Below are 72,089 nucleotides of genomic sequence, written 5' to 3' on the forward strand. Positions count from 1 at the left end.
TGTCAAGTGCTTGGAGGCTGCAATAGAACGCAGGGCATCTGAGGTCAGTGGATTTTGCCTTCCATATTTTAAATCTTTCAAGCTTTATCCAACTAATTGCTCACTGAGATGTTGATCTGAAGATCTGAATCTCTACTTCTGTTGCTGAATCTAATAACCTCTAGCTCCTGCTGAACAGGGCCTGAGTCTTGAGCTGTGTGCAAGCGATAGAGTAGGCCTTCTTTCGGATGTCACTCGCATGTTCCGTGAAAATGGTCTCTTAGTGACAAGAGCAGATGTGACAACCGGAGGGGATAAAGCGATCAATGTATTCTATGTCAGGGATGCTTATTCAGGAAATCTTGCCATGAATATCGATATGAAGGTAGTCGAAGCTATGAGGAGAGAAATTGGCCATACCGTGTTTCTGCAGGTTAAGAATATGCCAAGTGACATTGCTAACTCTCTCCCAGTCGATTCCGGATTGAAATTCAGATTTTCTTTTGTTAGTTTATTCAAGGCCCAGCTTGACCGTCTCTCATACAATTTTCGTATGATCAAGTTCTGAATCTCAATGGCAGAATGCTTACTACCACTAATGCTTCTACTCCTTGTGCGCTGAACTTGATCCCATGGCCACTTTCAAACCCAGTGTTGCTTCATTCGCTTTGTATCTTATAGTGGCAGGCAAGATTATCAGACGAACTTATGTTTGGAGTTATTTAACCTGTATGTATGAATGACTGACTTGGGATAGAAGGGTGTTTCAGACAAGCTCGCTTGTAATGATATCTTACTGGTTATTATCATGCCATGCCTTGTCTGTTTATTTCTTTAATGGAATGGAAAGCTAAATTCCTCCCTCTTCTGCTCCCTCCACGAAGAACGTTAGTAAAGTTTTTTTTTTGGTATTAGATTAGAAAACCAATTACGGTCTCTTTTGAATTAAGATAATCTACCAGACAAGCTCAATCAAGAATTTTGAATAATAAGTCAGTGGGTTTCTTAGAAAAAGTCAAGGATAGATTTCTGTTTACAAATGGCTTAATTAAAGCGTTGATAAATTATTTTTAACCTTTAAAAGGACACTGTAAGGAGTCTTAACATAGATATGTAAATCACACATATACGTCTTTCACTTTATTATTGACTGCTGTAATTGTTTCGAGACTCTGTTTATCCTTACACGTGAGTAACTGTCTTGGAATTGATGTCTTACTGGCTTTCTAATTGTACAATTCAGTGTTCAACCAGAAGTCCCTATATAATGCCTACAAGAAGCACACCAAAAACATCCCTTTGAATGCGGATGAATATACAAAGATGAAAGAAACTGATCCAGAATTTTATCGCGATTGTTCAAATCTGCAATATGGAAAGGTAAGGTTATACATGTTTTATTTGGATTTTAAGATGAGGAAATTATTTTTGCATGTATAAAATTTAAACTCTTTGGATAGAAGGTCACATCATATGGAAAGTGAGTTTAAGCTAGTAAAGAATATCAGCATGAAGTTAGCACTTGCAATCTATCACTTAGAAGGCAGACTACCTACCATTGTAGTATCTCCATTGTAGTTACCAGTGCCCACTAAAAACGGGAGTTGGAATTCTACTGACCTCTTAGACGATTATAGTTTTATTTTGATACTGGTTTTATAATATTGTTTATATAAGTTGTACTTGACTCTAGCTTTACCTTTTTTGAAACATATTTGAAGATATATTTCCTCCAAAAACATGTAGGTACTCATTTTAGCATCTCAGTTTGTATTCTAAATAAATTTTTAACATTTGATTTTCATCACGATGTGTCATGTAGGTGTGATAGTATACTTGGTATGGTAAAGGATTAAAGCAGATTTCTTATGGTTGAGGAGAATCAAAACACTCTAATCATCGACTTGTTTATTCTGCTTTCATGGCCGAGGTGGACATGCTCAACATAAGCAACTTAAAGAAAGACTTCACCAGTTGAGGTGAAAATTTCCATGTAGAAGTGCTTCTGCCAGGAACCCAAAATTCTCTTCAAACTCCCAAAATTTATGTAAGAATTTTATCCACTATGTCTTACTCTACCATTATGATTGCAAAAAATTAAGCTAAAACCAATGTCTGCTTCCTTTCAAAGGATCAATTAGCCATTAGAGCATGGTGAATGAAAAATTTTAAGCTAATTATATTAATCATCTATCCTCCATGACTCCATATTGATGCATTTGGTTCCATTTCTTATTAAACAGACATCATATGCTAGAAAAATTTCCTGAACAAATAAGAAGAATAATGAATGCACATGGTTCTAAACGTGTACCTTTTCAACACCTAGCACATTAAATATGAATTCCGTAAAGAAAATCAGGATAAATTGTGAACTCGAATTCCATAAAGAAAATCAGGATAAATTGTGAACTTGAATACATTTGTTCAAAACAAATCTAATGCCTACCATGGTAAACATTTTCATTATATGATTTCTAATAAACCTCCCCTTCATTTTAAGTTACCGGAAGTAAGTGGTAGGTGAAATATAAGGGGTAATTTGAATATTTTGCAATATAGAAATTTTATATTAGACATTACTAAGATTTATTAAATTTTTAAGTATTGGTTACCTTAGTTTTATTAAATTTTTAAGTAGTGGTTACCCTCTGTTTTCATTGGAAGCAGGGGAAATATAAATCTAAGGGGATATAATTTTGAGAAGTAATTTGAATATTTTGCAATATATAGTTATTATATTAGACATTAATAAGATTTATTAAATTTTCTAAAATTTTAAGAAATATTTCTCTTTTTTAAAAAAATTTGAATTTTTTATTAAATTAATATTAAATTAGTATAATTACATTTTTCAATATATAATATATATAAAATATTTAACGTAAAAATAAAACATTACAAACAATACTATTTTTTCATGTTCTATAAAGCATTAAAAATATATAATCTTTCATGCCCACTAGAGAATTACTATTATCACAGGGGATATATAAATCTTAAAGATAATTTGAATATTTTCCAACATCATATTTTAGATTTTTTATAACAATACCATCTTTTCATGTTCTATAAAACATTAAAAAAATATCAAATATAAATCTTAAAGATAATTGGAATATTTTCCAATATCATATTTTAGATTTTTTATAACAATACCATTTTTTCATGTTCTATAAAGCATTAAAAAAATATCATCTTTTCACGTAAAATGTAATATAAATCTCAAAGATAATTTGAATATTTTACAATATCATATTTTAGATTTTTTATATTAAACATTAGTTAAAATTATTAAAATTTCTAAAATATTTTTGTTTTTTAAATTTTCTTGAAAAATTTATTAAATTAATATAATTATACTTTTTAATATATAATATATGTTAAATAATTAACATAAAAATAAAACATTACAAATAATACCATCTTTTCATGTTCTATAAATCATTACAAAAATACCCCCCTTTCACAGTATAGTGATTGGAGTTTGAGGTCAATTTTTTTTTTTGCTCAAGCAAGAGTTGTACCTTCTATTTCATTAATAACGAAAATAAATTACATAAAATACAAGAGCCCACAAGGAAGAAAATTTGCCAATTTATTGGCAGTTCTTCACACATAATTAAAACTAATTGTGTGAAGGCACTGATTAGCCTCCAGTGTTTAGAGACTATTTCCGACGCCTACTAAAAATTAATCCTTTTAGCCTACTAAAAATTAGTCAACTACTCAACTAATAAGTTTGCAGTGGATTGTTTGTGTATGGGTTATACAATAATATGTCATTTTGAATATTCAAATATCTCTTCAAAACTAAGAAAAGAGATTAGAAGTTATATCTACATATTATTTGTGTTTGTAAAGAAAGTAGGCAATACCTTTTTTTTTTATAAATTAGTAATCTAAATTTCCAAATTTTATTAGTATAATGTTAATTTTTATCATTCCATTATTGTTATTTATATTTACATTGTGTTTTAATAGAACAAATATAAGGCAAGGTTAGACTTTTTCAACAATTTATTTTCATATTTTGTAATGCTTACCTCTTTGGTGTTATTGTCATGCGGAAGATAGTTGTATGCACAAAGAAATTTAGTTATGCACAAAAGAAATTTAGTTATGAGGAAGGTTTTAGATACACAAATATTCTCTTCCCAAAAAAAAGCCTTATGTTACCCCAACCAATCAAATGTAAATGTGAAGCAAAAACTCCAATCTATTTTCGATCTAACAAAAAAAATACCAAAAACTCCAATCTATTTATGATCTAACTAAAAAATATACCTTAGTTGAGGTTGAGTATCGACATTGATTGTTGGAAATCACAAATGGACCCAACCATTTAAAATATATTCATCATTTACAAATTAAAAGAACAACATATAACTCAAGATAAACAAAATAAGTTACTTTAAAAACATATTACTACATAGTTCAATATAAAAAAATATTAAGAACATTTCACTACATATAAAGTCATAAGATACCAAGTTGAATAATTACATGAATTCTAAGTGACAAATGGAGGAGGTTGTTTAAAGATTCATTGAAAGCACATATTTTGGGTTACTCCCATATAACTGAGTGTTTATGGACAATGTTATGAATATGATCAATGATATACATATAACAATAACATGAAGTTGAAAATGGTTCAATTAACACTAACATGAAGTTAAAAATGGTATGGATTCAGTTTCTACAAAAGCCTCTTTTTCTAAGATATCATCAGTTTGGACATATTAGAGACTTCACAAGATGATAACCTCTTTGGTGTGGTTCTCATGGTAAAGATAGTTGCATGCACAAAATAATTTATTTTTTGAGTAGGTTTCACATACTTAACCATCCTCTTACTAGAAACAGGCCTTAATTTTTGAAACACCTAACTAACTTCTTACTAGAAATAACTTCAATTACATTATGAATTACAATGATTGGAATATTGTTGCTCAACATCCAAAATTTTCAGCTTCAATTACAAGCCATTTGATCCATATGCATCTATGAGTAAGTAACTCAATCCTTTTCCCCTATTTTTTCACACTTCACTGTTTCGAACAACACCTTATCAAATTTTCATTTAAATGCTAATAAGTTGAGATATCCGTAGTCATGTTTATGTCTTTGATGGTGCTTTTACAGATGACAATGCATTGTTTTGGGGAATCAAATACTACAATGATATGATTTTGGAAGACTAATGGGGAATGACAATGCATTGTTTTGGGGAATCAAATACTACAATGATATGATTTTGGAAGACCAATGGGGAATGTCTAGTCTGATTTGTTTCTTCGGAAGGATACACAAACATTCACTCTAAAACAAAAGTGGGTGGTCCCTCCAAGAATCCACTTCTATGTTGACAAATCACTCTTCATTTATGTTTTTTTCCCATATGTAGCCTTACGGCGTTTCCATTGCAACATTTGATGCAATTGCTAGTTTATATTACTCTGAAAAACTCTCAAATTTGTGATTCCAACACATCTTTACCAAACTTGTAATTACATGGCCCAATAAAACCAAAAATAAATAAGAAAACTGTCCAAAAGAATCTAACAGATAGACTGCAGCCAATATATATGCTATGTTTTGTAACAAAAGTCACATCCAAATCATAAACCAATAACCAGCTACAGAAATTTTCCCATTCACAAATCCTTGTTGGTGACAGTCACACTGCACGGCCTAAGAATGTAGGGTTGTTCTGTGCATTGGTGGATTAAAATTTGGGGTCTAATAGACCCAGATATGGCTGTAGCATATATTTTGCACATACCAGTGATTGTCAAACACTGGAAAACAATTCAAGTTGTGTTGTGTACCAAGAGATACCTGTAGCATGGTTTGCACAGAGGTACAATTATGTTACCAGTGACTGTCAAACAGTGGAAAACAATTCGAGTTCTGTTGTGTAAAAAAATCAATAAGCAATGCGCTCTGTGGTTTTGAATGTACAACCATGCCAATTAAAGATTCATACATTTGTTTATTTCATCAGCTGACAAGATGCATGTTGTTTTGTTCTGCCCATGTTTTCCCGCCCATGGAATATTAAACAAATGCGCGTTCCGAATTTCAGTTGAACAAGCATTCTAATGCTCGAGAAGGAATTTCAGTTAACATGTATGTTTAATAAATAGCTGTCTAATTAATTGACATTCTGAAAATTCTAGAAAAGCAAAAACATATATTAGTTTGACTGCACCTCATCCAACCCCGTGCTGAATTCACATAAACTAAACAGAGGAGAGGGGAAGATGTGTGAACAAACCACACTTTTCGTCGGATTTTTGTCGAAAAATCCAGTGTGTAATATTTAGATAAGGCGTTGTTTAATTATGAGATTTTTGTTTTTTCTTGGAATTCAGCCATATTTTTTGGGCCAGAATTTTGTCAAAAATTCTAAAGTTTAGTATTTAGATAAGGTATTATTTAATTATTAAGTTTATGTAGTTTTTAGTTCGAATTGGGTGATTTTTTTCAGATAATTTTTATTTTTTATTGTTTAAAATAGATTTTTGATTGTATATATGAATTCATTTAGCACTCTAAAAGCTTTTGGGCACTTGAAAAATTTTTGGGATAATTTTTCATTTTCATTGTTTAAAATAGGTTTTTGACTAACCCCTTAGGGCATTAGAAAAATTCTGGATTTACAGCTCAAAACTTGAAATTTCAAAGTATATCACTATATCACTATATTACTATAGGATTCTGGACAATTTTGACCAAAAGTGCACATAAAATTCATAATAAACTTCATGAACTTTGAAGTGAATTTGGGCATTGGTCCATACCCGAAACACATTGAGAAGAATTAATTTGTCACTTTTGCGATATAAAAAGCACTTTCTCTTAGACTGTCCGATTCTCACTCAACTCCATTCTAATTTCCAAAACATTTGTCACACTACCAACCTTCTTGACTTATTAAGTTAGCAAAATTATAGTGATTTAGGAACGCTTCTTTCCCTTCTTTTTGTTCATAGACAAAAATATTAAAGAGTCTCAATTAATCTCTTACTCTCCTAAGGTCCAATAAACCACATTGGTCTTAGTGGACATTAATCATCATTATCATTATCTTAATATATGTAGAAATTAATTAAACTGACCTAGATCTATTTTAACCCGTATCTATCAAGTGCCGAGAGGGATCCAATCTCTCGAGGTGCAAACCTCTTTATTGAGTGAGATATTTGATCTCTCTCGGCACTTGATAGATCCAGGTCAAGATGGATTTAGGTTGGTTATCTAATATTATATAATATCTATGTATTTGTGTCTCTTTCTTATTTCCTTTGTCTATCTATGATCCGAATTGAATCATTATATTGTTTTTCATCCATCTTGATGCATTTAGAGTGGAAAAAGTGGAAGAATCAGCTCATGGGACCGTTTTTACCGGGCGGACCCAATTTGGCGAAACGGGGCTTGAAACTTTTCAAGAATGTTTTGAGGCATCAAACGATATTTTTTGGGGTAAAACTTTTTTGATTTAGCGCAACACCTTTTCATGCTATTCTACACACAGAGACTTTTCCAACGGCACAAGAAACACGTCAATGAGAGTCTGTATGCAAAATTCATGCCACCTAAAAGTTGACCTTCCTGTTTTCACACCTATAGTTTGGGAGGATGTCACGTCAGCCCCCATTATTCATAGAAAAAGGGCTAGTCATGTGTTTGTGATCTAAAAGACTCTATAATAGTCTATTTGGTAACTCTAGTTAAGAGTTGATGTAGTCAAAATTAACCACTAGCAAGCTATCGAGTTGTGTTATAACCGGGCCATTAGCAGGAAGAGACATTCCATTCTTTCGAGAGCATTTTGTTCAATACTTGAACACAGATAATCAGGAGAGATAGGAGGTAGAGCACATAGAGAGAATCTGTGCACTATAGCAGCCCATGGGCCACAGGCATTACTTCTTTGTACTTGCATCCATTTTTCCAGAAAGAGAAAGAGAGCGAAGCAACCTCATCTTTCAGTTGGGTTTACTCTTGAAAGGGTTACCTAGAGAGCATATCTTGTGTCTTGTGTGCATGTGTGTGCTTAAATTTTCGTTCTCTACTTTTTTTCATAATTTCTATTTGCATGCATGCACTAATTATAGTGAAATATAAAGATCTAGAAATTGAATAAAACTGTAGTAGTGTATAATCTCATGTTTTTAATATAATATTATCACATCTGTTGTGGTGAATTGTCCAGTGGAATATCCACGACAATTTACGGATCAATCTTGCCCCACAAACATACACACTCTCTCTCCCTCCCTCTTCCTCTGCATCTCTTTCTCTTCCCTCCCACTCTCCTCTCTCCCTCACTTGCTCTCCATCGCTCCCTTGTCACTCCCGCTCTCTCTCTACCTTTTGTTCATCTATGTATTTCTTCTTCCTTCCCTCTCTCTCCCCCTCCAACTCCATCTCTCTCTCCTTTTCTCCCTTTAGTCCTCTATCTCCCTTTCTATCCCACCTCCCTTTGTCTCTTGCCTCCCCATCGCACACACTCTCTCTCTCTCCCCTCCATCTTTTTGCCTCCCCCTCTCTCTTTCCATTCTGTCCCTATCTCTCTCCCCATCTCTTATCTCTCTTCCCTCCTCTCCTCTCTCCCTCTCTCTATCTCTATCTATCCCTTTTCACTCCCTCTCTCTCTCCACCTCTATCTCTCTATGTCTTTGTGCTTTCCTCCCTCTCTCCCCCCCTCCAACTCCATCTCTCTCTCCCCCCTCTCTCCCTTCCTCTCTCTTCATATCCCCCCCTCACTCTCTCTCACTCTCTCTCTCTCTACCCTCCAACTTTGTCACCATCTCTCTCCCCCCATCTTCCCTTCACTTTGCTTGTAGACACGGATTGGATCCTTAGTTAAGATGGATCTATGTTGGTTCTTACTAATAATATTTATATTATATAAATTTCACATCTTTAAATATAAAACTCATTTTTAATTTTATAAAACCTTAATTTAATTTCTATGGGAATATTTTTAGTAGTCGTGAAGATAGAGGGTTTAGATATATCTCAAAATTAATTATAACCCTTTTCCTATTAGCTTCAATTAAAAAAATTCTATAAAATTAAATTAAAATAAAATATTTTTATTGTGAAATAAGTTATGGTTTTTGGGGGTGTGGTATTGATAAACCATAGTATTGGCCCCTGGTATTGTAACAAAGTCTATTTACAAGTTAATAATATCGATGGTAAAGTGGAGGGAGGTGAATATCAATGGTTAAGAATCTTGTCATATTGTTACAAAATGTTTTGATTGTGAAATAGGTTATGAAATTTTAGCATGTAGTATTGTTAAGCCATGTTATTTTTTTTACATAATTGGTTGTTGTTTGTATTCAAAAAAGATTGGCGAGACTAAGCTCCATTGTTACAAGGCGATATGCATGAGAAGCAGAGTAGGGAAATATAACAGGAGGAACAAAATCCTTTTGCTTCTATAATTCTTGATGTTTTGAAATACTGAACTAGTGTAGATTCTAACAAACTGAGACAGTAGAAGGCAGAATTTTCAAGTCATGTTTAATCAATGTTTATATGACTAATTTTTCGAGTGGTGGATTCTTCAGAATTGCCTTCAACACCTGCATTCCTTAAATTTGTTGGGCTAGTGCTAGGAGCGTTATTTTTTTCCAGGATGTACTTCAGGATGTCAATGGAATCTTGGACATGATTGCATCTATTTGAGAGGTCATTGAACTGCTCCTGAAGGGATGAAACTCTGTGAGGAAAGAGATTGAGGTCGGCCTCATGTTTCTCCTTGGTGATCTAAGCATGGGTATCAATTTTGGTGTGCAAGATCTTCTGGTGTGCTCGGATTTGCTCCAGTTCTGCCTGGAGATCAACACAATGCAAGCAATCTTTGCTTCTCGCCATTGAGTATAACCAGACTGATTTACCAGTGTGCAGCAAAAACAAAGGGCTGCTAATGTGTTGTTCCAAAGAGTAGGGGTCTAGACTAAAAGGGGAAAGGGGAGCTTGGTGAAGATTAACAGAAGTTAAGCTGAAGAATGATGGCTGAGAGCACAATGCAGCATGGGATCGATCAGGAAAACAAGGGATAGATCAAGATAGAGGTGAGATTCAGGATGTAGGAAAACGCAAATAAGTAAGGAGGCTCAGGCAGGGGGGTAAGGTGGAGCGAAGAGGGAGTCACGGGGAATTTGAGGGATAAATCACGGGTAAGATATGAAAGAGTCAGAATTTCTTGGGGGAAGGGACCAAAGTAAGATTTTCAGATTGGATTCAGAGATATTGTGACAGTGTTATCATCATCATAAGATTCAAAGGATATTTCTGCTTAAACAAGGACCAAATTTAGCATAAAGACATTGCGAATGACAGTGAGGAGGTACCTGATGTTGTTAGATTCCTCTACGGGCGATTTGAAGATTGATTCACTTCTGTTCATGGCAGGTAACATTGAGATTCGATGGCATTACATCGGAGATTGCCTATGGATTTGGAGCAGGCTCTGCTTGCACGAGAATCGGTCTCCTTGTTGAGGGAGCGAAGTACATGGAAAAAATGGACTTCTTTCATTTGCTGGGTAAGTGTTGGACATCAACTTATTGTTTGTTGCAGGATCACATTGGAGGTGTTCCAATTATATACCATCAGACTAATGATAATGGTCGAGTCTCCAAGGATTGTTGCAATGCTTATGCCGAGCTTTTGAAGCTAAATGAGCCCTTGGTATAGTGCAAGAGCTTCAGCCCTGTTATTTGAGAGGGGGCCTAATCCCCATTCATAAGCAAATTTAATATCTCCATTGGCATTGCAAATGATTCCACCAGCCTTGGCCATTCCTAGGTTGAATTTCGAGGCCCCATCAAAGAAAAGATAATGTGTGTTACACTTTCTGAGCCAGGTAGAAAACTCCTTATCTTTCATTCTTATTTTCAAACTGTAATTAGAGTTGTTGCGTTAATTGCTAATGTCACTCCTGCTTTGGCCACTGTTATTTTTATCCAACAAATACCCTATGAAATTCCTTTTTTCGACACAGAGATCGGCAATGTCAATTTTCCCTTGACTTTTGATAGATATTGCTTCCAATGTAAGGCTCCGTGCCTTGCTGCATAATTTCATGATGTTGGTTTCTTTGTCTTTGAAGACCATACGGTTTCGTGCCAGCCATATGTTCCACAGAAGAGAGCAGGGGAGAGCATTCCAAACTCTTCTAGCAATATTGTTCTTCTTTCGTTGCCAAGGATAGTTCCTCTTCCAAAGATGCAAAACTTCAACAATGGAGTTGTGGGAACCCCAGGGGAGATGGATGTTTAGAAAAAATTCTTTCCAACAGGCAATAGCAAAGGGGAAAGCAATGAATAAGTGTTGGATGGTTTCTTTAGTTGCTTGGCAGTTTGGGCAGCGGGATGGGCCAATTATACCACATTTTTGCAGATTGTTTGAGGTGAGGACTTTCCCTTTTAGGAGGACCCAAATGAAGAATTTTATTTTTGGAAGGGTCTCTGATTTCCAAGCAATTTTCCAATGTGCCCAAATGGGCATGGGATATTCATTGCTATAGATATGTTGGTAAGCAGCTTTGACTGTGTAATTGGAGCCTGAAGGGTCCCAACAGAAGCCATCATCACTGTTTTTTTTGGTAGGGGCAATGCCATGGAGATGGGTTTGGAGATTAGCAAGACTTGCTTCAAGATCAGTGGGTATTTCTAGGAAGATCCATCCTATCTAAAGATATGAGTGAATGTCCCACTGAGATATGTGGTCCACATAATGGAGCCCCATGTTGTTGAGAAAGGATAGAATCTGATGAGTTCCAGGTCTGCTGCTAATGGGCTGTTGGCCCATTATTCTATCTGCCCCAATTCTGATATTGTTGCCACCCTTGGGAACCTTGGAAATGTTTTGAGTAAGAAAGGGAATTGCTTTCTTACACAACCCCCAGATTTTAGAGCAAGCTCTGATAGGGATATCATGATCCAAAGGGTGTTGCCTTGGAGAATTAAGGTATTTGGCTTCCAACATAATTTTCCACCAAGCGGATTGGCCACTAATGAGTCTCCACACAATCTTGCCACCAAAAGCCAGATTTAAGAGCTTTGGTGATCTGATTCCTAAACCTCCATGCTCCTGGGGTTGAATAACCTGTTTCCAATTTATAAGGTTGTATTTCTTTCTTTCATTTTTCCCCCCTTGCCAAAGAAAGTGACGGAGGATGGCTTCCACTTTGTGATGAAAACTGGCAGGATCTTGCAGAAGCGTAAATTGATATAAGGGCAAAGAAGAAAGACCTGATTTAAGAAGAATTAGGTGTCCTGCTAGATTAAGCCAAGAGGAGCCTCATTGCTGCACTTTCCTTTTCATTTTATCTATGATAGTGTCCCATACTTCATCTTTCAGAGGACCAGCACTCACTAGCATGCCTAGTTAACAAAAATGCCCCCAATCTAACTTGTAAGGGACCCCAAATGTGTTGGCAATGTTATGAAGAGTTTGAGCATATATGTTCCAGCCATAGATGCAGCTCTTGAGATAGTTGACCATACCTCCGAAGTAGCTTATTTATTTTTCTAAGAGGGTTTTGAATCGAGGAGCTATGATATTGGAGGCTCCTCCCATTAACAGTGTGTCGTCAGCAAATTGAGAATGATTTATGTTTTTGACTCCATTCCCAAATTTAATACCAATGATAAGACTGATGTGCCGATTATAGTCCAAAGCCTTACTGAAAGACTCAGCCATCAAGATGAACAGGTAAGGAGAAAGGGGACAGCCTTGTCTTAATCCTCGAGAAGATTAAAAGGAAGGCCTTGGTCTACCATTGATGAGAGGAGAGATCCAAGGCCCTGAAATGCATGCTTTGACAAGGTCGAGGAAGGGTGCAACAAATCCCATTTTCTTTAGAACAACAAAGAGGAATGAGTGCCTAACTCGGTCGAAGGCATTGGCTAAGTCCAGTTTTAAAATGAAATCTTTTTCTTTCCTAGTTTGGCTGGAGTGTATAGCCTCTTGGACAAGAAGAATGGAGTCAGAAATTTGTCTATTGTCCAAGAAGCCTCCTTGATTCTCAAAGATGAGTGAGGGTAGAAGAGGTTTAAGACGAGAAGCGAGGATTTTGGTTAGAATTTTATATGAGGAATTGCAAAGTGAAATGGGCCGAAATTGGGAGAAAGATGAAGGTCGATTCTCTTTAGGGAGGAGGGCAAGATGGGTGGCGTTGGTGAAACCTCTGATTTTGCACTTGCGTGAGGCCCATTTTATCATCTTAATAAGATATTTTTTGATTATTCCCCAGTAATTTCTGTAGAAGCAGATGGGAAAACCATCTGGGCTAGGAGCTTTGTCTGGTTGAAGCGTCTAGATAGCTCTTTGTATTTCTTCTTCTTCAATTTACTTGGTTAGATTTTCATTGATTTCCTCACTGATCTCCGTGGGAAGGTGTTGTAGAAAATCTGAGTAATCTTCAGCTTCTTTTGTTTCAATTAAGAGGACGTTGTAATGTTCTGAGGCAACCTTTTTGATAGCATCTTGTGTGGTTTGGAGATTGCCTTCAACATCGGTGATGGAGGTAACATTGTTTCTGATTTTCCTGACAGTGGCCTGCTTATGGAAGAAGGCAGAGTTTTTGTCACCTCCTTGCAGCCATAGTTGTCTTGATTTTATTCTCCATTTTTGCTCATCCGCTCTATTGGCACAATATAGCTGGAAGTAGAGATCGTCTTCGAGTGCTTTGTATTCCTGGGAGAGCCCTCGTTCCTCTATCGTGCTGTGAACTTTCTCCAATTTGCTTTTTATTTCAGTTTTAACCTTCTCAAGTTCCTTGTAATAATTTTTTGCCCATTCCTTCAAGGAACTTTTGGTCCTTTTCAGCTTGTTTTCCCATATGTATCCTGGCTACCCTTCTATGTGCTGACTCCATATGAATTTGACAATCTGATTGACAATAGGAATTTTTCTCCATAGTGGACTATATTTAAATGGAATGGGCCCTACGGGATAGTGGGCTTCGAGAACAAGAGTTGTGGGATAATGATCATAGGCTAAATAGGGGAGTACAATAGTGTATGCGGTGGAGTAAGATGAGAGGAGCGAAACATTCACCAAAATCCTGTCTAGGCACTCCATGATATTGTCTTTTCCCAATCTGCGATTATTCCAAGTAAATCTGCGATTTTTTGGTGCAACATCAACTAGATCGTGGTCCTGCATGATGGTTTCCAACCGTATTATGCAAGGGACATGTGAAAAACAACCTCCTCTTTTCTTGTTGGAGTGGAGTATGAGATTGAGATCTCCACCAAGGATAATATTGTTGTTTTCTTCTTCATCTATGTTTGCTTTGAGGGAAGTCCAACATTGTTCTTTGTCTCTATAGTGACTTGGTGCATAGATATTGTAGATAACAATTCTTTTGCTATTTGTTAGGTTCTCCAGAGCGACTTTAATGCAATACTGGCTGATTGTATCTGTTGTGTGTTTCTAAACGCTGTGGTTCCGAAGGGTTGCAATTCCCCCGGAGGCGCCCCTTGACTCGCATATGCAACCTTCATACTGCTTGAGCTGATCAATGATTCTTTTCATTTCTTGGTGCCCTTGTTTTGTTTCTTGTAGCGTTAGGATTTCTGGTTTCTCGTGAATTATTAGATCATTTAGAGAAAATTTTTTGGAGGGATGCCCTAGTCCCCTGTTATTTCAGGATAGGGCTTTCATCATTGAATGTGAAGGATACAAAAAGTTGCTCGCCCTCCTTGTTCCTTATGTGCTGCCTCTTTTCTATTTTGCCCCAAAATGTAAGTTTCTATGGGGTTCTGCATACCCATGGCAATGTCTTTTTGAGCATTTTCATCTCTCTGTTGCTTTGTAGACTTCCTTCCTGGTCCTTGTTTTTTTTGTGTGTCTAGATTTACATCGTGCTCTTTAGAAGAATTCCTAGTTGATCTAGTGGAGGGAGGATCTTGGGAAAAAGAAGAATAATTTAGCAGAGGGGGGATGGGAGCATTAGTATCAGCTTGGAATACATGCATGGAGAGAGGGGGTTATCTTCGGGGGGGAAATGATGGAAAATTATTACGCCATGTTATTAGCCCATACTATTGTAACAAAATATATTCACAAATTCATAATATCAATGACATCTAAAATTGTTTATATACTTACATTACATTTACACATCTACTCTACACTAGATTGTAGAGTGCCTTTAGCCCAAAATACTTATCAGATAGCAAAAAAACAAATAATCAAAATCTTCCTAAAAACATACCCATCATATATATATGATTTTATTATTCTCATTGAATCTTTAAAAATAAAATAAACACAAAAAAAAAAATATATATTTATTTATTTAGTATAACAAAAACAAAAGCGAAAATAAAATAAACAGTAAAAAGTATATTTTTTTATTTATTTAAAAAAAAAACAAAAGCGAAAGCGAAAAACCCTTTCAATTATACTTGGACAACCAACCGTTTCAAACGTAAATACCACTCCGCCTCTACCTCTCTTAATTCCCGTACATTCATTCTCCATCCGACATTTTTATGAAAACAACTCTGAAGCTGCATTCCAAGTCCCAGGAAGCTGGAAGGAGTCTTCTTTGTACAAAACAATTCCAAGCCAAGTCAGAGTGGCGCATAACCCGCCAGAGCACCTTCCAAGACCCTTCTTACATCCCAACTACTTTTCAAAACGCTATATGCGCATACCAAACGACTTTTCTCTGAACCTATCCACACATTCATTGGTCGTTTCTGCTGAGTTTCATTGTAGCTAACCGCAGGCTTCTCAATAGGAATTGCAGTCGTTGTTTCTTCTCACTTTCATAGCAACCCTGCACTCAATCAAACGCCTTCTAAATACGAATCGCAGGCCTTCATTGCTACCATTCTGTAACGCCCAAGATTCACCGACCCTTTTTTCTTCTCTGCTCTTTCCATTGCTGAAATTATTGAATTCAGCCATCTTATTCATATATCAAAGATGGTGTCTGATCTTATCATCAGAAGCCCTGCAGTTTCAAATGTTTCTGCCATGCCTATGTATTGGAGCATTATTGTATCCATGGCCCTGGGTTGGGTTCAGAAGTTTTATAGCTTCTACAAGTTTTATGTTTATGTTTGGGTTTTTGAGATGATGAAAACTAAGTTTCCTGAACTCTGCAATCCAAAAGACCCACATATTACAACGACTCTTGGAAAATACCAGCGGCCCGGAGGTATGATTGATGAAGCGCCCAGTGATTTTGTAAATAAAAGATACACGGCCTTCGTTCAAACATGGGATCTCTCTCGAATTTTTAATGTCTTGGACAGCGATGGTGATGGCAGGGTTACTGCAGAGAACGTACAAAGGTTACTGGAAAAGCTTGGAATTCAAAATATATGTGATGATAGTATGAAAATAATGATGGGTTCTCTGGAGCATATGAACTTTGATGATTTCTGCGGATTTCTTCTCAATATGTGTGGGGAAGCTCATGAGCATGCAGAGACAGAGGAGAAAGTGTTGTCAGAGGATTTGGAGAAAGCGTTCAGCATTTTTGATAAGAATGGGGATGGGTTCATCAGCCCAATTGAACTTCGACAGGTCCTTCTCAGCTTAGGACTAAAAGAAGGAAAAGATTTGGAGAGTTGTGAAATGATGATCACAAGATTTGACAGAAATTTAGATGGTAGAATTGATTTTGAGGAATTTGAGAACATGATGAGTCGATGAAGGACAAATCTTTGTAAATGTGTTAATAAAAATTATGCCTCTTCGATTTCTTTTAGTAAAATTTTATTCCCAAAATTTCTTGATCATATGAGAATAATGGACAGTTGCAATGGCATATTGCCATCTAATTCTCCCTGGTTTGTATTCGCTTTTAATGCATTAAACCCAAGATTGAATTCTGGAACAGGCCAAATGTGGTATATACGTACTTCCTGTTTATATAACACGAGAGCGGTTTAGCCCTCTTACAGACCAGAGCAACAGAGTGCTTCCCACATTGGCTAAAACGAACCATTTAAGAACGATAATGATTAATTTCTATAACAGTACCAAGACTTGCAAACTAAATCAAATTTCTATGGCTAAGTTGGGAGTTAAGCATCAACTCACTGTAAAATTTCCTCAACATATTAGACATATGGCTAGATTTAACTTTTTGCTTGTGAATGAAATATGACTTGCTTCCAAGTTTTTTTTGTTTTTGCAGATTATACTCCATATGCGCAAAGGGCAGAATTCTGTATACGGTTCAACTGTTTAGGGCAAATCGTTTGCATCTCTATAAAAAAAATCTGGCAGAATTTTCCATGCTTTTGGGAAATTGGTTTCTATAATTATAAATTCCCTTACCTTTTACATTGGTTATCTTCTTATGCTAACAGGGACATGGACAGAATGAGTGACCTTGGTTAACATAATGGTTGATTTGATAAACAGTACGTTTATGGCTTCTTCATCAACATGGATTTTCTGCAGATTTAAAATTAAAAATACAAATATCATTACAACTTTGTCAATACTAATTTAATGCGTATTCACTGTTAATCACCAACAGACATGAATAGATATTTCTGTTTTCAGATGTGTCTCACTGCTTGTTTGCTTGTGATGGCCAGATCATTGCCCATCAATAGGAAGGAAGTCCAACTCTGTTATCTCCAGCTTTATTATGGTAAACTTATGCACTTTTGCTGTTTGATATTCAAATCAGTACACTGTCTAACTATTAGACTTTTTTTAATTCTTATTATTTAAATCTTTATATTCTCTCTTTTAACTATTAAATAAAAAGAAAATTCTTATTTCAAATAATTTTAAATCCTTAATTTAGTTGAAATTTGGTCAAAGTTGGCTAATTCTTATTGTTAATTTAAATTATTTAATTATTAATTTTAATTTTTAACTAACTTTTTTCATTTATTCTTATGATTAATTTAAATGATTTAATTGTTAATTTTTATTTTCAACTAACTCTTTCTTAATTCATTCTTATTTGAAATATGATGTTTATTTCTTCTTAATTTTTATTTTAATTCCTATTTCTCTTTTATTCTTATTTTCAATTAATAAATATTATTAATATTTTAAATTTAAATTTGCTAATTATTAATCATTAATTTCTAACTAATTCCAAACATGATTTTTAATTATTATGTCTAATTTATATTATTTTTTACCATTAACCCAACGGTTATCTAATTATTTTTCTCCTATAAAGAGGCTTTTAAGCACTAGTTTACTCACTAAGCTCTTTGGTCCCTTATGATGGATGGAGTTTTCATCCGAAAAGTTAGAGAGCTCACAAATTCTGCACAATTTTATTCTAGAAACTCCAACCACAATATGAATAAAAATATTTTAAAATACAATTAAAAAAAATCCTAATACATAATTATCCGTGCACTTTTTCCTCCTTCCTCCTCCAGTTTATTCTCCATAGAACTGCATCCTTACAATCTCAACACAAAATTCTTCACCATGTATTTCCTTGCTCTCTTGATACAACTTTCCACACCTTGCCATATTATCACTTGTTACAACTGATTGGACATGTTGTTCTAATGATATTACAACTTCACACAAACATCCTGATCAAAAGAAATCTCTTTTCATATACAAATTGAATTGATTCTAAAGATGTTGTCGACTACTTCCTTATAATCGAAGCGATGATGGTGCACATAACCAGTCTAGAAGGTGGATTGCACTGCATAAGCGTTGCGGCCTTCTCGGAAAATACATGAAAAAACATCTTTATGCATTCCTTACAAATATGGGCTTCAACCAAACTGCCCACAAATCTTAGATTGGATTTCATACACCCAAACATCTTTGGGTCCTTAATATATTCTTCAAAATCTTCCTCACCCATGTTCGACACCCTCTCACAGACTTGCAAGCTCTCAATCTCAAAAGCTCCATGCTTCTCAATTGCCTTTCTAAGCTCATCTACATTCAGAAAATACCATGGAAGATTGAAAAAGTCTCTCAAATCTGTCATTAATCACCTACACTCGATATCACAACACCAACATATTCATACATTAATATTTGGATTCTTAGATCTAAACTGTTAACTATAAATGATATGATCAGAATTTAAGACTTATTGTCTGTCATCTTGCATGTGTCACCAATTCATCTCATGCATCTTTAAAGTCCTGGGCACAAAATTCTCCTCCCATTGAAACTTGTGCCTTGTGATATATCTACCATCCTCTAAATCCAGGTAGAGGACAACCCTAGTTATGACTTTATCCTCGCATTGAACCCTTGTCTTTTTCTTGCTCAACTCTTACATTTGAAATCCTGGGGGCAGAGAGAGAATTTGAATTTTTGGGCATGGAGGAAGAATTGATTGCAACTACTTGAAAATGGCATTGTCAGTTAATAGAGGTTGCTGAAATATCCATCTCAAGTCAAATCCAAACAGTCTAACAAGTAGATTGCCCCTGACAACATCTCCCCCATACTGGGTTAGAGAGCACCTCTCAACGCAATAAAAAAATCACAATCACACAATAATGAACAACAACAACAAGATCAAAACTAGGAAACTGGCAAAGAATAAGTTCTATTTATGTTTAGAAATTTTTATAAGGGTGTCTTATACGTTTTTGTATAGGTTTTTTGTATTTATATTGATAAGTGTGTTTATTTTGAAATTGGATTTTCATAATTTTAATTCAATTATCAATAATTATTAGGTGGATGATAAGGTTTTCACTTTCATGGAATATTTTAGAATATTTTTTTGTGGTGTTCACAAATAAAAATTGAGATTTATCTACAAAGTAGTTGTCATTTTTATGATTTTTAATTAAATTGATTAAATAAAAAATGGCATATGAGTCAATGTCATATGAAATGAGTTATGGTTTTTTTTGGACGTGATATTGATAAATTATGAAATTGAGATATGGTATTATAATAAAGTTTACAAATTAAAAAATTTCATAATAAAATGGGGATGGATCTCCACGGTTAAGAATTATGCTACATGTATTTTTTAATGTATATATGTTTAATTTATTTATTAATTGCTTTTATAACAAAGTTTATTATGGCCGTTAGCACTATACCTTTGGGGCCTACAACCTATTCTCCTCTCCATAGATCGGGTCACAACTAAAGGAGGGATTGAACCTTGGATCTAAGGGATTGAACCCTTGATCTCATAGTTTTCACACTCTGCGTCACTTTGATCATCACTATACCTTTGGGGCCTACTACCTATTCTCCTCTCCATAGATCAGGTCACAACCAAGGGAATGAACCCTGGATCTCTTAGTTTGCACACTCAGCGTCACTTTGATCACCAGTTGATCTGGCACCGTGGGACATTAATTCTTTTTATAGTTCATAATAATAATATTTTAAAATAAAGTTACAATTTAGTTAATTTTTATGTTTGTTTTTATTTATTTATTTTAATTTTAGCAATGTGAGATTTGTGCTAAAGTAAGTGTTTTGATGCTTATCTTATGTCTATCAACATTTACTACCATACTTTGATCACCAATTGAGTTGGCACCATGGGAAATTAATTCTTTTTATAATTCATAATAACAATATTTAAAATAAAGCTACAATTTAGTTCATTTTTATGTTTGTTTTTATTTATCTATTTTAATTTTAGCAATGTAAGATGTGTGCTAAAGTAAGTGTTTTGATGTTTATCTTATGTCTATCAACATTTACTACCATCTAATTTATATCACTAAACACTTTTGGAAACATGTTCTATATTCGTATTTTCATTGGCAATATCTTGTGTTTGTGTACTTTTATTGAAAACATCTTGTAAATAGCTTTAATTTGAAGATAGAGTTTGTTTACAAGGATGGGCAAGTTCTTTTATCTTATCTTCCTAGAACAAACTTTATTTTCTTAATAATTCTTTTTTTGTTAGTATTGTTTATTATGTTGATGGTTGTCTATTTTAGTCTAACTATCAATACCTACTAATTGGATGGTAGATATTTAATTTCAACATAATTCTTAGTAGTAATTTCAAATCAAAGGTTGAGATTTATCTCCAAATTAGTTATGCTCTTTTTTTTCCTTTAAAAAAAATTGATTAACTAAAAAAATACCATATGAACAAGTGTCATATGAAATGAGTTAAGGTTTTTGGGGCATGTGGTATTGCTAAGCCATGGTATTGTAACAAAGTCTATCTACAAGTTAAGAATCTCTATGGCAAACTCATATTAAGAATCTCTATGATAAACTCAGAGCGAATCTCTAGGAATCTTGTTAGAGATTTATATTATAATAATAATAATAATAATAATAATAATAATAATAATAATAAAAGTTATAATTTAGTTAATTTGTATGATTTTATTTTAATTTTAGTAATGTGAGTTGTATCATTAAGGTATTTTGATGCTTATCAAATCTCTCTCTCTCCCCCACACCCACCCCCACGTGTCGTGAATCCAGCTATGTCAGACATGATTCTCTATTGACACATGTCTGATTCGTTGTTGGTGAGTGTTTAAAGTTTGGAATTTGTGTCAAGAAGGTGTTTTATTCATACCTAGAGAGAATCACAATTTTTGGACACTTGTCCACCAAAATTGGGTTGTATTTATCCATTTTCATTTGTTTTTTGGGTGTTGTGGTACTATGGGAGTGACCGCCAAAGGAGATAGGGGTGTTTTGGATGATGGTGATACTCTTAAGGGACCATCCTCCACACCAATAGATGCATATATCACATTGGATAAAGATGAGGAGGATACAAAAGAGCGCAATTGTGGTATTGATCCTAAGTTCGATGTTGATGAGCTATACGCATAGCCTATAGCCTATTGGCAACAACCTATGAGATTATTCCTTCCTATTCTACTGTTTTGGGTTCTAATGTCTACCTTGTGTTTGGCCAATGTCAATTTATCGCATTCGTCATTGATGTAGTAGTAAGTGCTAGTTGTAAACATGTATCATTGATGAAACATGATTGAATCCATAGTGTTACAATGTACATGTATAATTGAATTTGTATCATCATAAGAATTTGTGTACTATCTATTATTTTTTAATATATATATATATATATATATATATATATATATATAGAGAGAGAGAGAGAGAGAGAGAGAGAGAGTATATAATTCGATTTATGTGTGATATATATATATATATATATATATATATATGTATGTATATAGATAACACATAAATCACATTATATACTCTCTCTCTCTCTCTCTCTCTCTCTAGATATATATATATATATATATATATATATATATATATATATATATATATTGCTAAGAAAAAGTTAATTGAGAAAATTTGTGTGAAAAATGTTATTCAAATCTAAGACAAGGGAAAAGAGTGAAAGTGTTGAGGAATACAGTGTAAAGTGTTGGAAATACAGAGAGGGGGTTGAATTAGTATGTTACTTCAATTAGATAATTTTAGCTTCACAAAGCATTAAGCATTAGATCAAAACATAAATTAGCAACACATTCAACAATACACAACATCCAAGACAATACATAAGATATTTTTAGGTGGAAACCCTTTTAGGATAAAATCCACTGAACACTTTTAATATAGGTCTTTAAGGTTACATCATCTGGAAGCTCCAACTTCCAATGTTATCCAATAGAAACTAGAAGGAGGCTCTAACCCTCTGATTTATCATCTCCAATTGAAAGGATTCTTTGACACCCTGATTTACCAACTCCAACTGAAAGGATGATCCAACACCCTGGTTTTATCGGATCCAACTGAAAGGATTCTCCAACACCCTACACAAGATCCAACCTACCCTAGCACCACCTTGTCACCTTGAAGTGTTCTCAGGCTACAACTTGAAGGAAATTCCACTCTTTGCCTTGCACCACCCTGCCACCCTACTCAGCAAGCCACCACTTTCCTAGAAGGCTCTGACCTTCAATTCACCACAGTGGACCACATTTCACAATTTTCATACTAGATCCACCTATGCCTAATATTGACATAAAAATATCAACCTTCCCTCTTTGCTTACCAGAAAGATCAAACCCTAGCAGCAAATCCCACTCTAACTAATAACAACAAGAGCAATATTGTTGAATATATTTCTTTATTCATCACACACATTCAACAACAATTCTGCTCAACTCTAATATCAAACCCCAGGTAAAAACTTTCCTCAAAAATATCTCATTAGCAATGGTCAATGCAACATATGAATAAAACCCAAGTAGCTTATTAGCTGCAGCCTGACCAATCAATGATGCAAAAATACACCAATTGCTCAATACTTCATCAAATCCTAACAATGGCATATGATAATGGCAGTATTATAATTACACTAAATATCCAACACAATCTCTAATTAGTCACATGTCAATAAGACAACTTCACTAAACATGTGTTCAATTTGTCATCATGTAAATGCAAGGCAATCTTACAAAGTAAATATTCTAGAATGTTGATTTAAGCTTCAAATAACAAATGCTGATAGGCCAAAGTATGTCAATTGTCATGCTACACATTTGCCTCCTTTAATACTATCAACATTCACTTCTCTGATTGCAATGCTTAGAAATTCCTTCAGTTAAAACACACAAGAAGTTTCATACCTCTATTCTGCTAATGCAAAGGGTGTCACCGGTGTATTTGAAGATGCCCTCAATTCTGTTGGCACAATGTTCCATTGATATACTTCAAGATACCCTATCCGTCCCATGTCCAAAACTTTGTCAATGCTTGTGGTATTGACCCTTCAATAGTTTCTTTCAATTAGATCTTCTCAACCAATTTGTTCCAACAGAACTTTTAACTAGACAAACCCCAAGTTGTGTTTGACAAAGGGCTGAAGATGCATCAAGGAGAGGTCATCTACAATACTAATATCTAGCATACATTCTTCAACGGCAGAGCCTTAGGTGATGTATTTAAATAAGGAATGAAAATATTCTAGAAGGTGACATATGATCACAGAAAGATCTCTTTAAAATAGTTCAGAGAGTAAGCCAATCATTCTGTCACAAAGAGATATTTTAACCAGACTTCAGATCTACAAATTCAAATCATAGAAATTTTTTTAGGAATAGCCAAAAGGAGGCTTCACTTTAATACATATATTCCTTCAAAATAATGAAGAATATCAATCAAAATCAATGATGCCCTGGAATAAGCCACATAACTAATGTTCTATACCACTGTCGTATATTTCTTAATTTTATCCAAACTTTAGTAGAAAATCCTAAAGGTTTCATTTTAATCATGAGTCAAACAACTCTTCTAAAAGGTTAAGATCGTCTTTATGATGGCTCAAAAATGAAGTTGATCTTTGCCTTAGAATTCGCTATAAGGTCTACCCAAAAAGACTTCCAGATTCATTAGGAATTGACACATATATTTTAGTGAAAATATATTTCAGGTAGCAATAAAGATGGGGCTTAGACTCACCTTATTATACTTCAATAACCAGTCCCCAATGGGAGGGAAGTTATGCCTCAAATTTTCTATTTTAATATAGGTCTTTATTATTACATCAACAAGTTGGTCCAACTTCCAAGGTTCTCTAGAAACAACTAGAGGAGGCTTCAACCCCCTGATTTATCATCTCCATATGAAAGGATGCTTCGACACCCTGATTTACCAACTCCAAGTGAAATGCTCCAATGACATCGTTTTATCAACTATGACTGAAGGATGCTCCAACACCCTGCACAAGCTCCAACCTACCTTAGCATAACCATGTCACTTTGAAGTGTTCTTAGGCTACAACCTGAAGGAGAGTCCACTCTCCAACTTGCACCACCCTTCCACCCTACTCAATAAGCCACTACTTTCCCTAAATGCTATGACTTTCGATTCACCGTGATGGACCATGTTTAGAATTTTTAGACTAGATCCACTTATGCTTAATATCAACATAAAAATATCAACCAACCCTCTCTGGTTACCAAAAATATCAAACCCTAGTAGTGAATCCCACTCTAACCAACAACAAGATCAATCTAACTCAATAGATTTATTTGTTCATCATACACATTAGATAGAAATTCTACTAAACTCTAGTATCAAACCCTAGGAAACAACCTTGCTCAACAATGTTCTCATTAGAAATGTGTTAGAAAATTATATATTACAGAGAAATGGAACACATAAAATATATTGTTGAAATATAAACACAAAAAACACATAAAACAAGAGAGACACAGATATACGTGATTCACCCAATTTGGGCTACGTACATGGAGAAATAGCCAGTCCTTCCTTTTATATTATCCAACAAATTGAAGAGATACAACCTACAGCAGATCCGTTGTAATTCCCTTTTTGCTCTCACACAATCTCCTCTCTCTTTCTCACTCAGAATACCAATCTACATAGACGCAATACAATTTTGTCATATATAGTGAGGGGTTGCCTTCTAGGGCAAAAAACCTTAAATTAAACATAGCTTCTACTGTCAGATATCTGCCTAATGAATGGCACAAATTGACTACCAAATTACAACATTTTACAAGTCAATTTTACATCTATTTTTAGCTTCGGGGGTGCTGCCCTCGATCCCTTGCCATGGGAGGCTCCCAAAGATCACAACCACCCCCCTAGACCCCCCTTGTAATGCAAATATTATGAGCGGCTTTGCTGCTACATTACGAACTGGGGTCCAATGCAATAATACCTCTGAATAAAGAAGATAATCAAGCTCCACACCCAACAATCTCCCACTTGGATACTGATTATAGGAACTCCACCGCTGCTTCATTTGCTGGACAATGACTCCACTTTCGACCTAGTTGTTTCTCATCTTCATCATCATACTTGAAGACCAATTGAAACTGAGAAATATCTCAGTTTCTCCCTAGTTCAACTTTTGTTAACATATCTGCAGGATTATGGCTAGTGTGTATCTTTTGCAGCTTCAGTTATCCATCTTCCAAGACTGACCGTATGAAATGATACTTGAGTTGTATATGTTTTGCCTTGGAATGAAATGCATAGTTCTTTGCAAGATGTATGGCACTCTGGATGTCACTGTATAACCTTCCCAACTCCTGCTTCTTACCCAATTCATCCAGAAACCTTTGTAACCAAATCATTTATTTACTAGCCTCTGTAGCAGCAACATACTCTGCTTCCATTATTGAGAGTGCAACAACACTTTGCAGTTTTGAAACCTAACTGGTAGTTTTTCCACCTACAGTAAACACATACCCTGTGGTGCTTCTCTTGTTATCTCTATCACCTACCATATCTGCATCAACATATCCCTATAGAGCAATGTTTGAACCACCAAAGCATAATGCTTGATTTTTGGTACCTCTCAAATACCTGAGAATCCACTTCACTGCCATCCAATGTTCTTTTCTTGGATTTTTCATGTACCTGCTTACAACTCACACTGCATGTGCAATATCAAGCCTTTTGCAGACCATTGCATACATTAAGCTTCCAACTACTGATGCATATGGAACTTTAGACATATAAGCCATTTCTTCCTAAGTCTTGGGACACATCTCCTTACTTAGTTTGAAATGGCTTGCCAAAGGTATACTAACTGGTTTTGCATTCTGCATATTAAATATTTTCAACACCTTTTCTATGTACTCACTCCGAGACAATGTTAATTTATGATTCTTCCTATCTCTAGTTATTCTCATACCAAGGATTTGTTTTGCAGCACCCAAATCCTTCATAGCAAATGAGTTTGCTAATTTTATTTTGAGCACATTTATTTCCTGCATGTTAGAACCTGCAATAGGCATGTCATCTACATACAATAACAATATAATATAGCTTCCAACATTTTTCCTTTTGAGATAAACACAATGATCAGAGTGACATCTAGTATAACCTTGTTCAGACATAAACCTGTCAAATTTTAGATACCACTGCCTTGGAGCCTGTTTTAAGCCATACAAGCTCTTCTTCAACCTGCACACTAGTTTCTCCTTCCCTTGGCCTCATATCCTTGTGGCTGCTACATATATATCTCTTCCTCCAAATCCCCATGGAGAAAGGTTGTCTTTACATCTAACTGCTCAAGATGAAAATCTTCAGCTACTATTAGACTTAAAATAGTTCTAATTGAAGTCATTTTAACAATAGGAGAAAATATCTCATCAAAATTTATACCCTTTTTCTGTGCAAATCCCTTTACCACAAGTATAACTTTATACCTTTTTCTACCTCCATCTTCTTCCTTCAACCTATAAACCCATTTATTCTGCAATGCTATTTTACCTACAGGCAACCTGACTAAGTCCCAAGTCTGGTTATGTGCTAGGAGTCCATCTCTTCTTTCATGGCTTGCTCCCACTTCTTCTTGTTTTCTACCTGCACTGCTTCTTCATAACATTCTAGTTCACCATAATCAGTCAACAATACATAATATAATGAAGGAGAGTATTGTTTAGGGGGTCTACTTATCCTAGTAGATCTTCTAACACCACTTTCAAGTGTTTGAGGTGCTTGTTGTTGTTGTGGTTGTTGTTGTTGTGGTCGTTGTTGTGGTTGTTGTTGTTGTTGTGGTTGTTGATCATTATGATTTTCAGGCACCATCACTTTTTCTGTGATCTCATCAAGCATTGTGTATTCTTTGTTTTCTTTTTCTTGTTTCTTTTCCTATAGCTAATCCTTATACAAAATTTTTTCATTGAATATGACATCTTTGCTTCTAATGATTTTGTGTTTTTCATAATCATAAAATAAATAACCAAAATCATTAATAACATATCCAATAAAGGTACATTTATTTGATTTTGCCTCAAGCTTTGTTCTATTTTGTTTATTAATGTGGACAAAGGCTTCACAACCAAAAGTCTTTAAAAATGAGTAGTTTACCTTTTTACTTGTCCATGCCTCCTCTAAAATACCACCATCCAAGGAACTTGAAGGCCCTCCGTTTATTAGATAAACAATAGTATCTACAACATCTGCCCAAAATTGTAAAGGCAATCCTGCATGCAATCTCATGTATCTTGCATGCTCCATCATTGTCCTGTTCATCCTTTCTGACACACCATTTTCTTATGGTGTTCCAGGAATTGGATTCTCTCTGCGAATTCCATTCTCTGAACATAACCTATCAAACTCTTTACTGCAATATTCATCTCCATTGTCTGATCTGAGACACTTCAACCTTTTTCCTGTCTCATTTTCAACCAAAGCTTTCCATTTCTTGAAAGTATCAAATACATCAGATTTATTTCGAATACAATAAATCCAGGTTTTTCTGGTTGCATCATCAATAAAAGTAACAAAATAATGAGAGCCACTAAGAGATGATACCTGAGCAAGTCCCCATACATCTGTATGCACAAGCTCTAATTTTTCGCTCTTCTTTTCTTTCCAAACTTTGAGGAATCTGACTCTCTTATGTTTTCCATAAACACAATTCTCACAGAATTTTAAATCAACATGCTTAAAACCTGGCAAAAAAATTCTTGAGTGAAGAATCTGCATCCCCTTCTCACTCATGTGCCCAAGCCTATGATGCCACAATGCCGTATCTTCTCCTGTAGAGGTTAAAGCATTAACAAAATTAGAAATACCATTGCATAAATACAATGTAAAAACCTTCTCTCCTTTTGCTATTACCAGGGATCCTTTAGTGACCTTCTAGGTTTTATCTGTAAAAGTAGTCATACAACCTTCACCTCCCAACTACCCTGTTGAAATTAGATTTTTCTTCAGATCTGGAACATGCCTTACCTCCTTTAATAGCCATTGATTTGAATTCCACTGTTTTATGAAAATTGTACCCATTCCAAAGATTTTACAGGGTTTATCATCACTCAATCGAACTTGTCCAAAATTTCCTTGAACATAATCATGAAAATGTTTCCTATCATGTGTGGCATGGAATGAGGCCCCTGAATCTACCACCCAGGCATCAATAATATTTTCTAATGAAAGAATCAAAGCATCTTGAAACACATCACCTACCACATTTGCTTCATGATTGTTTTCTTGGTGCACGTCTCCTTATTTTCTCAGAGACTTGAAGTCTTTCTTTAGGTGTCCTTTCTTCCCACATTTCCAGCACACTATCCCCGATCTGGACTTGGATCTGCCTTTCCTTGACTTACTACGATATACTGGGCTCTTTCCTCTTTCCATTTTTCTTCCCCTAGTCTCTACAGTCAAAGCATTACCTGATGTCTCACTGGAGATTTTCCGTCGCATTTCCTCGCTAAGGATTTCACCGACAACATCATCAAACTTTAAAGTACTAGATCCAAATATAGAGCTACTAATGGTTATAACTAAACTATTCCAACTTTATGGCAATGAGCACAAAAATAACAAAGCCTTAACTTCATCATAAAAAGTTACCCCTACAAAACTTAACTGACTAGTAATTGTATTAAATTCATTTAAATGATCAGCAACAGATCCACCTTCTGACATCTTCATATTAAATAAAGGATTAATAAGAAATACCTTATTTGAGGCCTAGGGTTTTTCCTATAGTTTGGCCAATGATGACATTAAACCCTCTGTTGTCGTTTCCTTTGAAATATTAAAGGCTACCGACGCTGCTAGGCACAACCATATTGTTTCAAGTTCCTTTCTGTCGAGAATATCCCATTCTGTGTCTGTCATACTCGTCGGCTTCTTTGTATTTCTGCTCAATGGTTGGTACAAATATTTCTAGTACAAATAATCTTCCATTTGCATCTTCCATAGCTGGTAGTTTTGGCTGTTAAATTTTTTGACCCTAAACCTACCATCGTTCGCCATTGCTCCCACTCTAACCAAGAACCCTTCTCTCCTACAAGTTTACCAGCCAAATAGACCTTCAGCTCTGATACCAGTTGTTATAAAATTATATATTACAGAGTAATGGAACACATAAAATATATTGCAAAAATATAAGCACAGAAAACACACAAAACAAGAGAGACACAGATATACATGGTTCACCCAATTTGGAAATTTTTACTGAGTTCCTTCCTGTGCTTTTTTTTCTTACCTTCCATTTTCTTTCTAGTGAATTTTAGTTCAAATCTTGTTGACCAACTGTTCTAATTCACAATCTCTATTATTTGTTCTAGGTCAGCTCTCTTACTTAGGCAGTGAATTTTAGTTATATTAGCGACAAAAACCTAACCTAATAGTTTGTTGTTTCTTTGGGTTTGTTTTTGTCTCCAGAATAAAATGGCTCTGCAGCCTAGCGATCCCAAACCCTTAGGGTTTCTCCATTTTTTGCATACTTTGTGGTATGACAACGCTTGGTCCTAAGATTTGAAACGTGATCTCTTGGAATTCATTGATTGCTGGGTATACCCAGAATGGACAACCCAATGAGGCCTTGAAACTATTTTATCGAATGAAACAAGCAGATGTGACAGGGTAATATCCAATGGTGCCGAAGAATTTATTTGTTGGCTCATATTGGTGGATGATTGCCTCATCTGTGTTTTCGCTTCGATGGTGGGTGTTGTTTTTCTTCATACTCCCATTCCTCCATAATTCCAGATGTGTAGATGCCTACTTCTAAGCATTTACTATCTATTGGTTTTGTTGATAATGGTCATGTTGTTTGTGTTTTTTCCCTATTCTCTATTTAGATGAATGGTATTCATATGTGGACCTATTCATTCATTGGCTTTGTGTGGTAGATATTTTATCTCTAATGATGGTATCATTGAGATATATTTTTTTCTAAATATGTAAACATGTTTCCTCTTTGAATACGTCATTGAATTTTTATTTTCCTAAAAAAAAGGTGTGACTTCGGACTATTGCGCTATGGTAACTGTTCTTCCTGCATGTGCCCGTTTAGGGGTTATGGAACCAGGCAAGTGGATCCATGATTGCATAATTAGAAGATACTTTGAGTCAGATGTTTGTGTGTTGAATGCTCTCATAGTATGCTAAATGTGGGATTATAGAGATCACATGACAATTGTTCCATTAAATGTCTAACAGAAATATAATTTCTTGGGGTACAATGATTGGTGGGTATACCCAAAATGGGTTTGCTAGTGACGCCTTAACCCTATTTCATCAGATGCAAATGGAAGACATGAAACCTAACTCAATAACTTTGGTAAGTGTGCTCCTAGCATGTGCTCATTTATCATCTCAGAAACAATGTAATTTGATTCACGGTTCTACAATTAAAAGTGGATATCTTGTTACAATATGTAATAATCCTAGTGAAAAGTTCATGTAATAAAATTTAATAAAGGAAAATAATACCATGGTTAAGAGACACTTATTCCAAGCTAAATTTTGGGCAAAGATATCCTAGTGGGCATCACTGGATGTGTGTTTTGGCTAAAGAAAATTGGAAAAGGCTAAGGAAAAGGAATTAAAAGGAAAAAATTATCTTTCGGCACATTTATTTATGAAAATAAAGGAAATTAGGAGAAAATTAAGGTGAAAGGTGACATGTTGCATGTGAGGAGGACATTGAAGGAAAATAATGGAAAATGAAGAAAATACAGGCCTCATTAATAAAAAGGCTTCTGAGGATCAGTTGGTAACATTTTCTCAATTCAAGTTTGGAGCTCTCTCATTATTCTCTCTCTCTCACACACACTCTTGTTCACTTAGAGTTTTCTTGAAGCACTCTAGCTTTGGAGCAAGAAAGGAAAAGAAATCAAAGGGAAAGGAAGGAAATCAAGGATCAAGGAAGGAAAAGCAGGATCAAGCAACTTCAACAGGAATATTTGCAGGTAACATTTTACATGTGTTATTTCCTAGCTGGTTTGGACATGCATGGCTTTCCATGTTAGTGTATGGTTCTCTTGTTGTCATTGGCATGGTTTTGTCGGGTTATGATAGTGGTTTTCAGCCTGGCCTTGCCTTTTTTTGGATGCCATGGTATGTTGGGATGTTTATCTCAGTTTTGAGGTTTGGTTTGCAGATGGATTTCAGAATCTGGGGTGGAGGTGATCTCAAGATTCATTCCCAAAGGCCTAGGAATCCCTCGACTAGTTTTGGCAGGATACACAGTAAATCCTGAGCGAGAAGTCTCAGTTTAGGGCCTAGTGATATGGGTTTAGATTGTGGTAAAGCTTGAGAGATTAGTCTCGGTTTAGGGCCTAGTGATCCGAGATTGGATTGCGGTAAAGCCTGAGAGACAAGGAGACGAACAATTCCTCAAGGATAATGATGGATTCCAGATGACATTGCAAGTTTAGCTCGGTTGTGATTGGAGCACTGGTTTTTCTGTGATCATGTTTGATGAGGGTGGACGTGGTTTAACCTTTGGATTCCCTTGATTGTTCTTGGATTGGTTTTTTATTAGATCCCACATTCATGTTTGGAATGTGGCACGGGGGTGACTGGATGAAAGAGAGATTTGGTTTAGCCATGTCTATGGTCGGGTGGTACTTTGAAGTCCTGAACTTGGTCGGATGTTCCTATGATTAATAAAATCTAATTTCTATTACTTTTGCACTTGTTTATATGTGGATTTAATGGTTGTCATATCTCTAATATTTATATCATTTTATGATGGTTATAAGCATGGTTATATGACATAATTGATGTTATAATAGTTCAATGGAGAAGTTGGTGATCCTTCTGGTTATGTTTCATTGTTAAGTTCTTTCAGTGATTTATGTTCTATTTTGTATCCTAGACCTGTAGGTTTCATTTATGCCAAGTGTTTGAAAGAATGTTAGTCCCGGTTGGGGATGCTCAGGCCTAGTCTTGAGGTTGATTTTTGATTTATTAGTATTTTAATCATGTCTTTGATGGATTCTGGAGGTTGTAACAAGTTCTAGGTAGATGTTGGGATTATGGGCTAGAAAAGTGGCTCAAATCTCGGGGACGCTGACAGAGGTCTGTTGAAAAACACTAGCACATAGGCATGTGATATCAACTTTGGCTTTTGGATGCCATCATGCCTATAGCATGAGAGCAACTAGGGGTTAAAATGCTTAAAACATCAATGGGAATCAAGGATGAGATGTCTAAGTGGCTGACATGTCTCCTAACGGTGTTGTTGTTGATATGGATGGGTGTTTTTAAGGTGTTCTGTCGATTCCATTTCCTTAAGGTCACCAAGGAGGTTGAATCCCTTATAGTAGCCTCTCTCATCGCATGTTTACCCGGGCTAGTCGGTTTCTTGGGTAGGCCTGGGAGGGGGAATGTTACAAAATAAAATCCCTAATTGAAAGATATGCCAACTGTGGAAGTTTAGTAGTTGCACGCCAGTTGTTTGGTAAACTGTCTAGAGAAAAATGTGGTTTCATGAAGTGAAATAATTGCTGCCTATGGAATCCATGGTCTTAGTTGGGAGGAAATTTCTCTTTTTCACCAAATGAAAATGACGGACATACTTCCAAACCACATCACCTTTGTTTCTCTTTCATTTGCATGTATCTCGCAGGCTTGGTGCTTGAGGGCAGGAAATATTTCAATTCTATGGTTCAATATTCTTGCATTTCTCCCAGGGTAGTGCATTATGCATGCATGGTTGATCTCCTTGGCTAAGTTGAGAATTTGCATGAGGCATGGGACTTGATTAAAACCATGCCTTTAGAACCAGGTGCAACTCTCTCCCCTCTGCATACCTCAGGATTTTTCATCAGATATATACTACACAATTTGTAATTTATTTCATGTGAGAGTAGCCATCATGAAGAGCCAAATGATAATGATTGTACAGTAGTCAAGTCCAGATTCATAAAGATGTTGAGGAGACTCTCTAGGTTTCATAAATCATAGAAGTTCCTCCGGAGATGTAAAACAAATTTCATTGCATGGTTCTGTTCAGGATTGGATTGTAATTTGTAAAGGTTGGGTTCACAAAGATCCTGAGAATTCTTTCTTTGTAAATCATACAGATTTCATATATAATACAAGGTCTTCCAACGATGTAAAACAAATTCTATTGCATGGTTCTCATGTGCAATATTGGAAAGTAATTTGTAAACGTTTTTGGATCGATTTGATGAAACAATTCAAGACAACATTTTAAAAACAGATGCTAACTATTGTATTTTTCCATTGTCATAATATAAACTATGTGATCGTGATTATGCTCATAAACAACGAAATGCTTTAAATTTTTCATCTTCAATATCTTCCTGGCTAAATCTAGACACCACACCAAAAACTCATGTAGTAGGAACTTTTCTGTTAGAAATTATTCTCACTAATATCATATATGAAATTTTTCTATCTTCTACTCCTTTATACTCCATTATAGTACATGTCAAGAAAAATATTGCTTGGAAAGTAACAGTTTTACTGGTGCTGCAAAACATGGATCAAACATCAATGGAAAGCTGAAGTTGTTCTAGAAAAACATTGCATCCATTTAAAGAAAAATACAATGATTTTGAGCATTCAATGCCCTTAGGGTTTCCATGCATTCTTGCTCCAAAATAAGCATATGATCACATTATCTTGTTGGTATTCACGTAGAGTCTATACAAAAATGTTTGAGAACACCACTGGAACTAATTGTGGTAAACTTGTATTCTAATCTATTGTAGAAAACAATTGCAACTATTTAAAGAAGAATACAAAGGTTTTGAGCATTCAATTCCCTTAGGATTACCATTTGTTCCTGCTCCAAAATAAGCATATGATAACATTGTCTTGTTGGTATTCACGTAGAGTCTGTACAAGAATATTTGAGAACGCAAATGGAACTAAGTATGGTAAACTTCCAGTCTAAACGACTGTTCAATAGACAATGTGTCACTTATACATTTGGTCCATTTCAGTGATCCACCTTGATGATAGTAACTTATTTACTAGATTAGATTCATTTTCACTACAAATTTATCACACTTTGAAAGGGAATATCACATCTGTGAATCTCTTTGAAACTGGAATATATATATATATATATATATATATATATATATATATATATATATATATATATATATATATATATATATATATATCCTGAGTGCAGGCATAGACATTATAGATAGAGGGACATTCCAGTTTCTCCATATTGGACTGTATAATGATCCCTTGATTCTCTTGTTTTTTCTGCAACCTCCACCAACAGGAACATTCCTTAAAGTGCCTCCTTTGGTCCAGTAGCATCTGCATGTCTTGCAGAAATAACGAGGTTGTGATAAACTGTAATTGTTGTAGTAACAAAACTTGGTATTTGTAGATTCACATCTTGGGCATTTCAATGCCTTCTCTGGCTGAGGTTTCAATCCTCCTCTCTCCAAACAAAATGGACATCCCATCATGTCCTTATGATCCATTGCCACTTTCTCCTGCATCAAGAAAAAAACAAAACAACACCAGATCACAATACAAATCACTCATTTTCTTGGAACACTGACACTTATAATCTAATCTATATGTAGCACCACCAAAATAATCATAAACTTGTTGTTCAATGGAGGAAGATCCATCGATTTAAAGATGTGAAATGGGATTGTTATATGAATTCAACCCATATGGGCATTTTCATGTGCCATTAAAGGATAACTTTTGAATGGGACCATATCTTTTGTGAACATATGCTACATGCCACTCAAGTGCGTTTTGGTTGCTAAAACGAACACATTTTGTCAATCCTATGGGGTATGTGTTGGTAATGTGAAGCAATAATAATATGTCGATATTATGTATTTAATCTATGAGTTATAAACATGGAAATCAATTTGTCTAAGAGGTTATTAAATTTGTTCCCCCTCATTCTAGATGGCATACAATGACTTTTGAGGGTTTTAGTATGATAGTTGAATCTTGTACATTGTGAGGGTTTTAATGTGAGTTGAATCTTATGCATTTGTGAGGGTTTTAATGACTAGGGCTTAATTATGTATGATCCCAAATCATGGTCATGTATTTTTGTGTGTGAAATTTTATGAATGTAGGCATCTGCATGGTGCATGATAGAATGATTTGTGAATGGGTCCATATATTACATGAAGTGAATATATTATGCATGTGGCTTATAAAATGTGTATGTCTCTAATTTGGAAACAAACACATTTTTATTCCTACGGGTTATGTGCTGGCAGTGTGAAGCAATAATATTATGTGAATATGATTATATCCAATGCATTTGAGCCTTGTGCTATAAATATGGAGAGTAGCGTGTGTAAGATGTTATGAAAGTTGTTCCCCTTACATTGCATACAATAATTATCTCACCACCATTTTCCAAATTCAAGGTATATGTCAATAAGTTTAAAGGACTTATTAGGCATCCATTGTAGACAAGCCTGCCTTACCTTGTTTTCAATTTCATAGAAGTTTCTCTTTATCAGGATAAAAGGCCAGGGACCCTTTTTGGATCTTATCAAATTTGGGGCCAATCCATGCCCATAGGATTGATACATTATCTCCTCCATGATTACTCTATTAGTGACATACATAGGTAATAGGTGAGGAGGATTTTGGGTTCCATAAACTCTTATGTATGTCCCTTCATGTGTCAAGTACTAGTCACCTAGACTTCCAATTGTTGCATGTGGTTACTCAGTTATGCAAGGAGATTTATCTTCAAACAAATAATGCCACAATTTATAGAAGAAAAATAAAATATATATAATTACATCAAGAGATATAAAGGAATCTAGTCTTTGCTTCATTGGAAAGGAATGGGGACTAGTGGATGGTAATATGGTATAGAATGTTGGAAGGAGTATGCGAGATGTTTTAGAGATATATGATGATTGGAAGGTTTAAATAGTAGACAACGTTGTAAGGAATGATAATTTGGAAAGATTGAAAGTGAAAAATTATAGCATATCTTGTTCATTGGCATGTCGTTTTCCTACCTGGCCAAGAGTGTAGCAACTCGGAACTTTTCATCGGATAATCCAGACTTTAAAGCATGATGACATCTGGTCAGTGTTTTGAGCCATAGGTATGGCAGCGTAATAAACCTTTCTTGTTTGAAATCCACTTGATATTTTCTTTATCTTATGTTTACATCATATAACAGGATGTGAACTTCCCTTTATCCAAAGGCTTTCTATTATGCATTCTTCATGTCCTGGTCAATTTTATTTTGAAACTTAAGCTTTGCATTGATTGTTGTCTTCATATTCTGTGTTTTATGTTTTCATTTCATTATAAATGTCAGAGCATACAAGGCTTTCCTTCCAATTGTTCTAAGAGCTTCATCTTGTGTTTTATTTACTATTTTCTTCTCATCCTTTCTTAAAACCTTTATAGAGAGGATGGCTATAGATTCTCCTAATCATTACCAACCTTGTCATCTCTGCTAGTTTTTTCAATTTTCTTGTCTCTGTGATAACTGTCTTGTTCTTTGTACATATCCTTTCAATCTTTCTAACATTCAATAGTCTGATCCCCTGGCTGAGTCTTTTACTCATTCTTTTGAACTCTTTCTCATCCTGTATGGAGAACATTTAAGGGACACCTCTTTCTGCAACCCCCCTCTTTCCCATTGCTTTCCATTTTCCTTTGCATATCAATGGATTTTGTTTTTGGTTCTTAATTTTGAGCAGTTCCTTGTTATCATATTTGAATAAAAATTTGAACTTGAATGTTTCTATAAATTGTTGAAGCGTTAAAAGTACTGAATATTCCGATAATGGTTTGAGGTTATACGTATATGTGGCCACACTGGGCCATTTTACTTTTAGACTCAATTTCCATTCAAAGGGTGGAATCATATCAAAATTTAAGGTGTTATGATAGCCTCAATTAATGAGCATACCATCTTTGCATATGAACCAAAGGCCCTAATAACAATCCAACCTTCAATATATTTTTGAAAAGAGAAGTTTACGGAAAATTCTCCTTGAACCTGTAGATTCCAAATTTTGTTCTTTTGGACCGAGAATTTACTTAGCCCAGTGTTAATTTTGATTCAAGAAATTCGGGGTGCTTCTTTTCTAGGAGAATCTATTCTCCTTCAGATCAGAGTATAATTTTACCTTCCACTTTTTTAACTTAACTTATGGAGTAATTACCATAGGAATATATCCTCCCCAATTCCAATTAGCTCGGAAAATGAACATGAAAACCATTAATAACAAAATCCCTGGGCAAAAACATAAACAATCAGTATGTTGGATGTCTCTCTGCAAACAACAATTATCGCTTGTATAGGTTTGCATGGCTCAGGACATGATTGGGATTCGAATTTGAGCAAAATTGTTGCTCTTTTCCCTTGGGAAAAACACAATTAGCCATTCCACTAGGATGTCTCTTTGCGAAAACCACTTGTGGCAGGAAACAATGAAGCACTTAGTTTTCCATCTTAGGACATAATTGAGATTTGAACTTGTACATTTCTCTAAGTTTTTCATACTAGGATGTTTTTACAGAACAATCTCATTCACTAAATAAAATGCCCATCTACATTTTTTGTTACAGTTGTTGGAAATCAAAATCATTCAAAATTATATCTGACAACTAATTTTGAGCAGTGCATTTGTTGTATTGTTTGCATCACATCTAATAGTTGCATCATTGCTATGTCTACACAATGCTTGCATCAATTTTCTTATTTATAATAAAATTTACGCTATATATTTTTCTCTTTTTGAGTTCTACTGGAGTGAGCTTTGGAATTTTTTCAAAGAAATGTCTTATTGTGCCTTTTTATTGTTTCTTATTTAACTATTAAGACGTTGGAAAAAAAAAACAAAAGTTGCAAGCAAAATAAATGTTCTAGAGTTATTGTTCATTCACAGATGAATAAATTGTTGTTCAAGATATATACAAGATCAATAAATTTCATAGGGATATGTTATTGACCACATATGCAGATTGATGTTGTTTGGCATCAATTGCAAACCTCCAACTATATTTGGTACAAATTGTGATGATTGGTAGCTGATTTTTGGATGTTCTCATAATGAATTTTATCCCTACTCATGCTATGGCCTCGGTTTAGAGAATAACATCCAGAACATCATGAAATAGAAAAGCAGTTCTTGATTAATGATATTGTGGGGGAAGCTTTGGAGTTATCAAAGTTATCATTATTTGTTTTTTTTCCTTTCACTATTAATATAAACAACTACATATCAGGAGTTGTCGGGATATGAAGAAGGAAAGGTGCGGGATGTGGACTACTATATGGAAAAGAAGGGCCACCATGATGAGCTAAGCACCCATCATCAAGATTATCAATATCAAAATTGCCACTTTGACATCGAATAATATACCAGAAGCAGGTGGTTGGGTCATAGATGACAATAAATTGTAGCCTTCTAGCACACAACTAAAACCACACGTTGATAATTATAGGTCCCTTCAATTATGAAGCCGGAAAGACAGTCAATTTTTTTTCCCAAACTATACCTTAATCTATAATCCTGGGCAAAGCTAATTTTGAGTGGCATTTTTTATATTGATTAAAATTTTTCTAACCAATGACAGAGTTCTAAGATGGATTCAGAAGCGGAAAGAAGTTAAGAGCTAGAAATTGCAGAAAAATATAATTGATGGCTTCTTTCCATCCATAAATTTGGTACAATTATGATTTCAAAATGAACTAATAGAAAAAGAAAGATATGGATGAGTAGTTATCAGAATATCAACAAACTTAGATCCCTCCATGTCTATTTTCTCTTCTTTCAATCCCATCTCAGATCATCGATCTTTTTTGCTAGATTCCTTCCTTCTGCCCACACCCCACAATACCATTATTCTTCTCAATTACTCCCAAAAGTATTTTGAGCTGTGTAAGAACACTTCTTCTATGGATTGTAAGGCTCTATACATGAGTTTCCCTACATTTGATGGGTTGAGGGAGCAGGTTCAAATCTCCTCTTCCTCGCTAGGTTGCTGCACCACAAAAATTTTCCAGAGGCTGGTGAAATAGAGCTTGAAGGATTTTCATTGTTCGCATTATTGTTACAGATCCATTTGGGCACACCAATCCCATCATCTAGATCAGTGTTTTAGGGCTCATCAAACCCTAATTTCAGTTGCTACATGCCCTAAACAAGTCACCCCTCTGAATGCCTTCTTCCCAGATAGTTTCATGACTTGAAGACATCCAGAAATGGGCTCTAGAGGGACCAGTGCAGGTAGGCCCATGTAAGGGTGTGCTGCAGAGCAGTTAAGTCCATGCCAGGGTGCTCTACAGAGCACTTAGGCTTCCTTTCACCTGCGTTGGGCGAGTTTGAGCAAAATTCACATAGGGTTTGGGGAATATTCTTATATTTTGGAGTCATCTAGAAGGTTCCCTCACTTATCAACTCTTATGAGCTCGAAAATGGATGAGGAATGAGTTAAGATGCATCCTATCCTCTCATCCCTTCCTCCATGGAACTAATTCTAAGTATGGAAGGCCATTCAATGCCACCATTTATGACAAAACCTCCTTCATCTCCCTATAAATTGACCACTCATCTAAGTGATCAGGGGCTGGATTATGTTGAATTGTAAGGAGATAATGTTGCTATGAGATTTGGCTTTGAAGCAAGTATTGTAATGCTAAAAGTTTGTCATGCTTTTGATGTGATGTGCATGGGATCCACGCTGGAGGAATGGCTTTGAATCAGACACCAATGGTTGTAATTCCTTCTTCTATTCAATAAAGTGTTTGAACCTTTCTCCCATATGTTTGTATTGTTTTATAATGCTTATATGTGTGAATTGTATCTGATTCCATTCACTTATATTCAATAGATCTTTTGCTTTGATTGATTCTTTGTTTTTTGTTGTGTTTACAGGTACTTCTCAAGCATATTAAGTACGGGAAGGAGTGACAAGATTGATACAAAGGAGATGAGAGGAAAGCAGAACTACAAGTAGGTCTTCTCATCGTATCTATTGCTTATAGGGAAAGACGAAAATACTTTAAATTGTTTTTCTAGATATGGCTACTTATATAGGGAATCAGTATTTATCCATAGATGCCAAATTCTCCAAAACAATTATATGAGTGTGTATAAGAAAGAGGATATTGACGCTCTTGGGGCATAGTGAATGAGCTATGCACTGCACAGTCTAATCCCTCTTGGATGTGACCTTGCTGCTCGGAACTATAAAGTACACAGTCACTGTCCTTCACGATTGTTGTTCTGTGTAATTCTAGAGTCCAGCAGCCTTCCTTGACCCCCAGAATTACATATTTGTGCCTCCTAGTATGCCTTGAACTGTGCACTTCACACTTTCAACCCTCAGATTTTCCATTCCAAGTTGGAACTGCGTAATGCGCAGAGATCCCAACCTCCATTGGCCTCCAAAATTGTGCAGATGCTTCCTCCAGTTCCCTTCCCTCAATCGGAGCTCACTGCCTTCAAAAACTGGGAAGATTTTCCCTTTAGGCCTCTCTGCTGCCCAGTCCCCCTTGCCTCTCGAAACTACACAGTCTATCCTCCCATGGCCTCATCCCATAGTAACCACTGCTTTCTTGAATTGTGCAATTATGTCCCTCATTGGGCATTGCACAATTTTTCTCCTAAGTGAGGACTGTGCGGAAAATTTCATCAGTCAAGTTTGAGTTGTGCTTTGCGTAGCCTCAGTGATCAATCTCTCTCCTTGGCAGTTGAACTACACAATGCGTAGTCACTGAGCCCTTTCTCCTGGTCTATCACTTGTCCCAAGCTCATTTCATGGATAATAATGCATCATCCTATACTAGGGAGTTTTTGGATTAATGTCAACCCATCATGAGTAAATTGCAGGAACATGTACACTATCAAGTCATGGCAAGGTGATGAAGAAGGATAAGGAGGGAATCATGCCTAAAGACTCACTAGTAGCTGAACTTATGAGTGGACCTATCAAGAGCAAGCAAAGGGACACAAGTTTGCAACCACCTTCCAAGACCGAAGATCATCGAAGACCCCACATCACCAAGCTATTCGGAGGAGAAGAGAAAGCATATCCAAGAACACATCTAGCACTCAGCAACAATAGTGATTTGACATTGCCATGTCATCAAGCCATTCCATGTCAGTAGTGTCATGTCAAGTCATGTCATGAGTTGTCATAGGCCACATCACTAGTGTGGACAATGTATATTGTAACCAAATGTATTGTAAAGTGGAAGTCCAAAGGAAACACATGAATATGAAGAGTCATGTAAGTTGAAAAGTCATGGGAAGTTGAATAGTCATGAGGGCAGTCAAAGAGTCACAAGGGGGAAGCATCACCCCTTGGTTGTATATACCCCCTCATCGTATGAGAAAAGGACTTTTCACCTTGGCTCCTCCCGCAAGGCAGTAGAGAGATTAGCTAGTACTTTGAGGCATAATGAGTGGCTCCAATGTCCCATTACTAGTGATAGTGATGTAAAATGTAAACATATGTCTTGGAACTTTTGCTTAATAATGGAAGCCTTTTAAGGCCAGCATGTTCTTCACGCATCGACTATGAATGTTTGTAATACTATTTTGTGGACGTCTGTATTTCATGTTTGCTGTCACATGTACTAATATAGTTGAAATATTTCGATTATTTTAGTGCTTATCATATTGAGAATTTGATGTAATGGTTGTTAACGTTGTCCCATACTTGTGGCCTATTCTACAGGATATTAGACAGGTCAATCTTTTCTTGTTGGTAGTAACAACCGTCACATCCACTGTGGACTATTCCACTGGATGTTAGATCAATATTTCTAGTTCATGTGTGTCTCTTCCCTGGTGGTGTTAGTGTAAGTCAGTTTTTCCTTCCACCAGTGATCAAATGTTCTCTTTCAGAATTTCCATTAGGGTTTAAGGTCAAGTTTTTGTCATTTCACTAGGTCTTCCATTCAAAAACTTTGGTCATTGGTTAGTGTGTCTAGGGTTATTTCCACTCCTTCAAGATTTCCATGTCTGGTCACTGTCACTTAGTTGGATGTGCCATCATTGAACAAATCATCATCATCACTTCAGTCATGTCACCATGTTCTTCATTAAGCTCAGCGTCTCCGTTAGGTCATTAGGGTTTCAAGGTCACTAAAACTCTCACTTCAGGCATAAAATCCAGCAAAGGAGGAGTGGTAATAAGCAAGTCTCTTTAATAAATTTTGATATAAAATGTAATTTTATGTTTTCATATGTAATAACTACTTCAAAGTTCAAAGTTCCAAAGGTTGCAATTCAGAGTTCAAAAAAAGATTCAATGTCTCAAAAAGCCATAAAGTTACCAAGTTTCAAATATCAAAGGTCATAAAGTGTCAAGGGTCCAAATTTAAGTTTAAAAGGGTAAGATGAGTTGTTTTTTAACTCATTTTCACTTTCAAAATTTCAAGCATCTATCAGTTATCATCGTGCAGGAAGAAAACTTTGTGAAAATTGAGGTTTTTGCTGCATTCTTTGAGAGTGCAACCTTTCTGTGGAGGAGCGCGACCCTTTTGGCGAAATGCAACCTTTTTGGGCAGAAGTATGACCCTTTTAAGAGAAGTGCAACCTTTCTGAGCAAGAGTGACCCACAATGCGACTCTTTGGGAAATTCACAGTATAGGGATTTCTTCTTGGTTTCAAGGGGATTTTCGATTTCTTAAAACTTCCAAAGATCATTCAAGGACTCTTAAAGCCTCTACAAACAGTAAGTGACCATATACACCATCATTTCAAAGATTTTCCTCAATGTAAATTGATTGTTTCTCAGGGTTTTCTCCAGCAATTTTTTGGTGAATGAAACCTAGCTTCTACTGATTTACCACTGTCATCTATCATCCATGAAACCCTAAATTTAAAATATCCTATCATTCCACCACTCATTCGCCATTGATTTCATCAAACCCTAGCCTTCCACTACATTTTCACCTTTGAGAAAACTCCCACTTCAGTTTTATCAACATCATCTGGCTAGTGTTTTACCCTTCAACAAATTTAATGGAGAGTGAACGAGAGAGTGAAAAGAAAGTGCACAAGGGAGGACATCATTCAAGGTTTGAGCCATCCAACCTGAGAGAAATCAATGCTTCTCCATTTTCCCAAAAATGTTTCAAAAATGTTGGTTGTATGAAGTTTTGTGAGCAGGTCGCAGAGTTTGGTTCTCATGTCCCTTTGACAAGCCTCTTTGCCCAAAATTTCAACATAGATAAGGTTGTCATAGCAGGTATTGAGTTCAGTGTTTCAGCAGGTATTATTTCTTCAGCCACAAGTATTCCAAATCATGGTGACACTTGGTTCAAAGGCATGGAATTTCCCCTTGATGATTATAAGATGTTCCTAAAACCTAATGTTAGAGAGACTTCTGAACATGTTTTTCCTTTTAAACATCTGCTTAACAAGTATGCCCCTCTAATGAAGCTTATTATGAATTATTTTACATGTGAAGGTAGATTCTCCAGATTATATAGGTATCATGTTAGGTTACTTATGCACTTCACCTCTACAAGAACACTTAATTTGTGCAACTTTCTGTCTAAGAGTGTGGTGAAGATGACTGAAAAAATTCACACCAGGGGACAACCTCATATCACCAATTTGTTTCACCATAGCCTGATCAAGATTGTGGTTATGCATCAGCTCTCAGTCAAGCAAATCACTTGGGAAACCTTTTTGGATAAATTAAAAACTTCTCTTGTTATTAGCCCCATTGTTTCTCCTAGCAAAACAACACCATCAGGGTCAAGGTCCACACGGTCGATGAAGCATGGTTCAACAAGAAAACAAGCAGAATTTTCAGAGGCACCTAGACCTAAGGTAACCAAGACATATCAAAGAGGGAACAAGCTTGTGTTTTCTCCACAGATTGTGGAAGGGGCCAAGCCTTCTACATCAGCACAACAGGGATCACATTTGCAGGATGAGGAGACTATCCATCATGACATACACATAGTGGACTTGGAGTCCCAAGATGATCATCAAACCCTAAAACTAGTTATCAAAGAGAAGGATTCTCAGATCATGGAGCTTCTGGACAATGTGGCAAGAGCCAAATTCATCATTTCCTTCCTTGAGCAAGAAAATGAGCAGCTGAAGGCAAAGCAACTGCTTTTAGAAAAAGATTTGTTTAAAACTAGTATGCAAGAGTCCAAAGGTAAAGAAGTGTTGGGGCATGATGAGCATGATGAACAAGAAAAGTAGGTTGGAAGGAAGAGGCCTAGGACAAAGGGTCTCAAAAGAAAATTTCAAAAGGAAAAAGACCAAAACCTACTAAATGAGGATTTGAGTCTTGAAGACAGAATTGCTATGGAAATCAATGAAGACAAGGAATATTGGCTAGGAAAAATCAATGGCCATATAGAGAAGCTTCTTGAAAAAGCTAACAGGGACAATCATATGTTGAGGCACATGGCCCATCATTATCAAACAAGGAACCACATTGCACAAATCAGAATCAAGAAATTGAAAGAAAAACTGAAAGAGGTCCAAGACAAGTAAAGGGAATCAAGGAAAAGGATTAAATGAATAAATTTAGTGACTAAAACATCCAAGAATGTTTAGCCTATCATCCATAGCAGCCAATGAACAAATTTTGAAAATTTTGGAGAAATTTGGATTTTTTTTTTTTTTTAAATTTTGCAGGAAAAGGCACACAGAGGTGCAGCGCTTTTTCCCTGGACATCCAAATGAAGTTTTTCCTACATGGATGGATGCATAATGATGAGTACATGCCAAATCTAATCCTATTTTTTCATGAAAGCTTCCCATTTTGATCAGAAACTCAAAAAACCTCACCTTTTTCATGCCTCTACCACTAAATCTGGACTGGTGCGGCGCTTCTAAGTAAGGTTGGAAGAATGTGTTCTTGGAGGCCTTCCTATGGGTCATTTTCAAAAATTCAAGATGTTCTAGAAACTAGACAGACAAGGATAGTTTACTGTTCTTTCATATTTCAATTTATACTTTAGGAAGATACCTAAAAATGGCTTCGAGCAGGCGCGACTCTTTTGTAAAATTTCCTGTTTTGGTGCATTCTAGTGCAACCTTTTTGTTGACTAGCACGACCCTTCATTCTAGCACGACCCATCTAGTCTGGTAATTTCTTGAGCACTGAATGACGGAATATTCGAGATATTATGATCTATTAATTTTATTTTAGGTTTCTTAGTTGATTTTTGCCTCACTTTATGAGGAAAATTGTAATTAATGAGGACATATGTTCTCCTAAACTTTAGCCTAAATTGTAAAAATTGTCTCAACTATCCTAGTTTTAGGTGAGGACTCATCAAAGCCAATTATGATGAGCCTTGAATAGAATTTTCGACCTGATGAGATGTCATATGTTGTATTTTCCTATGTAAGATGGAAGGGAATCATTTTCCAAGGGTTGGACATTTGAGGAAAGAACCATTGTAGCCTGTATTTGACATTTTTGGAAATCAAAGGACATAGTTTGTAGCTATTATTTAGGAATTCCTGTGTAGTAAGATTATGATGTTGTTTTCCTCTGTTATTACTTTATATGAATGATATTTAACTTCCTTTTCCATTCATCATCTCTTCAATAGTTTTCCTTGCAGTTGATAAACATAATTCTTTTCACTAAGCTCTGTTTTGGTGGAAAACTATTGTATGTTATTTTCACACTTGCTTAATGAATTCATGTCTGATCTGAAAATGGACTCTTAGGCTTCTTGTCTAGCTTACAACAACCTCTCCCACTTCTAAATCTTGAATTTTCCCAAGTCTATTTGATTAACCAATGCGGAATTAAGAAATGCTTGAAAATATGGGTGTATGCTTGTATTTGTTTTCAACTAATTACTTGCTTTAATTTATGTTGTTATGTTGTAAATTGGTGTGCTGATACTGATGTATAAATACATATAATGGTAAAAAAAAATAGCAGAGATAATGCAACAACAAAAAACACACAAAAACAACGATTTAATTTGGAGTTCACCCACAACTCTTGGGCTACGTCTCCGTGAGCTCTATTCAACTCAACTAGACTCTATGGGATTATGGTATTAGTCTTTTTTACAAGCTCTTGGCCCAACTCCTATTTTTCTACACAAAAACAGTGGGTTTAGACACCATTTAATCCCATGGCTCTTGAAGCTCTTGCTCTTGGCTCTGGCTCTTCGGCTCTTGGCTCTGGCTCTTTGGCTCTTGGTTCTGGCTCTTGGCTCTAACTCTGGCTCTTTGGCTCTAGTTTGGGCTCTTGGCTCTGACTCTGGCTCTTAGCTCTAGCTCTGGCTCTCTGGCTCTTCACTCTAGCTCCTTTCTGCCTTCTATCAAGTTATAGCTCTCTCTGGGCTTTTCATTTGGACTCCAAGTGACTCCCTTGGTTGTCTTTTTCTTCTGCGTTGTTGTCTAAGCATTGCCTGCTTGTGCTCAGCTTCAATAACAGCTCCAACAGCACCCTCAGCAACCAACAGAAACTCGGCCACCATCAACAACTCAACAGCCCTTGTTATCTGTCGTTCTGTGGCTTTTAAGCCAAATCGGCACTCCCTGTTCATTTTCCCTCTCGGGCTCCCTGTCTTCCTACCACAATCCATTCAAATCCCATCTTTGAGTGTTAGCAATCATTTCTAAATGCCCTCAGGGATGAATGCCACCTATTTGGTAATGAAAGGGGCAATCGGTGCTTTGAATCCTTCAGAAACAGCCGCTCTGTGTTCACACAGGAAACGTTGCAAAACACAGGAAAAATCCGTAGAAACACTATTCCCCAGACTTGAAACATTCATAATCCCACTTTATAGCGCCATCGGGTCCACTTGGGGATCGCTATCGCATATCAAAATTGGCCTGCCCCTTTGTATTTTGCAATACATTAAAACTGTGAAAATACATATAAAAGATGGAAAAATCCCACTTGTCAGACTTTAAATATTATACAGAGGCATTTCAGAACCCTTTCAGGTCGATAATATCGCATCGAGATTAATTCCTTTGTATTTTGTTTAATCAACAAAAAACGAAAATACAAAGAAAATCATCGTTGACAGATCTCAAAATGTATTGAGTCCGATTTATATTGTCATTGGGTCTGGCCAGTCGCATCGCATATATATATATAACATATCCCTGCTCCATTATGTTCGCCGATTGTGATTCACCGATATCGGTGATCGCGGTATCACATCGGCCCGGTCCCATTGCGCTATGCCTCCGACTGTCCCCCGACTACCTTCGCTGATTGCGATTTCCGATCAGATCTGGACCGTTGATCGGCCAAATCTGACAGCCCCTGTTCAACCATTGTTTAAGCCTTCGATAGCTCAATTTCATGGTTTTTATTCATGTTTTCAACCTCCGATAGTGTTATCCGCCTTCTCCATAACTTCTCCTTTTTCGATGGTCTTGCCCTTTTGGGAGATTTGGAAGACTTAGAGGGTTTTTAGACCCATTATTCAAGGGATTTTTGCCTCTTTTTCCTTTGAAAAAGGGCAGCTTCATTTTATGATAGATTTCCCATCTGAAGTCCGTTTTCGCCCATTTAAGTTGCATTGGATTCAGAATGGAGGGATCCCTGCAATGAGACTATTTCTGAGAGCAACCTGCGATTTTCATTTTCCTCTAATTTACAAAGGATTTGTGCTATTTATCACCTTTTACCTCTTGCTGAAGTCTTTTAGACTTAGAGGTTTATCCAGGATCCATTTTTGGATCAATGTCTTATGTTCATTAAGACCCTCATCCTTCTTCTCAACACCATACTACACCTACAAAACTAAAATCCATCACAAAAGTGCTGCTACCTTCCTCCTTCATATCTTTGTTGTTGTAATCCTTTGACCCTTTGACCTAGATCCTTGGTTTTTCTCCCTTATCCAGCATCAAAAACTCTAAATTTCTCAATATCCACCTGAGCCTGGCTATCTAGCCTAAAATCCTTTACCATCTCAGTCATTTGCTGGCTGTGATTCCATAGAGAGAGCCCTCTCTAGTTTGGTAGGGCTAACTACCAAACTAAAAACTTCGTTTGTGGTTACCTTCGTTGATTCCTCTCATCCTCGGACATTGTGGGGCATAACATTTTGGCACCATTGCTGGGGAAACAAATGTTATATCATTCATGGGGATAGTTCTATTAGTGATTTCAAGACTATTTCTGTGGGTGACATATTCCAGTATCCAAAGGAAGGCTGATTTAAGTAATCACATCAAGTTCAAGGCGTAAAAAAAACTTTGGCTCCTAAAAGATACATGAGGTCAAATCCTGACCCAAATCCACCTACTATTGTTGATGATCTAGAGAAGTTACTTAAGAAACTCAAAACTCCTATTCCTGAAAGTGAACCTAGAAAATTGGTAAAAACTACATCTCTACCTAATCAATTATTGACTGTTGAAGATATTTATTTTGATATTTAGTTTGAGCAATCTTTGTTTCGATCTAAATCTGAGTCTTCCCTTTTGGAAGTGGTTTTTGATCCTATTAGGTTTGATTCCTACCTCCCTTCTTCTAAATCTCTCTTTTCCAAAACTGATAACGAGTTGTGGTTAAATTTTGATAAACTTCAAAGCTTAGCAAACCGACTTCAAATCACTACTACGAAATCTTACATTCAATATCAACTTGAAAACATAGCTACTGCTTCATCCTCTACTTCATCTCCAAACACATCAACTATAGCATCTGTCATTGTTATTTTACCATTATCTCCATTAGTGTCATCATCTCCATCAACACAACCTATTGTAATACCTACACAACCCATTGTAGTACATATTCTACCTCCTCCAATAGTCATGGCACGGTTTTCTCCTTTACCATTACCTAGTCAACCTGCCGCCCTACCTCAAAATCATGGTCAAAGACTCCCTCTTTTTTATGGAACATCAGATATTACAGCTCAGTAACATGTTGAAAAACTGATAGATTTTATTGACCTTGAAGAGGTTGATGAGGAGGATGCAAAGCTGAGAATCATAGCTCAGAGATTTCCTAGAGATGTGAAGAAATGGTTTCTCATTTTGGTAGCCAATTCCATAAATAGTTTTCAGTGGTTGATAGAGTTATTCTTGGCCCAGTGGTAGGAGAAGAAAAATCCATTACAGATTTTGGCTGAGTATAGTGCTATGAAAAGAAACCTAAATGAAGTAGTGCATGAGTTTACAACACGGTTCAATCTGGTTTATAATTCCATTCCTAATGACATCAAACCTCCCCTTGGTTTATCCCTTCTCCACTATCCTGATGCCTTCGATCCAGACATGGAATATCAGCTTAAGCTTAAGGAGAGAGATCCTGCAAGTTTGGAAGAAATACAGCGCAATGTTGTAAGTGTGGAAGCCAATTTTCTCATCAAAATGTCCAAAATCAAATCGGAGAAACCTGAGAAGAAAGTCAGCATTAAGGAGGATTCATCTTCTTCTTCTGAGGTAAAGCTTGACACTCTAATTAAAACAATGGAAAGGATGATGGACAGAATGGCTATTGCTGATAGACAAGCAGAGCCTTGGATAAGGAACCCGAACTATAGGGGCTGGTAGCAATCACAGTTCCGAAATAAGCAGAAAGAACAGAAAAATCAGGATCCTCAAGGACAAATTAGAACACCATTTCATCAAAACTACACACAAGGCCCAGAAGATGATGAAGAAGAAATTGCTAAGGCTAATCATTTCTTTGAGGAGGATGAATCACCTACTTTTTTTACTGAGGAAGATCAGTTTTCTCAGGAATCAATAACTCCAAGTGATCAACAGCTTGTCCTTGCCAATGATGATTCATGGGCAATGCAGACCAAAGAGTATCAAAGGAGATATCGTAATGCCCTCAATCATTTGTAGAAACAATACAACTTGAGGAGCAGAAATCTCCTTTTCACATTACATCAGAAAAGGCAGAATGTTCAAAAGATACACCGGATAAAGAAGCAGCTCATGCTGATCAAAACAGAGAAAAACAAATTGGCATTCTGAGTCGGGATAAAAATAATGAAGCTTCTACTATACATGTGAGGAAGGACAAGGAGGTTCAAACTGAAAGTCAGAAAAAGGAATCTCAAGCCAAAGGACAACCTAAAAGGAGGGACACTATAGCAAAAGAGGTAGACAAACAATCCAATCTGTTTAGCTTAGAGAATGAAATTTCTAGATTGAAGGTTTCAATTCCTCTAACTGAACTAGTTCATAATGAAAAGTACAAATTCCAGATTGCTAAGATGTTGAAAGTAGATCAAATGTCAGATACTATCAATGTTGTCAATGATGAGCCTGCAATTTTATTTGGTCCAGCTGTAGAGGGAAGTTTTGAGGATAATGAAGTTCCTCCTTTCTATCTTAGTTTGAAACTCCATGAATTTATACTCCATAATGCCATGTTAGATTCCGGCACCTCACATAACCTGAAGCCAAAAGCTATTATGGACAAACTAGGATTAGATATTACTCAACCTTACCATGATTTGTATTCTTTTGATTCGGGGAGAGTAAAATGCCTTGGCCTTATCAAATATCTAGTAGTGTCCCTCGACCAAATCCTAGCCAAAAATGTATTGATGGATGTAGTGGTCGCTGATATACCTCCATGGTTTGGCATGTTGCTTTCACGGTCTTGGGGGGGAAGATGAAAGGAACCTTGCAACTTGATTTTTCATATGCTACTATACCGATATTTGTGCAGCTCATAAAACTATATGGGGAGATGAAGATGAAATTCATGATTAGTAGAAAAGAAAGACAAAATAATCACCCTATCCATGTTGTACATACCAATCCAGAGTCTTTTATTTTGTATAGTGATTTGAATTCAGTTGATGATGATAGTCAAATTGTTCAAATTTCAAAAGTTTCGGATGTCATAAGTAGTGTACAAGAAGATTTGCAGAAAAACAGGAAAATGATACTAATAGTTTGCAGCCAGAAATTTCATCCAAAGAGATTGTTGAATCAGTGCCGGAAACTCAGATTGTTGAGAGAGTAAGTCATCCTCCAGAAAATCAAAAAGATTAGTCCTGTAAAAAAAAAAATCCAGGTGAGGAAGAAGGTCTTTGGACCATGGAGTTTGATGGTGCATTGAGGAAGGAAGGAGTTGGAATCGACATGTGGATTCATGGCCCCTTGCATCAGTCATGTAAAATTCCTCGAAATTTAAGATTAAGTTCTTATAAATTGGCTTCTAATTACTCGAATAATGAGGCGGAGTATGAAGCACTGATTGTTGGCCTTAAAATTCTGAAAAAACTGGGAGCGAAGAGAATTTTAGTTTATGGTGACTCCAAGTTAATAATTAAATAGGTAAAAGGGGAGTACCAGGCCAAGCATCCAAGGATGCAAGCTTATAGAAATGTTTTCCTTGACATTCTTAAGACTTTTTCAGAGTATACTTTATTTTTTATCCCTAGAACTCAGAATATGATGGTTGATTCTCTTGCTACTGCAGCAAGTATGGTTAAGATTCCTACGCATTCAGGTAAGAAGTATTCAATTCATGTCAAACACTACCATTTTGATCAGAAACTCAAAAAACCTCACCTTTTTCATGCCTCTGCCACTAAATGTGGACTAGCGTAGTGCTTCTAAATAAGGTTAGAAGAATGAGTTTTTGGAGGCCTTCCCATGGGTGATTTTCAAAAATTCAAGATGTTCTAGAAACTAGATAGACAAGGCTAGTTTACCATTCTTTCATATTTCAATTTTTACTTCAGGAAGATACCTAAAAATGGCTTTGAATATGCACAACCCTTTTGCAAAATTTCCTATTTTGGTGCATGTTGGTGCGACCTTTTTGTTGACTGACATGACCCATCTGGTCTGGTAACTTCTTGAGCACTGAATGATGGAAAATTTGAGATATTATGAGCTATTAATGTTATTTTAGGTTTATTAGTTGGTTTTTGCCTCACTTTATGAGGAAAAATGTAATTAATGATGAGATATGCTCTCTTAAACTTTAGCCTAAATTGTGGAAACTATCTCAACTATCCTAGTTTTAAGTGAGGACTAATCAAAGCCAGTTATGATGAGTATTGAATAGAATTTTCAACCTGATAAGATGTCATAAGTTGTATTTTCCTATATAAGATGGAAGGGAATCATTTTCCAAGGGTTTTACATTTGAGGAAAGAACCATTGTACCTTGTATTTGACATTTTTTGAAATCAAAGGACACAGTTCGCAACTATTATTTAGGAATTCATGCGCTGTAAGTTTATGATGTTGTTTTTCCTCTGTTATTATTTTATATGAATCATATTTAGCTTCCTTTTCCATTTATCATCTTTTCAATAGTTTTCCTAGTAGTTGATAAACAAAATTCTTTTCACTAAGCTCTGTTTTGATGGAAAATTATTATATGTTATTTTCACTCTTGCTTAATGAATTCATGTATCATGCTCATTAAGACCTTTATGCTTCTTCTCAACACCATACTACACCAAAAAAAATGAAAATCCATCACAAAAGTGCTGCTACCTTGCTCCTTCATATCTTTGCTGTTGTAATCCTTTGACCCTCTAACCTAGCTCCTTGGTTTCTCTCCCTCATCTAGCATAAAAAACTCTAAATTTCCCAATATCCAACTAAGCCTAGTTATCTAGCCTAAAATCCTTTACCATCTCAGTCATATGCTGGTTGTGATTCCATAGAGAGAGCCCTCTCTGGTTTGGTAGGGCTAGCTACCAAACTAAAAGCTTGATCTGTGGTTACCTCCGTCAATTCCTCTAAGCCTGGGACATTGTGGGGGATAACAGGTGGTACTATTACCTCTCACTTAGAGGCTCATTTTTCTCTTCCCCCTTTGTAGTAGAATAACCTCGACACAATTGCACTACACGCTCACCAAGTACACTGCCCTTGCTTTTCGAAGACACCATTGCATCACGCTCTTGTGTTGATAGCTAGATCCAAGGCAAATATTTAAGGATTTGGTAACTGGGACTTTATACTGGATGGGATTCCTAGATCAAACAGTGTGAGGTCTGATTGGGACTTCATATCAGGGAGATCCCCTGAATGTTGGAGGGTCCAAAACCATCAACATTTTTGGTGCTAGAAGGAGGGCAGCAAATATTTTATGGCTGATAGATCCATCGACCCCACTAATCCATCTTTTGGTCAAGGCATCAATGTTCACTCCACCTCCCCTACTTGAGCTTCTGAAGTTGGTGACTCTTCCAAGCCTAGGTTTGAACGTGAAATATCGTATGATCAGCTTCAGGTCATCCACCCCATCACCCGTCAATTTGCAAAATTTGTTGGATTGATTCTAGGAGTAATCAATCTTCCATATTCTCAAAGAAGAACAAGACCGCCCCAATAGGGATAGTAGTCTCGTCTGTTGAAGAAGTGGTTCTCGTCATTCCTGAAGAATTCACAGATGTTGTGTGAAGGGAATAAGAGCCTCTACTCTTTCATAGAGGTAATGGAGGCAACCCCTTACTCCTTGGTTCAACTTTTGGTGGGTCAGGCAGAGAAGAAGAAGAAGAGGAGGAAGAGGAACCATCAGATTCGGAAAAGGAAGAGGAGGACAACAAAGAGGAAGACATGGCAGATCAAAATATGGACTGGATGACTCAGGGCCCACTAGCACTTTTCGGTGTCCTGCACAAGATTCCAAGGCACGCGAAGAAGCTCTTGACGAAGTATGACCCTGATAAGAGAGTGAAGGTTGAAGACCACTTGGAAAACTTATACCTACATCTGCAAACAGTTGAGGTACATTACAATGATGTTGCATGGACAATTTTTCCATGTATCTTGGATGTTAGATCAACTGTATGGTATCACAACCTTCCTCCAAACTCCATCCAGAATTGGCGGGGATTCAAAAAGATCTTTCTTGAAAATTTTACTAAAGATAAGACCCCTACCATGTTATTAGAGGAGATGGGTAAGCTTAAGACTGGGCAAAAGGAAAAGATAAATATTTCAATCAAAGGTTCATTCTTATCTTGAACAAATTTTCTGACAACATAAAGCCTCATGACTCCATCACCATATATTACTACACTTTTGCCTTGCCAACAAATATTGCACAGTTTTTACAACGAATTGCGAGATAGACATTGATAGAAAACTACAAAGAGGCTATTTCCGGTGAGAAGGACTTGCGTGCTATTGGAGTCATCTCAGATGACAAATCAACAAAACACTCCAAGGAAATAGGTAAGAGGTCTCAGGCCTCCATGAGCAAGGCTAAGGAGAAAGAACCAAATGATCTTGAAATATTGACTCGTCTTGTAAAGTCCTTGACCACTGAAATGGTTGAATTTAAACAGAGGAAAAGCGAGACTTCCGTAAGTAGAAATCCACCCAAGTTCCTGTTCAAAAGGAATTCAACTTCTAGCAGTAGCAGAAATCAGTGGACAAAGACTGCATAGAGTTCCAATGTTGTCCTGAATATTGAGAAAATTGGCATGGATTTGTATTGCACGTTTCATAACGAGCATCATTCAGAAAAGACGTGCCCACAATGGAACCAACTCATGAGAAGAATGGTTGCACAATTTTTTGATTCAGTGATGGTTGAGGAGCATACAAAGTCTGATAAAGGGAAGGAAGATGCTACTGCAGTTGATGAAGCTCCAAGTATTGGGCATGCAGTGAACATGTATCATTTCATTCTCACAACCCAAAAGAGTACTACCAATAAGAAGCCTTTGAGAGACGGTTTGGCCCAAAAGCAGAGTAACCAATACAACCTAAAAAGCCAAGGAATGACCACTGTAAGTGAGGTGCCGAAACAAAAATTCAAAGAAAATATGTTAAGGAAACTCAACCCACTGGCTAACTCAGTGCAGAACACTAAGAGAAAGTCTGGGAAATCAGTCTGAACGAAAAGTGTTTCCGACAATAGTAAGGACAGACCCATTCCTCCGGAAACCATAAACCAAGTTCCATCCCCGGACACCTCGTTCATTCTTCCTGTTGTGGATGATATGAAGAAGGTTCGTGCAAACATCGCCATGTTCAAACTCACAAAGATCAAGAGCCAATAGGATATCCTTCTACGGGCACTTGGGAAAACCTCTACAGGTAGTGCTTCTTCTTCAGACAAGGGATCTGATAAGTCTCCTGATACTCTCGCATTTGTACTTAATGCACTCATGATGGATGCAAACATGCTCTGCCCACCATTTTTGTTAACGTTCAAATTCTTCAATTTCAATCTACACAATTACTTGGTTTATTCAGGTGCATCGGTGAATCTCATGCCATTATTTGTTTCCAATAAGATCAATGCTAAATGGGAAAAGACATATGCACAGATTATTCAACTGGAAAGAACTCATGTCCAAGCAATTAGTGAAATCATACATGTCATCATATGACTGGCGAGTCCACCAATGCATCAACATAGTGATTGTGGAAATTCCAGAAGCATACGAAGTATTACTAAGAGACTGGTCTAGAAAGCTTCAAGGATACTTTGTCGTAGATTGGTCACACCTATGGCTTCCGTACAGGGGTAGGAATAATCAGATCTGGGTAGAATTAGAGAGATACATGAAGCACATAGTTACTCCCTTGAATGGACACAATAAGCCAATGGCTTACGCAGAATGTTATTTGGAAAATATTTTCTAGAAAAACAGTTGGGATGTTATCCCTCAAAGCCATCCCCAGTCCCACCAAACACACAGTTGAATCTCCTTCCTTACCCAAATGGCGATAATGAACTTTGTACAATTAGTAGTAGTAGTAGTAGTACTAGTGCAGTTAGCAATCCCTATACATATGATATGTGGACTATGTATTTTGATGGATCCAAAACACAGGAGGGCTCTGGAGCTGGTTACGTTTTAATAGTCCCACTATAGAGAAAACATTTGATCTCTAGCCACTTGGAATTCAAGTGCACGAATAACACTCTTGAGTACAAAGCAATCATCTTGGGCTTACAGAAAGCCATCGACCTCAACGTTGTTGTTCTGAAAGCGGTTGGTGACTCAAAAATTGTGGTGTGTTGGGTATGTAACACCATACACTATGTGTCACCTCATCTTAAAAGTTATCAACAAGAGGTATGGAAACTCATCTCACATTTCCAAGCTTTTAATATTATTTTTGTTCCAAGAATGTGTAATGCAGCTGCAGATGCCTTGGAAAACACTGCAATTATAATATCACCATTAAAGGACATATTTTCTATTGAAATTCTGTATAAACCTTATGTCCTAGATAATATCACTAACTTACACGTTTTTTATGACAACCAACAAATACTACATTTTATGTTGAACACTGACATGTTCAAAGACGCAACGATCGATGAGGATGAGCATGAAAGGGAACTGAAAGATGCTGCCAATGCAAGTAAAGGAAACCTCATCCCCAAGGATGTGGTATCATTAATGAATTTGTATGATCCGAAGAACCGCTTCCGGAGGCCTGTTAATGCCAAGACCTATAGTTCCACTCTATCGCATGAGAAAATCAACTTGGGGATTGAGAAGGATTCAAAATATGTTAATCTCGGTACTTGTTGCACAACGCAAGAGCAAAAAGCCTTCATCTTCTTATTCAAGCAGTATCATGATGTCTTCTCATGGATGTACGATGAACTCAAGACATATGACACGCGAATCATCCAACATGTAATATCAATCAAGGAAGGGGCCAAGCCATTTCAACAAAAACTGAGGAAATTTCATTTAACGCTTGAGCCCCTCATGCAAAAGGAGCTAAGAAAATTGTTGGATGCTCAGATCATCTACAAGGTGTGACATTCGACATGGGTATCTAACTTGGTTCCTATGAGGAAGAAGTCTGTGGAGATCTTCCTATGTGTAGATTTTTGGAATCTCAATCACGCCTTGGATAGTGATAACTACCCCGTGTCTTCCATGGAGAAAATACTACAAACAATATCGGGATCCAAAATGTTTTCTTTGCTTGATGACCTTTCAAGATACAACTAGGTTCAGGTGGCAGAGCTTGACAGACTAAAAACTACTTCTAGAATGAAGTGGGTCATGTTCACATTTCAACGAATGTCGTTTGGGCTAGTTAATGTTGGTGTACCATTCCAACGTGAAATGGACATCGCCTTCCAAGATCTCATTGGCCAGAGTGTAGTGGTCTATCTTCATGACGTAACAATATTCTCCAAATAGAGGTCAAACCACCTACGTCATTTAAAGAATATTTTTGAGCAATGCCATAAATACGCGATATCCTTGAATCCCAAGAAGAGTATTATTGTAGTGTTTGAGGGTAATACCTTGGGACAAATAATTGCCAAAAGTGGGATCAAGGTAGACTCAGACAGGGTTAGGACTATCACATAGATTCCCCACCCAGTGACTAAGAAAGCCATACAATCCTTCTTACGGAAGATCAACTTCCTCTATAAGTTAATCTCCAACTATGCCCATATTGTCAAGCCAATACAAGAGATGGTGAAGAAGGACGTAGTTTACAAATGGGATAAAAGGGAAAAGGACATGTTTTCCTGTATCAAATAAGCTATAGCAGAAGAACTCAAGTTGTACAACCCAGATTTTGGTAAAGACTTCTTGCTCTATACTTCTGCTTCTGACACCTCTCTAGTTGTTGTACTTACTCAAAAGGATGAGTTTAATAATGAATGACCTATCTCCTTCATGAGCGAAAGTCTGAAAGGACCAGAGCTTAAATACCACGCCATGGACAAATAGGCTTATGCAGTGTACAAGGCGGTAAAACACTTCAGACCCTATTTATTAAAGAACTGTTGTGTTACTTTTGTTCCACACCTAGCAGTCAAGTCACTTCTTGTTCAGCAAGAGCCAGGTGAAAGGAGGTCTAACTGGATGACCAAGTTACAATATTATGATCTATACATCAAGCCAGTTCACACATTCAAGGGCATGGTCTTTTCCAGTTAGCATCAAAAGTAGTGAACACAAAAGAGGAATAAGAAGAGCTCGTAGGAGGAGACAAGAGATTGAAATGTATAACGTTGAGTGAGATTCCCCCACTACAGACATGAACTCTTGGTATATGGATGTGCGCCAATACCTTGATCAGGGAGTAGTTCCCTCTCACTTTTAAACATGAAAAAAGAGGGAACTCTAACTTAAAGAATTATCATATCAATTGGTGCATGGGGTGTTGTTCAGAAATCACCACAATGGAGTACTACTCAGGTGTTTGGAGGTAGACGATTCAGAAAAGGTATTGCATGATCTCCATGAAGGACTAGTTAGGGGACACTTTGCATGAAAGACTACAACACATAAGGTTATGCGGGCTGGATTTTACTGGCCTAAATTATTCAAAGCTGCTCATGCATATACCTGCAAGTGTCTAATTTGTCAAGGTGTGCCAGAAGAAATGAGAAGTCAGCAGCCTCACTAAAGCCCGTTGCAGTGGAAGAACCTTTTTAACAGGCGGGCTTGGATATCATTAGGGAAATTTCCCTGCACTCATCAAAGCAACACCATTGTATTCTAACTACTACAAACTATTTCATGTGGTGGATAGAGGCAGTTCCACCAAAACAAGTGAACGATCAATAAGTCATCATCTTTCTACAACAGAACATCATCTCCAAGTTTGGTGTTCCTACATCACTTGTTTTTTATAATACAACATATTTTTCATTGTTAAGACTTTATGATTTTTCATTGGAAAATGGTATTATATTGAAACATTCAACTAATTATTATCCATAGGGGAATGGTCTTGCTGAATCCACGAACAAGAACTTCATCCGTATCATCAAAAAGACCATATTCTCTGAACATCGAAAGTGGAAATCTGCTTTTTTGAATGCCTTATGGGCTAACCAAGTCACTGTTAAACCTTCTCTGAACACCTCCCCTTAATTCCTAGTGTATGAAAAAGAAGTCATACTCTCACTAAACATTTACTTTCCTGCTCTCCGAATATCCCAAGAGTCCCAAGACAAGCCCTGTCTTTTAGTTCAGCATAAGACGGACACTTTGCACAAGGTACAGGAAGAAAGGTTGAAAGAAAAAGACAACGTTTTACTTCGCAAAAGACATATCAAGAGGTAGTTCGACAAGAAGTCTGCTGGGAAAAACAACTTTAGTGTGGGTGACTTAGTCTTAAAGTGGGATAAATCCCACAAGGAAAAAGGCAAACACACTAAGTTTCGATCCTTGGGGATTGGACCATACACAATACACGAGAAGCTTTGTAAACACACATATCGTCTTCAATCACTTGACGGGAAGATTGACTCTCTCCTTGTCAATGGCCAAGACTTAAAACAATATTTTCATTGAAGATTAGGGGTTGTGCCCCGCACTATGTACATAATATTTTGTTGTTTTCTTTTTTTATTTCTTTTCTTGAATTTTGTGTTGGTTTTGTCATGTGCATATGTGTTGTGCCAGATTGCACTGTGGATTCTAAGTGTGTGTGTGGATGAAGTCTAAAGAGTCTTGTGACACTGCAGCATTTGGCTAGCCTTCTTTATGATCCAGGTGGATGTTGGTGGCCACCCGCCCATCCCACTTGGACCCCCACAACATTCTCTTTTAGTTTTTCTATTTCCTTAATTGTAGCACGATTTACTATTTTTGGCAGTTTTTCAGGTTCTGAACTTCGGGATCCGTTTTGAGTCCCTAAACAACATTTTTTGGGAAAACAGGAGCCAACATGGGATATACTCTAATCTTGGCTAGTCAAAAGTTGTATTCCTCGGATAGATCTTTCTAACAAGGTATTGTGCACGTCAAATGAAGATCATATGCCAAACTTATGACCCCGGGAAGTTGATGTACCAATTTTTTCCAAACAGGGCCCATAGTTTGGCGCTTCGTCTCCTAGGGTTAGGTTTTTGGATGTTTAGGTTTTTCCATTGTTTCTTAATAATAAATAGGCCTTTGAAGCCTCATTGTAACACAATTCAGAGGCATGTAGCCACCGCATCTCTCCTCAGAGATAAGCTAACATCGCCCGAGCAAGTTTATTTCCATTTTTGTTTGTAAGCATATTTCAGTATTTTACATTAATGAAATGAAGTATTATTACTGCTACATCTCTGTATTTATGTTTATATCTGCAAATTGTTGCGTTCCTATTTAAATCTGGATTAGTGGTACAGTCTGCTCTTTCTCCATTTTTCTTTGCATGTCTCTAACGAGGTGGGGATGTAAGGAGGTAGGGCTTGAACTAGTCGAACCTTTGCAAGACTGGCCTCACAAATCCTGACAGCCTCCCATGGTGGAAGAAAAGAAAGACGAGGGGGCAGGAGATCCTATCAAAATCTTGCTCGAAGAATCCCTCGAGCGACAAAGGAACACAATGATGGAAAACTTTGTCGAGATCCTTCAGTGCTACCTAGGGACGACGCATCTACTTCCAGCAGCTACTTTGGAAGCACCACACCCTTTAAGGTACAAGTTAACTTTGACATTCCCATATTTGAGGGTCAGATAGATGCAAATGTCATAGATAAATGGTTAAATATGCTAGAAGGGTATTTTTTTGTTCATGATTTTTTCGGCCAGGAAAAGATTATTTTTTCTCTTCTCAAAGCCACCCCCCATGTCAAGGACTGGTGGGAAACCTACTGCAAGCAGAAGGATGAAAGTACGGCCTCACTATTTTAAACTGCACCCACTTGGAATTCATTTCTGGATTCCATCAAGGAGTAGTACTACCTTGTCGGAAGCTATGAGGATAAATACATAAAGTACACCACATTGCGGTAGGGAAGGGACCAAGACATGCCAGAGTTTACCAATATTTTTCATACCCTTTGCACAAAGTTGGGTATCAAGGATTCTGAGTGGAATTTGGCACACAGATACCGCGGCTGCCTACACAAGTATATCCAGGATGAGATGGAGTTCCTAGACATCTCCTCGCTTGGCACGGCGTACCGATACACTGTCAAGATCAAGTAGAGGCTTAAATAGAAGAAGCGAGACTTTGGATCTGTGAATCTGAAGCAAGGGAAAGGCTTCCCCAAACCGTAGAAGCAAGGACAATGCCAAGACGGGGTGACCCAAGACAACTTGTTGAAGCCGCAAGAAAAGGAAAACACCACGAAGTTAGAGGACAGAGAAAAGTGGTGTGAGTTCCATAAAATCTCCACTCATAACAAAAGTGAGTGTCAGGCCAAGCAGTCACTGGTGGCTGAGTTGAAGGCTTTAGAATCAGATGCATGTTCCAACCCTGAGTCAGAACCTGACAAGAGGAATGAAAAAGGGAAGCAGATCATTGATGCGGAGCTCAGTGCCATTCTTTCCACCGCCAAGATCCATAAGAATGAGCCCGAAGATCAAGAGGAGGGGGATCATATTTTCCACTCGCAAATGTGGGTGAAGTGTTCACCGCTGCAATTCTTTGTCGACAGTGGCAGCCAAAAGAACCTCATTTTAGCAGAGGTCGTGAAGCTGCTGGGCCTACTGATCATACCACAACCACAAACATACAACATCAGGTGGCTTCACCAAGGATGAGATCTTTGAGTCTGCCAGCAGTGTCGCCTTCCCTACAACATCAAGCCCTTCATAGATGAGGTATTGTGGGATGTTTCTCCTCTTGAATTTTGTGATATATTATTAGGACAACCATACTTGTGGAAGTGACATGTTATATATGAGTCTAAACCTCGCTCTATTATTATTTCTTTGGGTAATACATTATATAGGATACCGGAGGTAGCCCCACCTAACGCCACCCTGGTGAAAATTCCATGTAAAAATATATAAATACCACAGATGATGGGAGACACATTCCAAGCTGAATGTTGGAAAAGACATCCTAGGGGGTGTTCATTTGGTTGTTTATGGCTAAGGAAATTGGAAAAGGAAATGGCTAAGGCATTAAAGAGGCAAAAAGGTATTTTGGCACATTTATTTATGAAATTAATTGAAATTAGAAGAAAATGAAGGTGAAAGGTCACATGTTGCATGTGAGGAGGAAATTGAAGGAAAATAATGGAAAATGAAGAAAATAGAGGCCTAATTAATAAAAAGGCTTTTGAGGATTAGTGGGCAAGACTTGGTCAGTCTAGCTTTGGAGCTCTTTCATTATTCTCTCTCTCTCATAAACTTGGACACTTAGATCTTTCTTGGAGCACTTTGGCATTGGAGAAAGAAAGGAAAAGAAGGCAAGAGGAAACAAAGATCAAGCAGGGAAAGGCAAGATCAAGTAGCTACAACAGGCTTCATTACATGTATCAACTTGCATGTGTATTTTCCTTGCTAGATTTGGCATGCATGGGATTGCATGTGTTTCTTTTCTACCATGGCATGGGCTTTTCCAGGTGTGACAGTATTTTCAGCCTAGCCTTGCCATTTCCTGATAGATTTGATGAGATGGGTTCTCACATGCGTTTTGTGGGGGATGGCTAGATTGGATTCGAAGCTGAGTGGGGTGGATCTCTAAATTGACAAACACATGGTGGTAGTGGTCTCTGAACCAGACTAATGATGCATGAAGCCACTGGCCTAGTAACCCCTGAACCGGACTATGGGTTGCAGTAAAGCCAAATTGTGTGCCTCGGTGGGCCTAGGAATCCTTACCGGTGAATGGCAGGATATATGGTAAAGCCAAGAGGTGGATTTTCTCTCCATTGGGCCTAGTGATTCCGGGATGGAATGCATGGTAAATACTAGAGAGTATGTCTCGGTATAGGGCCTAGTGATCCCTGGATCCAACTGCGGATGCATGGTAAATCCTGAGAGACTAGGAGGCACTTAAATTCCTCACGGTGTAGGCGAAGAACTCCGGTGGCATCCACATTGATTGGTGTTTTTGATGTGTTCTATGAGTCCCACATCATGCTTGGAATATGGCACAGGGGTGATTGGCTGAAGATAGCCTTGGCTTAGCGAATCTATGGTCAGGTGGAACGTGGTAGTCCCATCACTGGTTGGTTCAATGCATTTATTAATGAAAAATTCATTCCCTTGATTTTCATGTGCAGATGTATTGATATTATATCGATTTTGATGGCTTATATGTTTATTGTATTTATGTTCCTATTATGTTGGTTTATATGCACATTTACATTGGAGGGTGTTACAGAGTGGTATCAGAGCATGGTTCAAACACTTGGATTGGATGGGCTCTATCATAGGTGAAATGAAGAAAAAAAGGTTTAAATTTTAGATCTTTATTTCATATCTATTATAAGTTTCTTCTGTGGCATATTAGAAGTTGAAAAATTCTCCATATTGAAGGTAAATTCCACTGATAATGTGGTCAAAATTTCAGATATTGGTTCACAATACTTTAGGAATTATGGTATAAGGAAGATGAATTTCCTGAATGCACCTTTAAACAGGTCATGTTGGAATTTCTACAATAACTCATCTTATGTAGGCTTTCAGAATCTGAAAAATTGTCCACATTGAGGGGACATACCGTTGATTATGTGGTAAAAATTTCAGATATTGGGTCGCAATATTTTAGGAGATATTAGTAGAGGGAGTTGAGCCTTCTAAATGCTCCTAAAGTCAGGCCTCAAACAAGTCATGCTGGCCTTTTTGTTATAACTTTTCTTTTGGGTACTCTCAAGAGATGAAATTGTTTCTACAATGAGGGGAAACCCCATTGATATTGTGATAAAAATTTCAGACATTTGTTCTCTATATTTTAGGAGATATGACCAATGGAAGTTGAGCTTTCTGGTTACTCCTAGAATTGTGCACCAAATAGGATTGTGCTGGTATTTTGTTATAAATTTTCATCTATGAAATCTCAGAAGTTGAAACTTGAACCATAGTGAGGGAAAATACCACCGATCATATGGTTCAGTTTACATAACTTGTACTAGTACATTTTAGGATATATGCATTGAATCATTAACTATATTAGTTTGCATGCAAAGTGTTTTATGAAATGCTTAAATGGTTCAACGATTAATTACATACAAACTATTTTATAAAATGCCCCAATTAGTATGTTGTTTGTGGTTGGGGATAGTATTGACATGCAATAGTATTCTTGTAGTTGATATATGCTTACTTGCAAATAGTTTGCTATATTAGTTTTCATGTAAAGTGTTTGAAGAAATGCTTACATGCAAATGTAATAGTATAGTAGTTGTTTGAAGAAAATGTAAAAGTATGGTAACTGTTTGAAGAAAATGTTATTTTTTTTGGATGGGATAGTATTGTGGTATGATAATATGGATGTATATGATCTATTCCTGTTTTCATGCAAAGAATTTGAAGAGTTGCATGTAGGGAATTTGAAAGGTTGCATTCAAGGAATTTGAAAAGTTGCATGTAAGGAAATGGAAAAGTGGCATGTTTTTAGTTATTATGTTACAAGTGGAATAAGTGCAATGTTTTTGACTTAATCTCATACAAAATGTATGATAAATAAAAATCAATTTCTTTTCAAGTGTGGTTAAATTTAGTAGATCTTTGGAGATCCCATTTCCATAATTGGACATTGGAGATTGGGCCACTATAGTAGCTTCCTCATTCTACCTTACTGTGGACCATGGATAGTAAGGGGGTATGCTTATAGGTTGTTTGAATGCTTAATTAAATGTGTGTTATGTGTTTGTGCTTATAAAGTTGTATGAAGGAATGCTCTTGTTTTAATACGGTTGTAATAAAACAATATGTGTTGAGGCAACTGATATGCACCTGCATGCAAATGGGTGCTAGTTTTAGTATTATGACTATGATTGTGAGTTGATTGCTGACTATGATATGGTTGTTAATATTGGTGAAAGATGATTTCAAATTAATAGACACGATGTCTTGATTTTTGGAACATGTGACTGACTGTGTATGGATTATATGTCGCTTACATGTTGATTTCATGATACCTACTTACATCCTTGTATGTTAGGTTACATTTTTTGAATATTTTGGATTACATGTATCAGTCTTGTAGGTTGATTACAAGATTTGATCACTTATGTTCGACTACATGCGTTTATGCATAGATGTAGTTGATTTGAAATTACTTATGCATATTGTTGGTTGCCTGTGGCAATGTGTACAATGGAGTAATGGTTATTGTCATGCATGAGGTCATGGTTTGTGTAGTTGATATGGTCATGCATTTATGACTCGACTCTAGCTAGAATGATTTGTGTATGGTTTGGTACTCATTTGTTATATATTTATATACAATTGTTATGCATGTATAGTAGGTCATACATTTCTCGTGAAGTCATTGTATGTAATTTAGGTCATCATGATGCTATTGGTTGTTATGATGCTAATGAGCTAGTTGAGATAGAGAAAGGGATGCAAATCATCATAATGAGGTTGCAGCATTAGACTTTGGGATAAGAGCAGATCGTCACACAGGTAGTGTATGTTTGGCATGCAGGTATGTAAGTTAAGGATTATTATATGCATTAGGGTTCTATATATTAGGTTTACGAACATGTATCTGATGTTATGGTTACATTCATGACAGATGTTAGATGCTTAGTGTGGTTATATGCACGTGTCAGATAGTCAGGAATGATAGTAACCTATAGTTGTATGCATTGCTATTGTTGTTTTATATTAGATAACCCGATGATTATGTTGTATATTGTTGATGAGTATGATATATAGCTTATTGTTGTTATATGATATTAACTTGATGATTAGCGTTATTTCATTAAGATCTTGATGTTATAATTTGGATTGGCCATATGCGTGATGGTTATGTTCATTGCCTTGAAGATCTTGATGTTGTATATTGTGTTAACCTAGTTTGACCTATGCAGATGGTTATGGTTGTGATATTTAGGTATGAGCTGACATATTTGTGATATGGCGTCGTACTAATCTAGATTGATCATACATATGTGATTTTTATGCATGAATGACAAATTCTTATGACCTTATGACGTGAACATGTTAGTTAGTTATCACTATGGATATCATGATTTATGTTTGAGTGGATATGTTGTGAAGTTGTATCATGCTAACCTAGATTGATTGTGCAGAGAATATAGCCTCCCCTAAGGTACACTAAGGTATGAGATTTATTACGTAGTATACTTGGTGCTTCATTCTTGATTATGTTGTCTATTTGATGTTGAATGTTTGGTGTCTATTATGTCATCTAGTTAATTTATTTAACATGGTATGTTGCAAGTTGGTATGAATGTTTAATTAATTGCATAATATAAGTATATGTTCAAATGATCTTGTTTTAAGAGGATTGTACTAATATATATATATATATTGAGACAGTTGATATGTACTTGAGTATAGTAGGTGATAGTTGTAGTATTATGACTGATGATTGTGAGTTGATTATGGATTATGACATGATTGTTTGTAAGAGTTGATTTCAAATGGATAGATATGATTGTCTTGATATTTGGAACATGTGGTTGACATGTGTGAGCAGTTGCAGGAAACATGCTTGGTATTAGCGGGATGAGGTAATAATTGATGTGTTTATATAACTAACAGTTGGGTGATGTGACAATATATAGTAAGACTCAGCTGCAGCAAGTTAAAAGGGTAAAAGAAAGGAATTGGGCAAGAATTCCTTTGGCTATGTTTGGAAACCCTAATTTTGAATGAATGAGTGCTTTGCACATAAGAAGTCTTCTTAACCTTGATTTTGTCTGACATTATGTGGATATGTGCTATATTCATGAACATGCACTTGATAGGTATATTAGCTAGTCTTTAGCTACAGTTGGATCTGTTAAAGGATTGGAATCCCTTGAGAGATGGTGTGGATGTGTTTAGTTGCAAGCAGCGTGCTTAGAATAATAAGATGAGGTAACTGGTGTATTATTATGCTTAATTATGTATTGACATTTATTTGTTTATGGCAGCATGATGCAGGGAGTTGCATGGCAAGACAAGTTGCCATGAAATATTGAAGATGGCTCAAGTTGAGATTTCCTTGGGAACCATGGGGATTGAGTCATGGTGTCAGTCTTGTGCTTTTGGTCTTTTGAGCTTGATTTGCAATTTTTTTTATGTCTGGTGCAAGGCCTTGCCACTTTGTTGTAGTGTCATATCATTATGAGTTTTCATGGTCTTCTTCTTGGTTTTTTCTTTTCTTCTCTTTTATTGTTTTGAGCCTTGAGAATTGGTTAGGAAAGAGAAAAGTTGATGGAGCTTGGGGAAAGTTGTGTGGTCCCCGAAAGGTAATGTAAGATTTAGATGAAGCTTGGTGCATGAGTAAGCATAGTGGAAGGTAAGACTATGACATTTGGTTGTACTGGCTGGGTCCATTGTGGTAAATAGACGGTGGCAGTATAGTCATGAGAAAGGTAACAGGAAAAGGTAAAGTAAATGGATTTGAGGCGTATGCCTTGGCTATGTTGGGAACTGTTGTTCTCAATGTTGTGTGTGTGTTTCATGAATAAAGGAATTTCTCTTAACCTAGACCTTATGTTATGATCATGATTATGTTGATGTTTATATATGTGTACATGAATGTATGTATGTCGTTGTCTGACAAGGTGATGATTGTTTTATGCTAACGATTATATATGTATGTATGTATATATCTATGTCACTGTCTGATAGGGATTGTCAGGGATCATTCTTGTGAAGGAATAATTGCTTACGCAACTGAATGGCATGAAGAGGTTCCTAGTTCATGAGGAATCAAGTGGGAAGAGTAGTCATGATAAATATAAGAGTTCAGTATCATGTGGTTATGAGTTGATATTATGTGATTGTATTATGTCTATGTTATGGACATGTTATACCAAGGGATACATCAACAAAGTGAAAGCAATGTGGTCTACGACATGCTAGGATAAGCATGCATAAGACACGGGAAGTAAGGTTTCTTGGTAAGGATAGTGTGGTTTTGGATGTGTGGTACTACTATAGTGCATATACTGTATATGTTGTACATGTTGAATCTATGATGTGTGCACATGTGATGTTGTGTATATATAGTGTATATACATGTTGTTTATGCAATGTTATGTACAATATGGGACAAATAGGGTTGTGCGAATATTGCATATGAGGTGTTGTATATATATTGTACTGTCTTTATTACGTATATGCGGTGTGTGTGCATATGGTGCTCTATGCATGTTGGATATGCAGTGTTGTGTACAGATAATTCTATGTACATGTTGGGAATGCAATGCTATGTATAAGTGGTGTTGTGTGCATGTGGTGTTGTGTACCTATTCTACAAGTGGTGATGTGTGTAGGTGGTGTTGTGTACATGCCTTGCATGCGGTGTTGTGTACATGTGGTGTCGCGTACATGTTGTGCGTGTGGTACTGTTGATCTGAGTTGACTCAACTCCTAGATTTAACCAAGACCTTTTACTTCCATGATGTGCTTAGAATTGAATTTAGAATAGCATAATTGAACATATATGCATGTTGTAAAGAAGAAGGAACATGATAATAATCAACAACATAAAACTCAAGACATTGATAATAGAGTTCGTCCAGGAGGGACTACGTCTCCGGGCCCCAGTGTCAAGATGGTGTAGGCCACTGCATTAAGTTTTGTCAATAATGATGATGTACATAAGAGGTGACATCGCTATCATACAAGGAAAATTCCCTCACGCAGGAGTGGCGCCAAGCGATGTTCTGCTACAGGAACTCTCAGTAAAAAAGGGCTCCTATCAGTATGACACAAACTCATTCATGATGATAATGAACATCCCACCAACATGGCATAAAAGGGATCTCAATGTAAACATACATGGCGACACATGAGTATCCCATCAACATAATGACAAAGGGATCTCAAACAAAACATGACGAATCATGAAAACAAGTACATCCCACACATGATTCCGCATCACATCAAGCAGGAATCATGAAACAAGTAAGAAACAAGATCCCACATCGAACATCAAACAAGGATCTATACAACACAATGCATCTCATAGCAAAAGAAGTACATGAACATACTGCATATACCTCCCATCTTGGGGCCATCTGAAGAAAAGGATGTCAAACTAATTAAGTTGGCCGTACCATCAATCTCGCGACGTCGAATCTCATGGAAATGACTACTCGCCCATGAATGCTGACACCTGCACTCCACTTTGGAAAGTGGCCAAAAAAATGAAATCATCAAATGGAAAATCTGAATGAACCATCAGATTTGTGGTGTCAAATAGTGTAAAATTGACGGTCAAATTTATGAATTCTGAGAAAGTGAGAATCTGGGGCTTAAGGAATCTTTTAGATTCCCCTAGATTCCTCAAAGATTCCCTCCTCCATGTCCTCTGAAAATATGCTTCTCAGATCAAGAAACTGACCACGCCATCGGGTTCGTGTCACTGAGAGGTGTAGGATCGACATAAAGTTTGTCCAATTTGGACACTGCAAAAATTTCAACCTCCTGAGAATTTCGCCCATCATGGTTTTGCCTACCTCTTCTCTGGGCTCATGGTTCCACCTGAAATAAATTAATTAAAAATTTCCTCGATTTCTGTGCGCACTCTTGGCTCCTCCATGTTGTTGGGTGCATTGACAAATGAGGTTTTTATATAAATTTTTGGGCAAAGTTGTCAACAAAAGTCGTTTGGTGTAATGGTAATAATAGAAATTAGTTGAGGAGGGGTCAGGTGGTCAAACCCTACCTCTCCCATTTTAATACATTATAGTCTTTTTTTTTGTTTTTAAAAAAATTGGGTGTGAATTTTTTTAAACGGCATATGGTTGGTTGGTTGTTGTTTACGTGGGGGCATTAAATGGTGGCGCATTTGTTACATGGTTTAATGGAGGTTCATTGTTATGGGGACGCTGCATGGTGGCGGACCAGCTCACATGGCTGGCGCGGGCTCGATACCCACCAGCCTCTGTATTAACATACGACATATGTATAATGGTTGGGGTGTGGGCTGGGTCCACTGGAGGTGGCCCGACCACCCCTTATAACAAATGATATTAATATGGTGCGGTGGAGTTGGGGCCGCAGGGTTCATGGCCCGTCAACCATTTTTGACATTAGTTTTTATATGGTGTGGTTGGGGGGCCAACGGGGGTCATGGCCCATCGACCATATTTAATAAAATTTTGTTAATATAGTTTTGGGGGTGGCGGGGGTGGTGGCCCGCCACCACATTTTTATTTTTTTTATTTAATAGACCGCATTTTTTTCGAATTTGTCTAATATAGGGGGTATTAGACAAATTAACAATCCAAAAAAATTTCCTGCTTTTGGGAGCTAGGTTTCATGCCTCGGGGTCGGTCAAATTGTAGGACACTTAAACCTAGCTCACAGCCCAACTTTGACCAAAACTTTGACTGGCTCGTTCTCCCTCATACGAGCTCGGATTGACGAATCGTTTGCATTGTTATGGTCAAAACGAAGAGATCTACACTCTGGTATCAGTTTGAAAGCATTCTGATCACTTTGATTTTTGAGCTTCTATAAGCCCTCTTTGTCCTGTGTGTGTCTCTAGAGCCACCTGGATCAATTGTGTACATGTGGTATTGTGTACACATTGTACAAGTGGTGTGGTGTACATGTGGCATTGTGTATATGTTGTGTAGGTGGCGTCGTGTGCATGTCATGATGTGAACAAGTTGTGTAGGTGGTGCGGTGTACCGGTCGTATTGTGTACATGTTGTACATATGGTACTGGTGCACGTGTGGTATTGTGTGCATGTCATACATGCTGTGTTGAGGGCATGTGGTATTATGTATGTGCATCATGTAGTCATGTTATTGCGGCATGGGTACTTGTTGTGTGGTACTCTGTGTAAGTACATGCATTGGGTGGTATTTCACTTCGACTATAGATGGATGCATTGTATTGTACACTGGGTGTAGGTGTATGTGTTGTATGCCAGGTGTGGATGCATGTATTGCATGGTGTGGTATACCGTGTGGTTGTATGTGTGTGATGCACACTATGTGTCTATGCACATGGTTGAGGAGAAGGCATTGGGTGTTTTTTGAGTGTAGCAACTGATCGAAGTGTGTATAGAATAAAGACAAAGGTAAAAGCCAAGGATTGATGAAAGGATAAGTATCAACATTTTATTTCAGTTTTATTATGCATGTGATTTATCACTATGGTATATGATGATTATATGGGATCTATGATTTTGGTTTATGGTGGTTACATGTGATTTATGATTTTGATCTACGATGGTTGTGTTTGAGCTAACCTGATGTGATATCTTTATATATGTTGATTTGGTCAAGTATGCTAGTTTGACTTGTTGTGACAGGAAGGGAACAAGATTGCAAATGTACCTTATTAACGAGCTACCAATGAGGTAGATGTGAATTTATTTCAAATCTAATGGAAATTATGTTCTTGGTACAAGAATGCATGAAATGCCCATTTGGGTGATTGAAATTGACTGCAAGAATTAGCAGCAACAACAAAGGAATTGAAACAGGCAGCAGTATGTTGGTAAAACACTTCAGGAACTGGGCCATTGTGGGACACTGGTATCCAATAGTGTCCATTTATTTTCATGAGCATGCTATGCCTGGTATGATGTGTTGAGGCAGGTATATACCTTGGTTTTTGTATCCTACAAAGCAAGGAAACCTTTCTAATGGATGGACTGCCTAGGATGGGGTGCCAACAGAACTTGGAAGGTGAATGAATGCACAGAAGGGGTGACCAGAT

The 72,089-nt window shown here is 36.7% G+C and overlaps 2 pseudogenes across 1 annotated transcript in view; both read left to right on the forward strand.

The window, feature by feature from the left end:
* The window catches only part of LOC149165378 (ACT domain-containing protein ACR3-like), a 3,125-nt pseudogene extending 2,316 nt beyond the window's left edge, over positions 1-809 (forward strand). Inside the window, exons 5-6 of the transcript XR_016260331.1 lie at positions 1-43; positions 179-809. The exon at positions 1-43 is cut by the window's left edge and continues 62 nt beyond it. The product of XR_016260331.1 is annotated as an ACT domain-containing protein ACR3-like (transcript). The remainder of the gene's footprint in view (positions 44-178) is intronic.
* Positions 810-15,852: 15,043 nt separating this feature from the next.
* On the forward strand, positions 15,853-16,753 carry LOC149165379 (calmodulin-like protein 2 pseudogene; annotated as a pseudogene).
* Positions 16,754-72,089: the final 55,336 nt, after the last annotated feature.

The sequence above is a fragment of the Pinus tabuliformis genome, chromosome 5_1, assembly GCF_031772625.1.
Source record: "Pinus tabuliformis cultivar Carrire ecotype Pingquan chromosome 5_1, CPIR1, whole genome shotgun sequence".
NCBI classification, from domain to species: Eukaryota; Viridiplantae; Streptophyta; class Pinopsida; order Pinales; family Pinaceae; genus Pinus; species Pinus tabuliformis.